At 52.2% G+C, this 65758-nt stretch overlaps 2 long non-coding RNA genes across 2 annotated transcripts; one reads left to right on the top strand and one right to left on the bottom strand.

The window, feature by feature from the left end:
- Nucleotides 1-26049: 26049 nt before the first annotated feature.
- LOC121029414 (uncharacterized) lies at nucleotides 26050-29533 on the bottom strand. The gene is made up of 3 exons (XR_005789721.1): nucleotides 29192-29533; nucleotides 28080-28221; nucleotides 26050-26577 (listed from the first exon to the last, which is right to left on the bottom strand). It is a non-coding gene; the product is annotated as an uncharacterized LOC121029414 (long non-coding RNA).
- A 51-nt stretch (nucleotides 29534-29584) lies between these two features.
- LOC121029413 (uncharacterized) lies at nucleotides 29585-34461 on the top strand. The gene is made up of 2 exons (XR_005789719.1): nucleotides 29585-31569; nucleotides 34235-34461. It is a non-coding gene; the product is annotated as an uncharacterized LOC121029413 (long non-coding RNA).
- The last annotated feature ends 31297 nt before the right edge of the window (nucleotides 34462-65758 follow it).

Below are 65758 nucleotides of genomic sequence, written 5' to 3'. Positions count from 1 at the left end.
CCCCCCCCCCAACCCTGCAGAGTGCATTTGATTGTACTGGCCTTTCTGAAGTTGACAAAGACAATGCCTTACGTTCCGAGGGAAAAGAGAGTAGGGGAAATTATTTAATCAGCTGTAAAGAAGGATGGAGTTATGTTAGATGTCAGGAAGAACTTTCTACCAGCAGGCAAGGCAAAGGCCTCTTTTATACGTTATAATTAATTATACATTATTGAAAGTGGCTTTGTCAGAAACAGAACGTCGGCCTCACCTCCTGCTTTTGCTGTGGAAACCACTGTGCTCGTAGGTTGATTTACTGGGGGAGGAGGGGTGACTTTTAACCAAGAAACAGTCTGGGCAGCAATAAAAGGTAGTTGAAAGGTATGTAGGTAAAAGTCAGGACAAGAGGGATTTTTCAGAGAGAAGGAGGGGGGTTAAGGGAGGGAGACAGAGACAGAGAGGGAATAATAAACAAAAGTATGAAAAAACCAAACAGCGTGAGACTTTGGGCCCTATCGGCTGCCCTCCTTGGGCCTCAGTTTACCCATCTGTAAAAGGGGACCTCATTTTAGCTCAAATAGCCAGTGGTTCTATGAAGCTGCGGTTATGAGCTGACAGCCAGATTACAAAGCAGTGGTCTGGAGAGCGGAGCGATTGTTGGGTCCACTTTACCTTGAATTAATGGCTGCTCTTGGGAAGCAGGCAATAAAACAAAAAAGAGTAAAAATAACCACCTATTTTGAGGGGACCTTTCTGCTTCCTGTCAGTTTGTCTACTCCAGCTGCCCCCTATCATTTTGTCTGTCTGCCTATCCATTTATATATCTCTCTATCCATCCGCACCCCTCCCCTGCCCCATTCATCTGCCCACCCATCCATCTATCCCATCCACCCATCAGTGAACTCCTCCCTCTATGTGCCTTGAATTTTAGCTTATTCCTGGGTGAAACCAAGGTAGGCAACACAGAGCTGGAAGGCCCCAGGAGACAAGACTCTCAAGGAGGGTGTGAGGTTAGTCCATTGGACAGAAGCCTCCAGAACTGGGCTGACCTCATACACGGTATCCTGGGTCCACTGACGTTCTCCTAGCCAGACCTCTGGGCATCCTGTTCTTTGACAAACTCCCTTTTGCTTTTGCATAACCCACCGTCCTCACAGGAGTAGAGCAGGGCAAAGGGGCAGAGGCTTGTGCCCAGTAAGAAAGCCCTGACTCCCAGGGGGTGGGGATGGAGGGACCCCAGTGGGTCAGTAGGTTCAAGAGAGAGAGCCATGGGGGAGAAACTTATTTTTTGAAGACTATGAAGGCTCAGCCAAGACAGGAGAGGCCTGCCTGAAGCCACGGGAGAGACAAAGGCCTCTCTGGGTCCTTGAGCAATGGTGTCCGGGGCAGGGGGACATCTGTGGCCTCGAGTATGATCTGCTGAGATGACCTCTGAGTGGGTGAGGAGCACAGCCCGGATCCTAGCCCGCCTCTGCTCGCCCCTGCCTCAGTGCCTCAGTGCCTCAGTTTCCCGTGCCGCGGCTCACCTAACACCTGCCTCCCCACCCAGGCCACATGCAGAGTGCTCATGCATGCAAGCGGCTCCTCTTTACCACCTGATTGCACGCGGGGCGGTTCATCGAGAACTGCGGTTCTCTGGTGGCCACTCAGATATCTGCTCACCTGTTCCATTTGGGGAGCATTTCCTGGGTGCTGCGCTCTGTGCTCCCACGGGCTTCCTGTCCAGGACACCGATGAGAAAGTACTCTCCTGGTTAGGGACGGGGTGTCCTCCAGGTCCCCAACCTGATCGTTTGTGTTTCCTCTGCTCTGCCGGATGTCCTGGGTGTGTGTGATGCCTCCCTGACTTGGAACAGATCAGGCTTCCCTTTGATGTGACTCCATTTGCATAGCTGCTTGAAACCCCTCAAGGGTGTGGTCATATATTGGGATTTTTCCCCTCTGTGTAAGTTTTGTGGATTATAAAAATAAAACTCAATAAATAGGTTGTGTTGAACTCATAATTGCTTTGTTATGCAATCTACATTGGTTGATACTTAGCCACATCTCTTTATTTTTTTTTATATGTTTATTCATTTTTGAGAGAGAGACAGAGCATGAGCAGGGGAGGGGCAGAGAGAGAGGGAGACAGAATCTGTAACAGGCTCCAGGCTCTGAGCTGTCAGTGCAGAGCCTGACGTGGGGCTTGAACTCACAAACCATGAGATCGTGACCTGAGCCGAAGTCAGACACTTAACTGACTGAGCCATCCAGGCTCCCCTTAGCCACCTCTCTTTACAGAGTCAGGTGGCAGAGATGGGCCTCTTTTACCTAGGGATGTGGGTGAATTAGGAACTAGAAACGGGTGAGAAGGAGCTAGCAGCTGACCTCCCCCTAAGTGGCAGAGGAGAGTGAATGAGAAGGAAAGTGCATGGTTGCTGGAAGAAAACATAGAGCCCGGGGCACACACCTGGTCTGAGAACGGGGACAGTATGGGTGCAAATTCAAGACAGTGTAACTCCAGCTAACTGTTGACTGGCTGAGTATGTTAATGAAGTGATTAAGTGTGGGTTTTTACTGATTAAGATAAATGGCTCTAGTATTACAGCACTCCCATACAGAATTGTTCTAGTCAAGAAAACCCCCTAGTACATGATAGGACCCGCTTTCAGTTATTTGTTTTAAGGATACTTACAGGCCAAGATTGGGAGGATTATGCAAACAGAAAAAAAAAATAGTTGCTGAGCCGAGGTGATTGGAGTATGAGTGTCTTTCTTCCTTTCCTTTTCTCGAAATCTTTTAACGATATTATTTTTATAATGAAATGTTTTGTTTTGTTTTTAAGCGAGAAAGAAAAGTAAGGTTTGAGAGGTTAGCAACCTAGGTTTTATTTCTGAATTACCTAACGATTTAGCTGTAAATCTCCTTCCTTTTTCATGGTGTGCTGTGTCTCTGGGATTTCACTTTTCCAAGGCCCACGAGACTGTGTCGCTCAGCTACCTCGAGAAGGTTCCAGTTACCACTCGTGACGGGGAACAGATGCAGGATGATGTTATAGTCTACACAGCATTGCCATGGCCAGCAGCATTGGCGTCTGCTGGGAGCTAGTTCAAAATGAAGATTCTCGGGCCCTACCCCGGACCTATGAAATTTGAATTGGCAGTTTAACAAGAGCCCCAGGGAACTTGCGTGCACATTAGGATTTGAGAACCACCATTCTAGAAGGGTGTTTCTCTGGCTTGAGGATTCATCAGGATCGCCTGAAAAGCCTAGTAAAGCAAGGGTCACTGGGCCCACTTGAGTTTCTGCTTTGGGAAGTCTGGGGTGAGGCCAAGAGAATTTGCATGTCATTGTTTTTTTTTGTTTGTTTGTTTTAAGTTTATGTATTTGTTTTGAGAGAGACGGAGACAGTGAGAGGGAGGGAGGGGCAGAGAGAGAGGGAGCCAGAGAATCCCAAACTGAGCTGACTCAGGGGTTGGAACTCACAAAACCTGGAGATCATGACCTCAGCCTAAACAAAGAGTCTGATGCTTAACCAAGCCACCCAGATGCCCAGAGAATTTGCATTTCTAATGGGCTCCCAGGTGACTCTGGGCTGCAAGTCCGGAGACCACACTTTGAGAAACATTGTACTCAAGGATGGAACAAAAAGCTGCCCCCTCCCCCGCCAGCCGGTGTGGGAACAGCATGGGAACAGCATGTACCTCTTGCCCCTCTGAGTGGATGTGGAAGCCTTGTCTTTTGGCTTCAGGTTCCCCATCAGTCAAGTGAGGGACTTGGACTTCATGGACTAGAATCCTTCTCCTCCTTCCACCTCTGATCTTTTCTGTTAATTGAATGTGTCCCAGGCATGTCAGAGCTGATGGGAGCAACCACTTTTATAAAACATTCTGCTGTTCTTATTGAGAATGCACTGTTAATTCCCCAGTCACCCTACATGGCTAGCCTCACAACTCATGTACAGTCGTAGGGTCGTGGCCTCTCTAGCTCTGTGCTGGAATCCGTCCTCAGCAGCCACATCTGCTCACATGTTTGATGGTTGTCTACATTTGTTCATTCATTCAACACATGTTGCCAATCACGGTGTGTGCTCTTGCCAGGGGGTTAGGTGCGATGATGGGATCCAAAGAAGTGGATTAAGCTCCAGAGATTCACACACAGTGTATCTTTTAAATACAAATAATGGAAAACGCAACTCCAACTAGGTAAAATGATAGAGGACGTGTGTCGGTTCATGTATTTGGAAAGTTGGGGAGTAAGGTGGACTACAGGAACAGCTTGAACAGGCCCCAGGCTCCATTTTTCATTGGCTCTTGGTGTCCTGAGCTCCTGGTGTGCCGGCCTTGTCCTCTTCCGCTGACTTCCTTCCTGGCCTCACATCTGCATACTGTGTTTTCTTGAAGAATGTGGGTTTTTGGAGGGCGAGGACCATGTCTCTGCTGTTCATTACAGTATCCACAATTGTCTAGAACAGTCCGTGGCACGCAGTTGGCCTCTGTAATTACCTCTTTCTGAGTGCTTTGTCCCCAAGAGTCACTTTTAGTGGTTTCACTTGGATCACATGCTCCTTGAGAACTAGTCATTGTGACTTGGGTCCTGAACCATCACTAACCTGCCTTGTGTCACACACAGGCTCCCACCTGGAGTTGGAGTTTGAGTCAGCTTCCCAGCCCCACGGGAGGTCCTACATGGAAACTGGGGGTTTTCATCATGGACCCTGGGAGGCAATGCTGATGTCCGCCTCTTTGACCGCAGCACCTGCTCTTGTATTCCGTGTGTACTTTCAACAACACCTGCATACATCCAGTGTGCTCAGTTCACACACAGAGCGAGGCATTGTGAGGCTTCACCCCGCTGCAGGTTACAGCCCCCCAACCCAGCATCTCCCAGGGCTGCTTCATCCTATCCAGATGAGAGTCCTGATGTTTCAGCCTCCGATTTGTCAAATGAGAAGCTACCTACACCTCAACACACCTAACTGGCACCTGTGGAGAGAGAATATGAGAATTGCAAAAATGAAAAAAAAAATCACAAAACAAAACCATACCCCCTCCATTTGGAAAATGAGTAAAATCGGAAGGCCACGTTGTGGTCACTGGTCTGTGGTCTAGAGCATGTACTTTGGACAGCGTGTGCCTTCCTCGGTTAGCCAGGGTGGGGTGGGAGGCTTCCCTTGTCCGTTGTCCTCTCTGGACCCCTACGAGGTAGGCACTGCGAGCCCCTCTCTTCTGTATTGCTTTAGCAGCGGCCTCCTGTCAGATGAGGCTGGGAATTTGGGCATTGCCTCAAGGTTTGAGCAATCAAGGGCCATTACCGGCCAGACTTGACAATGTAACTCTCTCTGAAGACCTTAGATTTCCAGTCTATTTACTTCCCAGTCAATACCGTGTGCCAATAACAGCAGCCAAGAGATATTGCTGAGTTAGTCTTAAGTTTGAGAATTGTCTCTTTAGTAACCTCCTTGCTCTGCTCATATCCTGGCCCTTAGAGTCACAGCTTCTGCCTCCCCCCTGTGCCTCCCGGTGCCTCCCAGGGGCCTTCTCTTCTGCATAGGGAGGCACCTCCCATCGGCCTTTTTTGTTTAATTGTTTTTTACTGTTTATTTTTTTTTTTTGAGAGAGAGAGACAGAGACAGAAAGAGAGAAAGACAGAGCACCAGTGGGAGGGGCAGAGAGAGGGAGACACGGAATCTGAAGCAGGCTCCAGGCTCTGAGCTGTCAGCATGGAGCCAGACACGGGGCTCGAACCCACTACCCGCGAGATCATGACCTGAGCCCAAGTCGGTTGCTTAACTGACTGAGCCACCCAGGCTCCCTGGCTACACCTCAGCTGCATCCTCACAACAAACAGGATTGCCCCGTGCCCAGAAGGGAGTTTATTTGTGTGTGGTCAGGGGGTTCAGACTTCCTCCTGATACCAATCTTAGGCTTCCCTATTACCTACCTTTGCTCACTCCCTACAGTATCACTTTATCGCCTGGCAGGCTCCAGATTACTGTAATCTCAGGAAATTTGGATTACAAACCAAAGGTGGCAGCCTCTCTTGGCAAAGCCGTATATATTTTCTCCCCCTATGTTCTCAGTGGGCCACCTGGAACCAAAAGTTGTCTTTGTATTGTAGGACATTGCATTGTATTGAAGGCACAGAAGTAGTCCGTGGAGTCCAATGTCCTAAATTTGTCTTCCCCGCCATGGCCGAATCAGGCCCAGGGGCTGCAATCCAAGATGAGGCACAGGTTAAACCACATCCTCGTCATATCCGGTGTCACCTACGCCTGTGCACTTGGCATCATTGTGCCACTTTGAAAAAGTCTCCCCCTTCTCAAGTCACTTGACTGCCATTTGCTAGAAAGTTGACTTGTAGGGGCACCTGGGTGGCTCAGTCAGTTAAGCGTCTGACTTTGGCTCTGGTCATGATCTCACGGTTTATGGGTTCGAGCCCTGTGTCGGGCTCTGTGCTGACAGCTCAGAGCCTGGAGCCTGCTTCGGATTCTGTGTCTCCCTCTCTCTCTACCCCTTGCCCGCTCACATTCTCTCTCTCTCTCTCTCTCTCTCTCTCTCTCTTTCTCCCTCTCAAAAATAAATAAACATTAAAAAAAAGTTGACATGTCAAGACACAATTCTCTAATGGCCTTGAGTGTTAGCGGTGCCCCCAGTGTTGTGCAAGCCGCAGTCTGCCGTGGCCCTCCCTGGATAGCAACACTTTATTGTTTGCCAGTCTGTCTCTTTGGCTTGATGTGTACACCCTGCCTGACATTGTAGGGTCAGTTATTTCAACATTCCACTTCAGGTACAAAGTCTCAGTCCATTGGATGCAATCGATTACAAGTACACAAAAATCCAATTTGATCTGATTTCTAAAAATGAATGTTATTGGCTTGGGTAACAAGGAAGTGGTGTGGACTCCAGGCATGGATTCACCGAAGTCTGGCTTCATTTCCTTGCTGTCTTTGAGTGGGCTTTGCCTTTAGGCTGGCCTTCCTCGAAGTAGCAAGATGGCTGTGGCAGGTGCAGGCTGCATGGCCATAGATCAGGCCACCTAGAAGGAGGCAGAACACATTCTCCCAACAGTCTTGGAACAAGTTCTGAATCACGGTCTGAATAGACCTGCTTGGGTCTTCTGCTCCTCATGTAACCAATCACTGGGATCTCAGGAATTAAATGTATCCATTGGGAAGGTGTGGGTTGGGGTCAAGGTGGGGTGAAATCAACTTTCCAGAACCACACAGCTTCCTCCTAGCCAAAATCAGAGGCTTTGGGGAAGATAGCCAGACTGCTCCTGATATAAATATAATGCTAATAATGCTGATGGCTATCATTTATAGAATCGTACTCCATGCATTGGATCAAAATGACCTATAGGGGTACTATTTCTACCCCTCATTTTACTCCCACGTAAAAATAGATGGGAAAACTGAAGTTCTTACCTAGGTCACACGACTGGAAAGTATTAGAATGACATTTGACCCACAGTCTGCCCAGATGTCAATGAGCGTGATGCTCTCTCGTTCCATTTAGTTGAAGCTACATATTGGTCAGGATGCCTTCAGGGAACAGAAGGCACACTTCGAGTGGGTTATTTAAAAAGGAACTACTGGGGCACCTGGGTGGCTCAGTTGAGCGTCGACTTCGGCTCAGGTCATGGTCTCCCGGTTTGTGAGTTCAAGCCCCACATCAGGCTTGCTGCTATCAGCACAGAGCCCGCTTTGGATCTTCTGTCCCCTTCTCCTTGCCCCTCCCCCACTTGCTCTCTCAAAAAAATAAATAAACATTTAAAACAATTTAAAAATAATAAAAAGGAACTATTGGCAAAGCCGGGGACGTAACATGGAGAAACCAGGGATAACGAAGTACCATGGGACTAGTAACAGTGGGAGGCTATTGCCATCCTTAAACTTGAAAGGGTGAAGGGAAGGGGTGGTTCCTGAAGCCCAGAGGCCACGTGAGCAGTGCCAGGAAACATGCCCAAAAGGAGCTGTCATCTTTGCTTGAAGGTCACAACCAAATTCACAGGGAGGGAACCGTGTATGTCAGGTGGAGGCAGGGGGGTTAGTGATTGGGACCCTGAACCCACTCTCCCTCCTTCCTCTCACCTCCTTTGGTCTTCCCTGTTGACCTGCCAATAAGGGAAGCGGAAGACAGTCAGCATGGTGGCCATTGGTGTGGGACACATGGATCAGTCCCCTGGGTGGTGATCAGGGTAGAAAAGGCTGGATGGTGGATCTGGAGGGGAAACAAAGGTGACTAAGATGGAATAAGCTAAATAATATAATAGAGAAAGTGTTATGAGGCAGGAGAGTCCCCATGGTTTGGGGCCACTCACGGACATTAATCAAGATTTGCTTTATTGCCATTTTTACAGTGGAAATACACTCTTTTTTTTTTTTTTGAAATACACTCTTAAGTCAGTAAAATATAGTAGCTGCTGTGAATACCTACTTTACCAAGTATTTTATATATGTGATTTCAAACCTTCAGTAACTCTAGGAAGAAGATACTATTATGAGCCTCATTTGAGAAATGGGGAAACTGAGGCTCAGAGAGGTTAAATAAGTGAGGTTGAGGGGGAGCACCTGGCTGGCTCAGTTCGTAGAGCCTGTATTTCTTGACCTCGGGGTCATGAGTTCGAGCCCCACATTGGGCATAGAGATTGCCTCTAAAAAAGATATATAAATAAGTGGTGTAGAAGCCGAGAGCCGGGGATGTGCAGGCCGACCGCTTGAACTCAAATCCTGCTGCTGCCACTGACTCTTGACTCTCTACCTGTTGCTTCACCTGTGCCTCACTTTCCTCATTTGAAAAATGGGATAACAGTAGTACCTGCCACATAGGGTAGTGGACATAAAATGCAAAATGGAACAAAGTAAACAGTCAATAACATCAGCTGGGGTTTGAATCCAGACTCCAAAACTGGTGAGTGCCACCTTATCATCTAATCTGTATCACAAGAATTGGCCAGGCCAATGAGCGCATGTCTGCAGGGTCTCCCCTAAGCTCCCCACTAGTGTTGGCCAGGAAGTGGTTTATGGACTTGGGCTGACTACTCACCTGTGTCCTTAATGGATCTGGGTCTGGCTGTCAGTGGTAGGGGGCATAAGAGGCTGCAGGGAGGCTTGGGGTCAGTATCAGCAGGTCATTGGGATTAATCGCTCCACCACCTTTCCCAGGAAGGATGAGTTATGATGTGCATAGTTTGGCACAAACCCTCTGGAACGTACCATACCTTTAGGACCAAGCACACACAGGAGAGCCACATCCTCAGCTGCGGTCAAGGCCCTGTCTCTGTGCTGCCCTCTTGTGCCGCCTGTCAGCACAACCGCCCATTGCCTCCTGACTGTGGGCTGTTAGGTTGCAATCTCTGCCTCCCCTCTCCCAACCCTCTTTCCGCAGCCAAGCAGTGATCTTCAAAGTCAGCCATTAAGATTCCCTGGGGCACCCCCCCCCCCACTTGGCCCCCAAGTGCAGGATAGAACACGTAGAAGCCGCTGGGCTACCTCCTGCTAGATGATTGCACGGAAATATTTTCACGTGCCATCCTGGGCAGGCACAATTCTAGGACCAGAAGATACAAAGCTGAAAGAAAAGGGGCGCTTGGGTGGCTTAGTGGGTTAAGCGTCAACTCTTGATTTCAGTGCAGGTCATGATCTGACAGTTCCATGAGATTGAGACCCTTATCAGACTTCAAACTGACAGTGTGGAGTCTGCTTAGGATTCTCTCTCTCTCACTCTCTCTCTCTCAAAATAAATAAACAAACTTTAAGAAAAAGTAAATAATAATAACAATAAAGTAACAAAGAGCCCCTGCCCTCATGGGACTTACATTTTAAAATAGCTCTTGGGGCGCCTGGGTGGCTCAGTCAGTTCGGTGTCTGAGTCTTGATTTCAGCTCAGGTCATGATCTCACGGTTTGTGAGTTCAAGCCCCACATCGGGCTCTGTGCTGACAGAGGGGAGCCTGCTTGGGATTCTCTCTCTCTCCCTCTCTCTCTGCCCCTCCCCCACTTGTGCTTGGTCTCTCAGAATAAATAAACTTAAAAAGTAAAATAAAGCAAAATAGCTCTCACTTGCAGGCCAAAGGATATTTGCTGAACTTGCAGATTGTGCCAGTTTGCACTTCAACTCCAGAACCCAGGTCCTGGGCCTCCCCTCCTCCCCGCCTGCCCTCTGCTCCTCACTGTCCACCCTTTTCCTTTCTCCTCTTTTACCTTGTTCTCCCCCTCCCCCTCTCTCTCCCCCTCTCCCACCTTCCCCCTCTTCCTCCTGGGGTCCCCTCCTGTAGGTCCCTTTCTCTCTCCTTTCCCTTCTGTCCCCACCGGCCTCCGGCCTCTGTGGCCCATGGACAGTAGCCTACTTAGCATGCCGAGGTGTGGAAGATCAGAAGATCAGCGAATACAAATCAATCAATTTGTTGTCAACGAAGGTGGCCTGTTCTCTCCCCTTTTTTGCCCAGGACACGTGTGCAGTGTGGCTACGGCTGCTGGGCTCTGCATTACGCATGAGTGAGCGGTCTTGCGGGGCCATAGCCTTGAGTGCCCTGCCCTGCCGGAGGACCCCACCTTTGTGGTGCCCCCCCCCCCACCCCCCACTGCTCAGTTCCTCAGAATTAAAGGACTAGACTCCTTGCTACCTGGTCAATTTCCAATAGGAAAAAGGTAATGATACTATTTGTTAAGCCCTTACTACGTGCTAGGCACTGAGCTAAGCACTTTGCATGAAATAGTTCATTTAATCCCACAACTATGCCATGAGGTACGTGTTCTTATTATCCCTGGCTTACTGTACAGAAACTCTGGCCCAGAGATAAGAAGTGACGTACCCCAGACCATCTGCTAGTAAATGGGAGAGCAGGATTTGAATCCAGGACCCTGTGCTTCTAACGTGATCCCCCACCATCCCCCGCCCATTGACAGCTCTTGTCCAGTTAACGTATCTGCACTCCTCACGGCTGCAAAGGCTCTGTCACCCATTTGCTCTATCCCCTCATAAGGACTGAGGTTTGGGGTCCAAAGAGAGGAGGTAACTGGCTTGGAGCCAGCACGGAGCTGGGACTTGTTGTCTCTGGCCAGTACCAGCTTCTCCGCACCATGAAAATGCAGCCTATGCCCAGTTCTGCTGGAACCAGGGAGACAAGCCATCCCGTTAATCTTGCAGGTTTGTGTTTTGAAGAGGAGGGCAGAGGGCAGGCGTGAGCTTGGGCCAGTTTTCTTCTTCTCCAGCTGTCGCAGGAAGGCACTGGAGCAGAGGACTTCACAGCTCTCTTCCGCTCAGAGGTCTGAATGTGGGGTTTGGGAGGAGGCGCTCTGGGCCCAAAGACTTTTGGGGGCAAGAATGAGTGGCCCTCTGGGGAAACACAGGATTATGCACGGCTGTTTACTCAAATCCACCCTCAAATGCTCGGCCGCCGCGATGCTAGGCCTGGGGCTTTCATTTCAGCCTGAAGTTGACTCCGGAAGTTTGTGCTAAGTAATAAAACAAGAACAGGTCTCAAGGCGTCAGCCTCAGATGGGACTTTGAGGTCTGGCGTTAGTGAGGACGCGTGAGACACTAGGCAGACTTCCATGGGTCAGGCAGGTCACTGTGTTTGCAGGGAAGGAGGGTTTGAGCTCTGACCGAGGACTTGTTCTAGTTTCTCTCCCCAACCCTCCCCCCTCCCTTTTCTCTCTTCTTTCTCCCAGCTTGCCTGCTTCGATAGGCACCTCCAGGCTTAGGGTAGAACTAGCTAGTTACACCCTCATGTAAGAGTCCGTGGATGGCCCAGCAATTCAGGGTGGGGACAGTGGCGGGTGGGGGTTGTCCTTGTTGGGGGCCAGCAGAGTGCTTCCCCAGGGTGTGACTGGGACCAGGTGAGCATGCCAGGCCCAGATCCCTCTGTGGCTTATGAACTGAGCATTGACAACCTGGCTGCAGGCATTTGCTACACCAAGGATAAGGATAGGCGACATTCAGTGGAGCCTGGCATTTCAGGAGGACAAGATGGAATGGACCAGAAGAGGCAAAACACCCAGGTCGAGTCCCTTTTCAGCACGCCTCTTGGATGCCTGGCTCTTTGCTGATTCAAAAGATACCCAAGCCAGGGAAGCCCCCAATGCATGCAGCTGCTTTCCGCTCAGGGCTTGACCCATAATTATAATCCCTTTCCTTTGATTTTCTCTGCAAAAACAGCAACATTCCAGCCTGCCTTCAAGCTGAAAAAAAAAAAAAAAGCCCCGTGCAGAGCTTAAGAGATTTATAAACACGATGAAAAATCACAGTCTTGTTTTCCCACAGCTTGTTTCTCTAGGTGAGTGGAGGGAGGAGGAAAGAGCACAGCAGAGCTAGGATGGGGGGGGGGGTAGTCAGAAATAGGGGTGGGGAGGATACAGATGTGCAAGACACCTGGGTGTGCACAGACCAGAAGCTGAATGGGAGCCAAGAATATGACTCAGCTGCCAAAACCCTAGCTAATTGTTTCTGGCGGCAATGAGAGAGGTACACACACATAGATGTGTGTGCATAATATGCAGGTGCCCCAGGCTTCATCCAGAAAGGATTTATGGGATCTGTGTAAGCAGGGAAACAAGAATGAGAGGGACGGCGGACCCTCTGGACTCTGTGCCAATGGGCAGGGACTGAAAAAGACAGGGAGAGGTCCATGCATTGGAGGGGGAACAGAAGTGTGGTCTTTTCAATGTGCCTGATAATGTCGTGACGATCTGCCCCTCAAAATTAATCCGGAATATGCCAGCTTTTAAAGCTGGTAGGAATTCTAGAAGTCATCAGACCCGAGCACTTATTTGGAAATGGTTTGCTGCCCATTTTGCAGATGGGTCGTGTAGGTGGCAGAACAAGGGGCTGGGCATTAGCACCCTGGTCCCTAGAATTCCCTTGCTTTGCCATCCTACCTTCATCTAGAGGGTGCTTTGGTATCAGATGCCCTCTGGGGAAAATGTGGCTATGCCGACTCTGGGGAGCACAGCACCTGCTGTGTCCTCGGAGACCTAGGGGACTCTCCCCCCAGGCAGAGAGAGCAGCTGGGGGAACTTGGCCCTTTGAAGGATATTCTGGCTGCAGCTAAGAGGTTGGGAGGTATCAGGAGCAGCCTCACCTGTTGAAAGAGGCAAGGTGTGGTCAGAGTGGGGACGGCACTGGATGCAGAGAGAGTGAGCAGGTCTCTTTAGCATCTTCTGTCCACCCATCCCGGCTCAAAGGGCGTGTGGTGGAGGGTTCCTGCCATGGCCTGGGTGCTCGTCACTCTCCCGGGAGGGTAGCGAGGAAGCCACTGCTGCCCAGGGCCACAGGCGAAGGCCAAGGCCGGGATCAGCACTATGCGGATGTCACAGAGCCATCCGCAAAAAGCTTGCTGGCTTGCTGCGTTTCGCTGCAGTGCCTCCGGCCCATCCATCCGGGCCGCCCCCAGTTCATTCCTCCTCCTCGCCAGTACTGCCTGGGCTCCGTGCCTAATGACCCCCTGCTGCCACCGCACCGCTCAGGGTTCCGTTCCCTAATTGGAAAACTCCTTGCCTGCATCTCCTGGAAAGGCGACCAGGGGCGTTGGAAACTCCCTAAGGAGTGCGGGCCTTACACATCCCTCTTTCCTCACACGTCAGAAGGGGCATGAGCGTGCTGGCCGCAAGCGTCAGGGCCACGTGGCAGCCGGCCTGGAAGGGGAGCGCGCGTGCCCATGTGCGCTTGTGTTTGAACGACCAGTGCCTGGACTCGCGGCCGCGTGAGTGCGGGTCTGCGTGATGGAGTCCCTGCGCGTGTAGCCACACCCACAAGGGTGGAGACGCGTACTGGGCGTGGCAGTGTGTGCCTGCCTGTGGCACTGTTTCGTGTGTACGTGTATGGGGCGGGGGGGGGGGGGCAGTCTCAGCCGCCCGTTTGTGTGTCTATAGATAGTGTGCCTCTGTGGGTGCCACGTGCAGGCTGGGGTGAGCTTCTGTGCCTGTCTGATGCCGCATGCCACTGCGGGGTCCGGTGGGTGCCTGTGTTTGGGTGACTGCACCCACCTGGGGTGGGTGGAAGCCAGGTGATGGGCACGTTGCCATGGGGGCAGGTGCCGCAGCCCCGGGCAGAGGGTTGTCTGTGGCTGCCCTGACTGAGGCCCATGTTACAGCTGAGGGATCTTTCCCAGCATCCTCTGCAAGGGAGCCCATCCCCGTGCGTGGCAGCTGAGACCTGTCACCTCCACCTGTAGCTGGCGTGTCTGGGACCTCGCCAGTGAGCCCCGTGTCTCCCTGGGCCCTGCCCCACACCCTGAGCCTTCTCTCCACCATCTTCACCCTCTGGGTGGGTAAGACGAGGCTCCCGGGCATTCCCCCCATGCCGTCAGCTCCCCGGCGTCTGCCTGTTATTCCCCCCAACCCCACCACATGCCATCTGGGGTCCCGGGAATACCCTATCACTTCTTGACACCTCAGTGGAACTGGGGCATATGGTGAACAAGAGTCCTCAGCTGTCCCCCAGGGGACAGACTCTGCTGGGCTCAGCTCCTTGGGGGCAGGGCCTGGCACAGATAATTTCTCTTGGGGAACAGGAGGCAAATGAGTGAATGGGCAGGTGTATCACACACCCACATGGACACTCAGAGAGGTGTCGCTCAGCAGAGGTGGCGGGGGCGGGGGGAGTATTTGGGGGTGCCAGTCTGTGCAGCGAGTGGCGTTACTTGGGAGCATTCAGGCTGGGCAGAATCATCCCGGGCTGAGGAGGGTGCTCACCGCAGGGAGCCTGGAGCCTGCCGCTGGCTGGCTAGGAAAGAGGGCCAGGATCTGACGGTTATACCGGAGAGGTGGGACATTGGTGGCAGAGTTAGAGCCCACCCTGTGTCTGTGCCGGCCCTGGGTGTACACACAGTCTTGCTGCTGCAGAACTGGGGACGGGGGCAGGGGGCGGGGAGTAGGCGCAGGGCTCCCAGCGCCCCTTCTCCTTTCCTGAGGAGAAAGCGCATTCCCTCCTGACCCCAATGGCCTCCTGCCACCTCAGACAGGCCCCTTTTGGCCCAAAGAGGGAGCCGTGGAAGGACTTTAATTTGCAATGCCCTGTTCCACCACCGAGAAGTTCACCTCCCTGGGCTCTGCAGACCACTGCTGCACTCCCGGGGGCCCTGGGGGCGGTGGTATATGTGTGTCCCCAGTACAGCCTGTTCCCTCCACCGCCGGGGCGAGCTGCCCTCCAAACTAGGAGGGAAAGAAGCATAATGCTCTGCAGAAGGCACAGCCTCGCTCTGCATTTCCCTTTTGGTAATGAAAATGCCATTATGTTTTCTGCTCTCAATAATACCACAGCAGAGGCAGCTGGCAACCCCTTGAGGCGACATCCTCTTTTTCCCACACTGCCAATCACGGCAGATCCACAAAGAAAACCACATAGTCTCAAACCTCTCCAGTGGTCTCCTCCTCCCCAGCCAAGGCACCTGGGTAGGGAGATGGTCCAGGCCTCTGTGCTGATGGGAGGGATTAGGCGGATCCTGAGGGTCTGGTGCTGGGGGTGCAAAGGGAAGAGGCTCCAGAGCTTTGTAAAAGCTTGGCATCCGAACGGGAACCTACGTCCAACCTGCTCATTATACACAGGACACTGGATCCCTAGAGGAGGGATGGGCTCACCCAGGGTCACCCAACAAGCTCACAATCATCCACTTATTAAGTGCCCAGGGCTGTTCTGACCGTTTTACTTATAGTCACACTATTAGGTGTGGGGTAGCATTTTCCCTGCATACCCAACGAGGAAACTGAGGCACAGAGTACTCAAGCTAACGCAGCCAGGCAGTGGTAGAGCTGGTACTGAGACCCAAGTCAAGGTCAGCATCTCTTCTCCCAACTGCTCTACTCCGCAGTCTGCAGCCTGTGCCAGGAACGTAACCCCTGCCCTCGGCCCCGGGTGATCTTTTCATATCGAGGGAGACTTGCCAGGTGTCAAGCATCCCAGCATCTGCCCTTTCCTGGTATCTTCCAGCATCCCAGACAGGTGACGGAGAAGCGAGGGAAGGAGTGAGGATGGTCCCCTCCTGGTCACAGTGGGGAAACTGAGTCAGGAATCACTGCACCCACGCTGAACAAGGCATGGGCCACGCCCCGACTGAGACCCCGGCTTCCTGCACTCATCTGAAGTCTCTCTACCCGACACAGAGGTTTAGATCACCACTCATTCTGTGCTCCAGACACAAAGGCAATTATCCTGGGCTCCCCAGCACCATGGGCCCGAATCCTGAGCTAACAAAGGGGTGAGGTCTGGGGCAAAAGGAGATCTGTGCTATGTGGCTATGCCTCCCCGTCTGAACCCCGAGGGCAGGGATTCTACTTTTTTCACCCCTGTCTCCCCAGTTCCCGGAACAACACCTGGCACGTAGTGGGTGCTCGAGGGGTGTTTACTGAATACATGCATGAACTGAAACTGGGAGCTTCCCAAGGCTGCTGAGGGTAGCTGTTTTCCCCACCGCCGAGAACTCTTTGTCCTTATTTATTGCTCTATTCTCCAAACAGTTAGCATTGGCTCACACTGAATCCCCGTCAGTGGCTGTCAGGGGAGAAACATCAAGATGATTAAAGTTGGGAAAATGGTACCTCTGGGGCAGTGTTGACAGGATGGGGGTCAGTGACCCCCAAAAAAGAGAGGGCAGTCTCGGTGTTCTGGTTAGGAAGGCTTGAGATATCTGTGGCTAACAGCCATTCATCAGCCTCTGTACCCTGAAATCTGGCCCGGGGCAGGCAGGGTAGAGGAGAGAGGGGAGGTTCACTCTACAGGAGGAGTTTGGGGCTGGTAGGGGGTGGCAACTGTCAGCTGCCCAGTGTCCCTAGAGAGGGAGAACTCCCAACCGCAAGGAGTGTGCACAGGGCAGGAGTGGGATGGGGTAGCTGTCTTGGATGCAGAATTTAAGGGGCTGCTACAGGTAATTGAGATAGATGATCTTTTAATGCAATATTTCTAAAAGGAAAAAATCAATGCAAAAACTTATGCTGAACAAGAAAAGACGGGATCGAATACTAAGCTTGTATGACTTACAGAGCACCCTCCTGCTAGCCTAGTCCTGGGCCTGGCACAGAAGGGAGGCAGAGAATGGGGGACCACTGTATGGGGGGGCGGGGGGTTGTCAGGAGGAGGACTGTGGGTCTGAGACCGGTGTGGTTGGGTGCGAGGAGCGGGAGCTGTAATGGGGGGAGGAGAGGACTGGGTTGTAGGGAGTGGGGTGTGAGGATGGGAGGCAGTGGGAGAATATAGCGACCATTGTGCCAGGAAAGGAGAGAAAGAGGGCTATGGATGCCAGGGCTTCTCTTCTGAAGCCGCTCCACTTAATTGGCCTCATTCACACTGGGTGTAGGAACTCTGAGCCCAGGTGGGGGCGCTCTCTCCTCTGGACTGAGTCCCAGGGAAGGTGTAGGTGGCTGGGAGCCATGCGGAAGGAGGCCTGGGAGTAGGGGAGCCTGTTCCCAGGGGCTTCCCATCCATCATGGCTGCCAGTACCAACCCCTTTTCCTCCCCTCACCCCCTGGATGGTAGCCCTTCACTTCCTGTCCTTCCCCAGAGCATTGAATGCCCAGGCTCGAATAATTGTGTCTCCAGTTTCACTTTCTCAGAATAGCTAAGAAGAGAACTGGAAGAGGCAGCCCCTCCCCCTTAGCACCCAAGCCATGGAATAGAGAGGGTGTATGGGGGTGGGGCAGTTCCTGGGGTTTCTTCCACCCATTTCCCTTAAGCCTGAGCAGGGTGGCACTGGAGCCACAAGGAAGATGATACAGCATAGAAGGGGCTCCATGGGCCTGCAGGCCCCCATCAATCTTTGGAGGTCTTAGGGTCTCATATTTGCAGCTGGAGGGTGGAAGGAGTTGGGGTGGGTAGGGTGCCCTGGCCTCCGCCCCACGACTTTTGATGTCCATCCATCTTCAACACTGAGGAGATCTCCCTTGTTCCCAATTCTGGGCCAAGGCTTTGGGGTCTGGCCAAGGCTTTTTGGGGCCATGGTGCCAGGTTTCTGCCCCCCAGTGGAGCTTGTGGTCGAATGGAGAGGCGGACTACCCCCAGAGACAGAAAGCAACCCCACCACGTATGGCTCAGGAGCAGGGGAGAGGTGAAGACAGTGGGAGTCTAATCGGGGCTGGAGTGGTCAGAGATGCTTCCTGGAGGAGGAGGTTCTCAGCTCCACTGACAGCTCCCTCAGTGCCCATGGCACTTGCTCCTTGGGAGTTGGGAGTTTCCTTGTTCGGGTTTCCACTCCTGAGGCTCTTTCAAACCACATTTGGTTGTGACATGTGCGTGGAGTCTCTGGCTGTGGCCCACGGGTGAGGGGATGTGTGGCCAGGGAATGATTCTACTGGATCCTACTGGATTCATTCCATAGATATTCCTAAAGACCTACTATGTGCCAGACACTGTTCTCAGTGTTCTGGTTACTACCTCACGAACCTTGTATATCTAGGGTGATCTGCCTCTCCTGCGTGCTTCAGATTATGCTAGAAGGTTCTCTAGCAATAGCAGTCTTTTACGGTAGTGAGCTCCGAAACCTTGGAAGCCATTAAACAGAGATTGAAAAACCACCATGTCAGATCTCATGGGTCCAGAGACCCTAACCCTCCTATGTACTGGCTTCATCATCGTAGCCTGTTTTAAACTCTGTGCCTCAGGTTCCTCATCTGGGAAATGGGAATAATGATAATACCTCCCTCCTGGTGTCGTAAGGTTTGAGTTTGGACATGTAATGCCGTGAACCAGGGCCTGGTGCGTGATAAGTACTCAACAAATGATGCCTTTATACTAACAGTAGTCGTTGTGCCGTTACCCCCTTTGCCTAGGGATGAGGTGAGATTCACAGGCTCAGAGACTCCACCCAGTCTGGGTCCCTGGCCTCCGAGCTGCTCTCTGTCTGGTGGGATTTCTCCTGGGATGCCTCCTGGCTCTGCGGTGGGAACAGCAATCTGAACAGAACTCCACCAGGCCAACCCTCCTGCCCCCCTGGGACAGGTCTTGAGTTTCCCCAGTGTTTACCTATATCCCTGGGGCTTCCCAGCCAACACCATGCCCCTCCCCATCCTCCCTGTTCTTCCATGTTGCCACTGTGGACCCAGCCCTCAGTCTCCTCACTCTTGGCCTGTCCTTTCATTTACGTAACTCAGTGGAGCCGGGGGAAAAATCCATCTGCTCCCAGGTCCTCATTCTGTTTAGTTCTGGACACACAGAAGGTCACGCTTGGACCTTGGGGAACAGTTAACCTGTATGTAACTGGGTTACTTAGAGGAGGTTTCCTGGGTTTCTCTTAGAGGAAGGCAGTGACTCTGAATCTTCTCTCTGACCACAGGCTCCATGAAGGTAGAAGCTATTTCTCCCTCTTCAGACTGGGGCTCCCTGACACCAGGGCTGTGTCTCCCCCCCTCAGACCGAGGCTCCCGAGGGCAGGGCTGTGTCTCTTCCCTCAGACTGGCAGTTCTTGAAGGACCTGACTCTCTAGACTCTTGCCCGGGCTCCTCCGCTCTTCCCTGTGAGCCTTCCCAGGTCTCTTGCCTGCTTTGCCTTGCTTGAAGAGAAGCCTCCCATGACTGGTCACATGCAGCTGGCTCCTGACCTCAGACTCCTTTATTTCCATCTCCTCACCTGACCCCTCCATCCTGGGCCTCCACAGTGTATTTCTACCATCCCTACTCGGGCCAGACCCGTCTGTTTCTACATCGCTGAGCCAGCTGCAAAACCAGGTCACCCTCCTTCTCCTTGTCTTTCTTGTCCTCTTTCCCTAATCGAATTATTTTTCTTCTGCATTGTGCACGAAGCTTCGACAGACGTGGGTTCTCTGCACTCCCTGGCAACATTGCGTCCAGTGATGAGCAGGGTATAATCAGAGTTCTGATGCCTAATCAGCAACCTCCCCTCCCCGCCCCCTCCTGGTCTGCACCTCTAGCTGTGCTGAGTAACAGCGCTCAGAGTGGGTCTGCGGGAGAGCAGGAGGACGGCACCACACTCACACTCCTGACACACGCTAAGGGGGTGACCAGATGGGGGGAGGGCAGGTCCAAGTGGATAATGGAGCCATGCCCATCAGAGCCCAAATCTCCTGGGCTGCAGTGGCATGTTTCCTGACCTCAGGCGGCTCCTGTTCTCCCGGGGCTCCAGGGCAGTGGCAGGGATGGTCGGGGCCCTGTCCCTGTCTCCTCTTTGGAACTTTGGGTCCAGGTCACAGCCTGGCTTTCAGGCTGCCCTAAGCGGTTCCTGAGCAGTCAGGACACAGCTGCCCGCCTATTACTCTGGGTGGACAGTCATAATAGTCATGATAATGATAGAGACACTAATCATGCAGCCTGGTTGTAAATGCTTCGAATGCATCCCAAAGGGCATTTGCTTCCATCATCTCATTTGACAGGCAGGCAAGGTGGCCGAGACTCAGAGACATCGAGAGGTTTGTTTATGACCACAGAACAAGGCAACAGCACCGAGCCTCCTTTCTTTCGGCCCCATCTTGCTTTCTGGGGAGACTCTGAGCCCCAAGACCTGGTCTGTGGCTCCCCAAGGGACCAGAGTGGTAACTAGAAACCTGGGATGGGGCACCCGGGTATCTCAGTTGGTTGAACGTCCAACTTGGGCTCAGGTCATGATCTCGCGGTTCGTGAGTTTAAGCCCCACGTCGGGCTCTGTGCTGGCAGCTCAGAGCCTGGAGTCTGCTTCGGATTCTGTGTCTCCCTCTCTCTCTACCCCTCCCCTGCTCATGCTCTGTGTGTGTGTCTCTCTCTCAAAATAAATAAACATTAAAAAAAAAAAAAGAAAGAAAGAAAGACACCTGGGCTTTGGAGTCAGACAGACCTTGGTTCAAATCCCAGCCTGGCCGTTTTCCATAATGGGCCTTGGGCAAGTTGCTTCATCGCCCCAAGCCTCAGGTACCCCGTACCCCATCTGTGAAATGGGATGATGGTACCTCTAGCCCAGGAATTTTTAGAAGACACGTACAGGGCACCCTCTTGGTAAGTACTCAGTGGGTAGCCTCTATCTTGTTCTTGCCTGAGAGTAGAATTGTCCCTTTCTTTTCCCCTCCTCAGACTGACCCAGCAAGGTGGACCATAGCCTGTGTCCAGGGGCCCAGAGACAGTGACCACAGAGGGGAGTGCAGACAATAACAATAGCAATTCTCAATGTGTCCTAGGCTCTTACTCAGCCCAGGCACTGTCCTGAGCTCTTTACATGTACCCTGTCAGTAAATTCTCACAAAATCTTTATGAAGTATCTGTAATTATGAAGCTCGCTTTCCAGGAGGGGAAACCGAGGCATGGGGAAGTTACATAGTTGGCTTCAGAGCCTGCCCATTTCACGTGACTTACCCAGGGGCCCTAGGGACCAGGTAACAGAGCTAAGACTGGGCTCCAGGGTTCCCAGTCCTCTTGAAGTTTTGGAAAGTGGTCTGAGCACAGGCTGTGCAGTTCAGACTGCCTGGCCCACCATTTACCAGCTCTGTTACCATGGCGGGGGGGGGGGCTCCTTGGTCCCTCTGTGCCTCTATTTTCTCATCTGGAACATGGGGATAATAGCTGTAAAGAATACTTACGACAGGAGAATTCAATGAGCTAGTCCATACATAAAGCTGCGCCTGTCAAATTCTAAGTGCCCAATGAATGTGGGTATTCATCGCATTAATGTAGTAATATTAGTATAATTCTGCCTTGCCACTCCTGCATCTACCTTTGCTTCTCTCTCCTTTCTTCTCTCCTTCCTCAATCCAGGCCACTCTGAGCACCACACCCGGCTTCCGATACCCCCTTTCATCCTCGTGATTTTTGCAACCCATTTTTTTTTGCAGATGCGCTGTTTGTTCGCCAAGCCTGCTCTGTCAGGATGTCAGGTCCCCGCATCTAAAGGCTGTGTCTGCCTTTATTTTTTGTCCCACGAAGGGATGCTCTGTGATCTGCTCCTGGGCCTTTGGTGTGGGCTGGCTGGCCAGCCAGAGGCCAGGGAGCTGTGCCTGGCTTCAGTGGGGGTGAGGGGTGGGAGCCCAGGGATTTTTTTCTATCAATAGTAAGTGACAGAAAAGATTATCTGAGAGTCCTTTAAGGAAAAGGAAATCTGATCTCTCTCCCTGAGTGCATGAGTGTGTGTGTGTGTGTGTGTGTGTGTGTGTGTTTCAAGCAAGAGAGCAGTAAAGTAGAAAACATCCCACTCACATACTTTTTAGAGCAGGGAACAGATAAAAAAAATTCAGTTGGTACAACAAGTAATAGAAAATGTATTTTGGTTCTGGATTTTTTATTTTGTCCAGTTAAGGGAACGAGAAAGAAAGGACAAGGCGATGGAGGAAAGGAGGAGAAGGAGGGGAGGATTGGGAGAGACTGAGAGATTGAGACTGAACAAAACCAGGTGGAGACCCACTGGATGAACCTAGTGAATGGTCTCTAGGCCGAGGAATGTCCTCAGCCTGAGGGAGTTCAAGTCTCTGCCACTGAAGACCTTTACACGTTCTGTTGCATTTTTACAACCTTAGGCAGCCTGTCATCTTGTGGTACTTGACCTGCAGTCCAGGTGAATTAAGCCAAGGACTGGATTAAGCCTAAAGACAGGAGGCCTTCATTGTTGTCTTGCTATTACTATACCTGTGTTGTGCTCAACACCCACCTGCCTGGGGCTCAAGGTACAAAATTGACAGGGTTCCGCCCTTAATGAGCTCCGGGCCCCGTTGGAGAGGCAGACGTGTAAATAACGATCATAATAAAAGTCAGGCTGCTATAATTACTATAATAAAAGTTCAGATGAAGTGCACGGAGGAGAGATTAATTAATTCTGACTGGGAAATCCGGAACTGCTTTGTAGGGAATAATGAGGCATCTTGGAGGAGGTGCTGGATTTCCGTAGGCAGAGTGGGCAGAGGCAGTGGCAGTAGGATAGGTTTTGCATCAAACATCGTGGATTCCATCTCTCGCTGTGCCACTTCCTAGCTGTGTGCCTTTGGGCGGGTAACTTAACCTCTCTGTGCCTGTTGTTCATCTATGAAATGAGAATGACGGTTTATATCTCCTAGGGTTCTTACATTAAGAGATAAAGCCTGTGTGGCAGGCCTATAACATAATAAATGGCAACCAAATGTCAAAAGATAGCATTGAAGTTCATGGTTTCCATGAGGAACTCTGACCACTGGATACTTACTATAACATAAGAATATAAGCCTGATGGCTCCACAGAGCTGAAGGCTTGGTGGCAAAGCTGAAGGCCAGCTTTCCTGGCCCTTGGAAACCACTCGGGTCCCCCAAGGGCCTATGAGACTGTCTGAACAGAGTGAGGATCCTCTTGGGCTCTTGGAAAAAAAGCCCAAACTGGCCCTTTGGTGGCAGGCAGGCATCTTTATGTACCTGTGGCCACTTGGATGTCTTGAGGGGGTGTGTGTCAGCTTCTGTCCTGCAGGATGCGGGCACAGACTCTAAATCAGTCATATTAGGATGATTGCACCTGGCAGTGGCCCAGTCCCTCCCTCGTAGCCGCTTGGGAGTGAATACGAGGCAGTCTTATTCCACTCTTGAGTGAACATGGTGAGCTGCCGTGAACCAGGGGTCCAATCCCACCACCTTTGGGATCTGTTGACCCCAAGTAGGACTGGATGACCCCCTGCCTAAAACTGTCACATAGTGGGGAGAGAATTTCAGGCACAGGGGAAGGCACTTCCCAAATGCCTGGTGGACACTAACACTTGAGCAACAACTTAGATGCACCGTGGGCAGCTACCACTGGCGTGGGCTTCTGAGGGGCCTTCAGGGGCTGCGATCGGAAAGGTAGGTGGGGCCAGAATGCGAACTGGATCGTCCCAGGTGTATAAGCACAGATATGTGGCAGGAGCCTCTCGGGTGCTGTTCAGAGAGACATGTCCCTGTCCTCAATGTGTTCCCAGACTTGGGCTTGGTGACTTGGCTTTAGGCCCCTGGGGCGGGGGTTGGGGAGTGGAGGCTGTGGGTTCTGGAGCAGAAAGTGGCCCTGATGGGTGTGTGTGAAGGATCCTACTGAGCCGTGGAGGATCCAGTGGGGGAGGGTGGCTGGAACAGGCTCCTAAGGAAGCTTATGATAGGTGATGGCCCCGACAGGACATGAGGAGGGCAGGTGTAAGGCACAGACAGTGGGGCTGGAGAGGAGGGGAGGGATTAAAATTCAGCTGCACGGGTAGAACCAGCAGGACCAGAAGTGCCTGGGAAGCAGTCTCATGAACAAACAAACAAAAAACTAAGGCACAGATAAGACAACTGTAAATGCTCCTTGGAGAGCAGGGAGGAGGGAGGAGCCAAACACAGCTCCAAGGGCGACTGCAGTTCTCCTGTGTGGGTGGAAGAAGGATTTGCTGGGATAGACCCTCAGAAATCCACCGGCAGAATTGACTGCAGCCGTCTATCTGCCCACACCTGGGCCCTGGGAGCTCCTGCCTCGCTGCACACGCCACAGAAACGCGCCCAAAAGATGTGTTCTTGGATGTTCTCTGGCAGCCCCCGGTCTTCACGATATGGCCCCAAGTGGAAAGCACCCAAATGCTCGCCAGCAGCGGGCAGGATACTGGACGGCAAAGCAGGGACAGTCTGAAGTTGCATCGCACCCTGCGTGAGACTCTCATGGATGCAGCCTCCTGACATAGGAAAAAAGCCAGACAGGAGAGAATACAGACTGCGGGCTTCCATTTGTGTAAATTACAGAAACAGATGCCAGATCAGAGGTCCACATAGTAGCTACCTTTGTGGGAGGGACTGGGCAGGGGCAAGAGGGGCCTCTAGTGGGGGTGGGGGTGGTTCTGTGTCTGGATCTGAGTGCCGGTTCCCTGTATGTGTTTATTTGGGCAAATTTGTTGAGCTTGTGATATGTGGACTTTCCTCTATGTGTCTTGTATTTTAACAAACATTCCCCTCTCTGCCCACCTCCCCAAAAGGAGTGAGGTTTGGAGCAACCTTGCAAACAGTGGTGACAGTAACCCATGCTGGGAACTCAGAGGTAGCAGCAGGGGAGGAAGCGGAAGGGAATTTGGTGGGGGTCCGGCTGGGTTTGGGGTGGTGCGGGCAGTCAGGAGCAGATGTGAATGGGGTACCGGGAGTGTGCACTGGGGCTAGGGCCGGGTGAGCAGGTCCCCCAGGCGGAGTACAGACAGTAATAGGACAGCCGGTAGAGGGTGGGGTCCTGGGGGCACCAGGGTTCAGGGGCGAGCAGAGGGGTGGTCAGAAGGAGAGGATAAAACCTCAGAGGAGGTTTCATGGAGAGCATGGTCAATGTCAAGGTCACATGTTGCAGAGAGGCCAAGCATCCTCATTGTGACCATCATCTCCACCACCTTCTTCCAGGACTTTCCTCTCATACCACATTACTGTCCAGTCCCCATCCGCTGTTCCAAACCTCACTGCCTGCCCTCAGCCCCCACGTTAATGGGGGCCCTTTTTCATTTCCAGAACTGCTCCTGAGCCAGGGGTCCCCTGTCCTGTTCCCGTGCACTTTATTGTTACACCCCAAATGTAGAACTTCACATTCATCCCTGTTAGACTCCACCTGTGTGTGTAAGCCACAGGGGCAGGTAAAGAAAGGGGACGCTTCCCTGCACGGGCTGGGGGTTTATGTTCAGGTGGCCCGGAGTCCAGGGTCCGGGTGGAGCAGGCAGCTGGCACCCCATAGAGAGAGACCATCTCTGCTTGAGTTCCTTCTGTATCGACTACCCCTGGGCCTGCTAGTTCCTCATGTTACAGCAAGTATGTGGCCTGTCACATTCACCCATAGGGACCATATGTAACTTCTAACCAGGGAAATAAGGGAAGATTTGTAAGCAAATGAAAATCTATGCTTCTCTTCAGGGTATCTGTGGCATGAAATTAGGAAGTTCATAACAATAATAAGAATACTTCGAATTAGAGTAATAATAATAGCTACCCTGTATTGAAACTCACTGCGTGCCAGGCACCGGGCCACGCGTGCACATAGGTGATCTGATCAAATTGTCACATCTCCCCCGTGGGGTGCATCCAATTATTACTCCCATTTTATGGCTGGGGATATTGAAGCAGAGAGAGGTTCACTACCTGACCCAGAGTCACTCAGCTAGTAAGTGGCAGAGCTGGGAGTGGAGCCCAGACAGCTCAAACTCTCCACCACCTTTCATGAAATATCATTAGCAAGGTGAACACAGAGAGCAGGGGCAGAAACTATGCATAATGTAAATCCATCAGGCCCTTTATTTTGGGTTTAAAATGTACAGCTTGATGGCTTGGCAGCAGATTTATTTCCTTTCTATATTCCATTTGGTTTAAGCAAATATTAAAATGAGTTACATTTCCCTTAAGCCCACATTGACCAACTCCGGGAAAAAAAATGTGGATAGCTGGGCGCACAAATGTAGGGGGGCAATAAATATCATGCTTTATTTTATTTCCACTGCCATAAATCTGACCCTGAGCCCCCACCTCACACTGATGTGGGAATTTCTGTTTCTGTCACAATTGGAACTTTCCATTCTCTTCTGCCCAGGGTTGTGCAAAGGTCCTGGGGTCTTTGAAGTGCCAACTGACTTCCCACCTCTTTTCAGTGCCTTCAGAGTTGCTCTGCTCTGCCATCCACCCTTCAGAGCACTGCAAATAATTTCATCATTAAGTTCACACTTTTTTTTCTTTTTCTAAAATAGATAGAAAGGGCAGTGACCTCAGCATCTTTTATTTTCCATCCTGAGAACATCCCTGAGGTCTGGAAAAAAGAAAAAGGGGAGAGGGAAAATCAAGACAAATTAGCAGGTGTATGCCCACGGGGAGCCCCTGCTTACTGGAGGAGCAAGAGCCATCCATGCAGTGCCTTCCCCAGACACGCAAATGAACTAAGCCCAGAATATGTCCTCGAGGCGGTGGGAATGGAGGTAGGGGTGCAACTGGTTGGATAACCATTTTAGGAGGCTTCCTGGAGGATCCACAGGGGAGAATTCCTGCAGAGAGGATCGGACAGCTCAGAAGACCCTGCCTGCCCCTTGGAAGACTGTGAGCCCAGGGCCCTCAGCCTCTGGAGTGAGCTGTGCCTCTTTGGTGGGGTTCCACACTGGCCCCCCAGTATAGCAGCAGCAGGACAGATGGGAGGCATCTCCTTCCCCCCAGAGGAGTTCCCAGACAAGGCAAGGTAGACAGAAGCCTGGTCTCCCAGGATCTGAGCACCAGAGTCAACCAGCCCAGGGGCGCCTGGGTGACTCAGTCAGCTGAGTGTCCAACTTCGGCTCAGGTCATGATATCACAGTTCGAAGGTTCCAGCACCGCATCGGGCTCTCTGCTGTCAGCACACAGCCTGCCTCGGATCCTCTGCACCCTACTTCTGTCCGCCTGTCCCTCCCTTCCTCTGCCTCCCTGCCCCCCTCCCTTCCTTCTCCCTCCCCCGAGCACACGTGCGTGTGTTCCCTCTCTCTCTCCCTCTCTCTCTCTCAAAGCTAAATAAACATTGAAAAAAAAAAGTTTAGAGTCATCTAGTCCAGCTTCCTCCTCACTTCTGCCTTGAAGGGCTGGGAAAGGTGTGCCTGCCTGCTGGTTCCCATGACCACAGCGCGTCAGGGGTCCCTGTGCTTCTTTGCCTCCCTGCATTCGCCTGCTCTGCCTGGTGCCCCTGGGCGGCTCCACCTTGGCCAGATGGGGCTGGAGATGCCACCGGGGATCTTTGTCATATTCGAGCTTAAGGGTTGGCAATAGGAAATTAAAGGTGTCCTTTAAGATAACTCTTTTTTGAAAATTTCTTTAAAAAGCTAGGATGTGATGTAGGGGTTACTTGAGATCTGGCACGAGAGAAGACTGGATTTCCATCCCAGCTTTCGTCCTAACCAGCTGTGTGACCTTGGGCTGGGCAGGCACCTCTCTGAGACTCCCATTTTCTCCTCCATGGATGGGAATAACAGTCACTCCATAGGATTATGAGCTCATGTGTTTAAAACACTTGCAGTTATTAACCGCATATGGTAGCTATTATAGTTACGATTATCATTATGCCTGGTGGGCCGAAGGTTCCTCGATCTCCTTTATATGACCCAGACTACAAACTGGACCTGGCCCAAAATCTAGACTCTAACTATGTAGTTTCAAATGCCCTAAGGTGTTTTTGTTTTAATTATTTTAAAAATAGCATCATTAAGCAATCATTAATGGGTAGAATAATTTATAGCGTAAGATCTTCAAACTCTTCTCAAGTACAATATGGCACATTTCTCTTTAATCACTTACATATTCACTGTGTCTGCAGCCAGGTGTATATTAGTTCTCTTTCTAAATCATCTGGAAATCGAGCTTCCTATTCTTATTTCAGGTTGGCACATCATCTGTAGTGGCTCAGACCTTTTCCTTCCGTAACTGGAGGCTTCGGGTCCTGGAAAGAGTCCAGTTTTATGGTTAGAAAGATCTGATTTCAAATTCTGACTTTGCTATTTGCTAGCTGTGTGGCTTTAGATAAATTTCTTAACCTCTCTGAGCCTCTTTATCTCCCTGTGCCTAACAGTATATCACCTCATAGATGATGGGGCCAATCAAATAAAATGAAATTTGCATCCCTCTGGTTTACAATAAACATCAATGGCTGTTGGCGTCTTTCTTTTCATTTTTCTCCCATATTCATACCTTGGGCTGTTCTGGAATATTGCGTTGGTGGACAAGAGGCTGGAAAAGTAAGCCTTAGCTTGATTGTACTTCTAGACCTTTCCTTCAGGCAGCTTCTAGAGAACTGCTTTCCGGTACAGAGGAGGTCAACTTTCATTTTACTTTTAAGGACGAGTGAAATACCCATTTTCCAAAGGAATTCCTAAAAGTGCTGCAGACCAGCTATAACTGGTCCTGCACACAGGGGTCCTTTCCTTAGCCACCACTGGTGTCACAGCCTTGTCTCCCTGAGTTTCTGCTGACAAATCCAAGTTTACGCCCTCAGCGGAACAGAGCATCGAAGACAAAACATTGAATGAAAGTTTGGGTTTTTTTCCTCTTGATGGAGATACATGGCCTTCATCAGAACTGTGCTCACCTCCCCTTCCTGCAGCCCCTCCTTGCCAACAACACAAAACCCAATGCTGGTGTTGATAGAACAGGGACCTGGGCCAACCTGCAGACCACTTGGACTGCGTTCTTGCCTTTGATTCCTGCTTCGGGGCTGTGTGGGCTCTCAGAGATCATTCCTGTGGGAGAGGAGTCCCAGATCTTTAATGGTGGGATATAAGGCAGTGAGGATGATGGCTAGGGAAGATGGGGGCGGGGGATGTCCTTCTCAGCCCTTTTCAGGTCACCCAGCCTAGGCCTTGACTGATCCTGTCTACAGCTGGACCTGGTGCTGGACAGACCTAGATGTGAACCTGGCTGTACCCTCTCCTGGGTATGTGATGCTGGGAACACTGCTTTCACGTCCCGGGTATCAATGTGCCAACCCCCTAGTGCAGGATAAACATTGGCGGGTGTTAGTCCCTTTCTTGTCCCCATCTATCACATTTTATTGGTTTCATCTGTAAAGCATGAGCTGAGCGGTTCCTGAAGCCTGGGGTTGAGGACACGGTCGTGTGCAGGGAGAAGAGGAGTAGCAGGAGCTTGAGTGGGTAGGGATCTTCTGGTCCAGTCATTCAACACGTCTTCAGAGTGGCTGGGTGCTCCGGGGGCTGTTGATGACACGGGAAGAGCTGGCCTTGACCTCATAATGGACAGGAGAGGTCAGATGGGGGAAAGTAAACGCTGTGATGGGGGGGACCCTGTGGGCTCAGGAGCAGGGCAGAGAGCCCTAGCTAGTGTGAGGAACAAGTGTGCTAAAGACAAGTTGGTTATGAGATCCACTCAAGCTGCCTTCCTGGGAGAACAGGCTAGAGAAGGCTGTTGTATTCTGTCTTTGCCAAGGTTTGTTTTGTGGCCCCTTTGAGTACTATAAAAGGGTTTTAATTTGGCTTCCATGGCTTGGAATGACCCTTTCTGCTCCCTGGGAAAAGGCGGCCATACTGTGGTTTTGAGACTAACCCTGGACCACACTGCCTGGGTTCAAGCCCCCTTTCCATCACGTTGCACCTGCGTGTAGATGACCTCTCTGAAGAAGGCCGGTTTCCCTCCTCTGCACCATGGGCATCCTCCATGCAGAGATCGTTCTACATGCAGTGCTCAGAACAGCGCCTGGCTTCCAGCCATGGAAACAGTGCTGTTGTTAAGCCAGGAGCATCTTGAGGCCTGGGGCCCCGATCCCTCCCTCTTCCCAGCAGGGTCCTTGTGCCTACATGCTCGGTATCCTTGTGGGTTTAAGATGGTGACTTTTAGCTGGTCCTTGGAGGGGTAAATTTTAACACACAGAGATGGAGAGGAGACAGATGGCGGGCAGGACGGGTGGAGACAGTGCAGTGTAGGGGGCAGTCTCGGGGGCAAAGGGCCAGGGCCAGAGAAAACCAAGACTGTGCAGGAGGTAACAGCAAGGGCTTCTGGGTGGAGGTCTGACAGTGTAGGAAGCCTGGGAGAGCAGGTGGGCTTCCTGGAGGAGGTGAGATGGGTCAACTGGCATAAGGGAAAAGTGGAAAGAGGAAGGAGTCACCGGAAAAGCCAGTGAGCGTTCGTAAATCTCAGTTCCCTCCGCTCATAAAGTTGTGCAGATGCATTTTTCTGTCAGTTTTATATTAACATTTACATAACAAGTAGATTGAGAGATGGCATTATTTACATATATATGGAGGCCGGCTGGAACTGGGGATCCTCACGCCTGTACATGACGTTTTATTGATTAATAAATTAGACATTTACAGATCAGGCACAAATCAAATGCATCCATTTCAGACACCCATCAGGTGCAAATGAATGTAAATTGGCGGCCTCATTTGCATACGGAAAGCAAACCACTTAGTTGTCATTTGTCATAGGCACCCTTGAGAGTCTGTAATTTGCCTTGTGGGGCCAGCCAGCAGCAGGGCCACCCCTGTGCTCTGGGTGCTTTCAGAGACTGGCAAGAGGTGGCCTGTGCAACGCTCCTGTCTTCAGCTCCCCCTCCCCAGTCACCAGCATCGTCCCGGAGGTGGGCTGTGGAGCCTCACTGGGGCCCTTGCCTTGTCACAGAATCAGAGTCTGGGTGGCCTGAACCAGAAGAAATCTGGAAGTCCATCTACACCAGTCCTGTATTTTACAGATGGTGAACTGAAGTCCAGAGAGGGGAAGTGACTTGCCTCAGGTCACACAGCCATGCGGGCACTGTGTCAGGACTGTGTCAGAACCCAGTTCTCCTTACCCCAAGTGCAGTACTTTGTGATGCCATTATGGCTCTTCCTCGCAGGAAAGAGAAGAACAAAGGCTGTAGCTTCTAGAACCATTGCCTCCTGATTCCATTTCCTGGAGCAGCACCTGGGTGTGGGGGGAAGAGGGGGTTCAGGAGAAGGATGAACTGCTATTCTCAGGCTGAGCTTGTTGGCAAGTCTCTGCCGATGCCCGATTTCAGGGCGCCTGGAAGCCCCTCGCCCCTGACAGTATTTCCCCCACCGTGCTCTGACTCCCCACACTCTTTTACTGACAGAAAGGGCGTTTCATTAGGTAAGAAAAGATAGTTTAAAGGCTGGCTGGTCTGGAGAGAGAAGGTGAGCAGAAGAGCCTTGGTCCCCTGCCTGGGTGAGAGTCAGGCCCCTGAGAATGATGGAAAAGGCACAGAAGGGGCGCACCAGAGGCCAAACTTCACCTCCTTCACAATCGAAGAGAGCAATGGGCTGCAAGGATGTTACATGTGGTAAGGCCGGGGGTTCCATTCGGGGGAGAGGGAGGAGGCTGACCCGTGAGGCCAGTTACCAAGACACCCGAGGAGTGAGTGGGCTGGAGAAGGCAACCAGCTCATCTGTCCTGTAATGGGACACCTGTTGGAGGCAGGACAATGGCTAAGTTGACCCCAGTAGGATTTTTCTGTGTATTTAAATTTTTTTTTAACCTTTATTTATTTGTGAGACAGAGAGAGACAGAGCATGAACAGGGGAGGGTCAGAGAGAGGGAGACCCAGAATCTGAAACAGGCTCCAGGCTCTGAGCTGTCAGCACAGAGCCTGACGCGGGGCTAGAACTCACGGACCGCGAGATCATGACCTGAGCCGAAGTCAGACGCTTAACTGACTGAGCCACCCAGGCGCCCCGCTGTGTATTTAAATCTGCATGTGTTTTTGGCAGGTTAGGGTATCAAGGTTTGGAGGTGGTTTTATTAAAAAATTTTTTTCTCTCCCGTGTGATAAGAAAACAGGTGAATGGGGACGTTATCCTCAGGTTTCCTGTACCCATCACTTACAATTATGAGGAAAACAGTGTGTGATTTTCCTAGAACTTCTGGGAAGTGACACAGGACTTGGGCTGACCTTCCTAGCCCCTTTTCTGGTCCGTCACAGCCTTTATACCACAAACCCAGCGGGGTAGCAGTGAGAAGGAGCAGCCTGGAGGCCCGGTTTGTGTCTAACCCGCTCTGTGACCTGGGGCCAGGCAACTCACCTTTCCATGCTGTCTGTGGAAACAGAAAGTATTCGAATTTCTTCAAGGCCACGGGATTTGCATTCCTGCCCTGTTGTGAGAGGGGCTTGGCCCAGTTATGTGATTGTCTGTGGCTCCAGGAAACAGGGTCGGTGGTAGAACCTAGCTGCGTTCCAGCGCCTGGTCCCAGCATGGCACACAGTTGGTGCTGCACGGACTGAACTATTATTCAGTGTCTCTGGTCAAAGAAAGTCTTGTTATGCTGACTCCTCCTGAGGGCTATTGGTGATAAAGCACCCAAAGATCCTTCAGTAACTTAAAGCACTAAAAACAGGGAGGCAGTGGGGGCCGGGGAAGGTGGCCTCAGTTCAGTGACTCCGTATGATTTTCCTTCCCTAACCTGAGCTGAGGCCCAGGGTTAGGGTGCCTCCTGAGCCCTTGTAAAATGCACTGGTGGAGAGTTCAGTGGGCGATGCCATCGAGGGACTCCATGAAGAAGCAAAACTGGGGGTCAGAGTCCTCAGTGGCCATTCAGAGAGAGGATGAGGAGGGGTTCACATCCCAGATACAGAGCACTTATGGAGCACCTACTGTGTGCCAGGCTACATTCACAGGTCTTACCACATTTGTTCACCCTGGCCTTCAAAAGGCCCTTGGAGCCTCTGAAGCAGTAAGTAGCACAGTAACAAAAGTGGTAAAATGTGCCTAAAAGGTTATCCGTGCAGAGACTCGCCGGGTCCTAGTGCCCTTTGACGGGCTTGGTCTCCTTAACGTCGCTCAGAGGGCAAGCCCAATCCTGTGCCTGCTCTCCCCTGGTCGGTTCCAGACCATTATGCACACATTCAGTGGGGCCCCATGCTGGACACTTCTCGCCCATTGCACAAAGCTGAGAGAAGCAGACAGGAGGCAGGGCTCCGGGAAAGCATCCTAGGCTCCCACCCCAGATTCTGTTTCCTCTAAATACTGTGGGTTCCCCCATAGATGCTGCCACCTTTCTAAGCCAGTGGTTTTCAGAGTGTCGTGCCCAGAAGATTCCTGGGCCCCACTCACAAGAGCTCGAAAGCAGTGAAGGCCAGGGGCCCAGGGATTCTGACGCAGGTACACATGACCTTCACACGACTCCCTTGCTGGCAGGCTTGCTTGGCTTGCACCCCGGCTTCCGGTGGTGAAGTGGGTCACCGCAGCTTCAGCGGGAGGGAAGGGTGGGTGGGCGGGGCTGTGGGCCTCCCAGGGCTCTGTGCAGCCGGGACCTCCCTGTTTCATCTGACTCCCCATGGGAGCACACGCTCACACACCTCTATTCTCTGCTTCAGGTGGCAGGCTGGCGCCTTTGGCCTTCTTTTCTGGCAAAATTGGCTGGACTCAGCCTTCTGGCTCCCTCCGCTCCCTCTCGGAGCACCGGATTCCCTTGGTCATTGCCCACCTGACTCACCTTCCTGGGCACCCTCTAGGCCCCGCCCGACTTGCGCCCTCCTTGCAGACTGGCCAGGTGGCCCTCCGGTACCATTTAGTTTTCCCTTGTTTCTTTCTGTAGCCGTGGGCTTACCTCAGCCTCCTCCCCAGCAGGATCTCCCAGCATGCCTTGAGGCTGGCGACCGCCCCCACCCCCCACCTCCCACGGCTCCCTCTGCCGGGAGGACCCATCTGCTCTAGAGGCTCCTTGATTTTCCTGCGCCTCCATTGACTGAGTAGCACTGCAGTACCCCATGAAGAGTCCCTCTTTTCCTTCCGGTCTTAGGGGATGTGGCCTTCGTCCCCAAGATACTCAACATACTCCTCTGCTAGCCCATTTCACAGATGAAAAACCTAGGCTCAGGGAGAATGGAACGCCCCCTTCGTCTCCCAGTGGGGCTCTGTCTGGAAAGTGGGGGAGCTTTGCTAGTGGCCCCCTGCGAGCTGAGTCCCAGGTTCCCCCAGCCCCAGGCGGTGACCTTCCCTCTCCAACAGGGTCTTTATTTTGTTCCTTCCTTGATGTGAGAAATTGAAAGGAGGCAGGTCAAGGTGAACCCGCCCTTGATTCAGCACACAGTTGAATCTCCCCGTCTGGACACCTCTATGCACCCTGTCCTCCCTGCCATGACACCCCGGCCTCAACGTCCCTCAAGGGCAGAGTCCCGGAGCATCTTGTTGCTGTTTTGTGAATCTCGAATGATAATTATATGTATAAAATTCGACTGCTTAAACCGTTCAGGATTAATCGGCACCAACACACAGAAATGCGCCTTGCCTGTAATTAGCGATTCCCTGGCAAATGCATTTTGCAAAATAGCACTTGATTTTAATAACAGGCTGTTAGTATTAGAACACTGTGCCCATTTTATTTCAAATTGTCAAAGCAGCCCCCTCTCTCTGGCCACCCCAGCCTCCACCCGCAGGTGCCTGAGATCCTGGTTGGGGGTCTGGCGCCCTCGGGGAAAGGTGTCTTGGTGATGTCCTCCTCTGCGCCCCTCTGAACAGCTCCACCCCCAGCAGGGGCCCCCCAGTCACAGCTGCTGCCTGGCGGTGTGAGTGTCTCAGCACTGTCTTGGCGAATCTTCCCCTCCCCCCCTCCTCCATGGGCACCTGCACTTCCACTGCCCCTGTTTCTCTCTCTCCCCTCCCTCTGGCTCCAAGGTCCCCTCTGACTCCAGTTCTGTCTCTCTCCAGGGGCAGTGGCTCCACATCTCCGAAAGCCTCGGTGTGGGTCCCCTACCTGCCGCCCTCCACTCCTCACTGCCTCTCTAATTCCTTCTCCCTTCTCTACTCTGTTGGCTTCCATGCATGTGGCAGGATGCTTGGGTCCCTGGTGGCTGAGCCCTGACCCTCTGAGGATTTTCCATCCTGGGGGTGGGGGGTGGAAGGGAGATGGAGTGGGGGCTCTGAGCTGGTGGCCAAGCATCTGCCTGGATGACCTGGTCACACCAGGCCGGGGATAGGCAGAGGGGGCAGGCTCAGCTGCGGCCACTGCCTGCCCCTCCTGCTCCTGCGGCCACCCTGCCCCATCCTCCAGAGACCCCTGTCCTTGCCGGCACCACTGTGTCAGCACAAAGTACAGGAACAGCCGTGATCGAGGGACCTTCTTAGGAGGGTGAGGAGTGAAAGGACAGGAAGGCCAAAGTGCCTCTGGGTGGCTCAGACAGAAGGCTGGGTGGCGGGGTGTGCCCCAAACCCTGCAGAGGAGGCAAGGAAAGGGGGTCCCTCCAGTGTGAGCATGATCCCAGGTTTTCCCTTCTCCCCTACCCACACAACTGACCCTCCTCCCATTTTCCCACAACCACCTGGTTGCCCAGGCTGGAGACCAAAGCATGATCCCTGCCCCTCCCCCTTAGCCCGTACCCAAAACTGCCCCTCTTCCTCTGCAGTCCTTTCTCCATCCCATTACCATGGCTATCAGTCAGCAATGTGGCAGCATCTCTTCCTGGCTGGCCTTCCTGCCTCCTGCTAACCGTTTTCGCGGCCACCAGAGGGTCTGGCTTAAAGCCAAAGCCACGTCTCATTGCCACACTACTTAAAATCCTGCCATGGGTCTCTGTCGCCTCAGCATACGGCCCAAACTCCTGTACCTGGCCCGCCTGCCCTTGGAACCTCATCTCCTCACCTGTCCCTTTCTATCCAGGTACACCAGACGGTTCCCAGGACTGCCAAGCCTTTGTGTGTGCTGTTCCCTCTGCCTAGAATGCCCTTCTCTGTCCCTTCTCCTCTGAAAAATCCCAGTGCCCAGAACAGTACTTGGCACACACTATATGCTCAGTTAGTGTGTTTTGAATGAATGGTATATCTTACCCATCACCTAGCCGCAGTTCAAACGTTTCCTCCTCTGGGAAGCCTTTCCTACCCACCCTAGATTTACCTGCATCTCCTGTGTGCTATCTGGACACCATTAATGTGTCACTTTTCTGCCTGAAATAAAAACAGACCTGTTGTATTTGTCTGCTATTGCGGAGTAACAAAGACTCAAACCCAGTGGCAGAAAGCGGTGGCATTGAGCTGGGCTTGACAGAGAGACTCAGCCAGGGTAACTCTGCTCCCTGTCTCTCTTCCTACATGTGGACCTGTGGGCTAGCCCAGGTGCACTCTTGTCATGGCAGTGGCAGAAGCACAAGAAGGCAAGAGGGACTTTAAGGTCTCTTAACGCCCAGCCTTGAGGCTGACACATCATTCTATCTTATTCTGTTGGCCAAAGCAAGTCTCATGGTCAGATCCAAAGCCAAGGATGGGGCAATATACTTGCCCCTTTTTGGGAGGCACTTGAAAGTCTTTCGGCAAAGAACACGAATGTGGGTGGGGGTTGGGTGGGCAGATTTGGACCCACACCAAGGCTTGAATTCCCATCTCCCTGCTTATTCATATGGAGAGTCATTTCACCTCTCAGAACCGGTTTCCTTATTTTTCAAGGGCTCTTATGGGAATTAGAATAATGCATTCATTCACACAGTGCATATCTCTTGAGCACCTACTATGTGTCAGACCCTGTCCTAAGTACTGAAAATATAGCAATGAATAAGATTGATAATACATGTAGAATGCTGAGTCTTGCCCAGAAAGCAAGCTCCCTTCCCTCTCCCCTGCCCTGCAGAGGTGGTACCGGTGCCCTGACTGGTACCCTGATTGGTTCTCCGTGGTCAGGCCTTGCCTACACGTCTACCTGCATCCTGCTACTGTTCCTCTGGAACTGCTCAGGGCAGTCCCCCTGAGGGTGCTGGGCTCGGCTCCTCCTGGGCTCTCCACTTCCACTCTTTCTGCCTGTAATACCCTCACCCCCCTTCACTTAACCCTGCCTGTTCCCTGGCCTCATCTGGGACACCAGTTGCTCTAGTGAGTAACGCTCACCACACTGTGCTGTAACATGGTAAACCTTCCAGGGCTGACCTGCTTGGCTTCACGTCCTCAGAGCCTGGAACACAGCAGGCACTCAGTGCTCATACTGGGGGAAGGAGAGACTGAATGGATGGATGGGTGTATCCTGAAGAGTCTTGTGTCTCGCAGGCTCACAGAGGGTGGCTTGTGGAGCCAGCAGGGAAAGACAGAAAATGATGCCAGCTGCCTGTCCTCAAGCATTTACTAAGCGCTTGCCTTAGCCTGTGCTCGGGAATGTGTCGGACCAAGACACTGCCCCTGTTTGACATGTGCACTCAGTAGATCATCCAGGGAGGGCAGCTGAGTAGGGCATGCCAGTGTATAATCAGGCTGCCCAGACTCCGATTCACTCACTTCCCCTGTGTCGGTGTTTCCCTCTGGAAAGTGGGATTATAACAACACTTGTTTCATAGGGGTGTTGGAAGAGTTGACTGAACAAAAAGTTTACTGGTCACCAACTATGTGCCAGGCACTGGAGAACGCAGGGAACAAAATGGTATCTTAGCACCAGGCTGAGTTCATGGTGCACAGTCCGCATTCACCATTGTCCCTGCCATCACCTAGTCCAGCCCTGTCATTTGACAGATGAAGAAACGGAGGCCCAGAGAGGGTAAGGCATTGACCCAAGGTCACACAGCAAATTAAGGATGGGACTGATAGTAGAAACCAAGTTGCCTGAGGCCCAAGCGAGGCTCTTTGTACTTTACCTCCCGTTTCTCCTTGGAAAAGGGACAGCCGGGAGATGAGGGGTCTACAAAAAGGGGGCAGAAGACAAGAGGAAGACTGGTTGGATCTGCCCTTGCTCCCTCTCAGTGCTCGTGGACCTCGATTGATTCAATTTCTGTTGTCATTGCCTAATTGTCCGCACTAATGGAGCAGAGATAATCCTGAAGTGCAGCTAATCCCATAACCTGTTCTTCCCAACTCCGCCGCACATATATCCTGCCATCCTGTGTGTGCCGCTGGCCGGTGTGTGTGAGCAGAGCTGGCTGACTGACCTCACTAATTAGGCTTTGCACAGATTGATATTGAAATGAGTCTGCGCTCCTGTGAGTGCACCTGCTCAGGTGGTTGGGAGGCGTCCTGGGCAGGAGATTCTGGTTGGGATGAAGGTGCCCCGAGATGAGCAGAGAAATCCACATGCAAAGTTGCTGCCACAGGTGGGAAGGGGTTTAAGAACCTCCCCTTCCCTTGTCCAGGGTCTGTGTCAGAGAGTGGGGCCCGATGCCCTGCCTGGTGTGAAACACACATGAAGCAGCGTGATTTTTGTCCTAAGCATCTGAGATTGGATTCGTGGAGAGGTGTGCATTTTAGGAGCCCATCCTGAACTTTCCCTGTCTTGCAGACCTTGGTTCTCCACTCAGAACCACTTCTTCATTCCCTGCTGCATCACAGGGCAGGGCTAATGTGGTTCTCACCGCTTGGTAATGTGTCTTTGACTTGACAGGTCTTTTGAAGACCACGTGTCAATTCAGTTGAATGGATTCAGGCCCGGGATTTGGGGCACTTGTAATCTGGCAGTGGGGAGGGAGGGGGAATGAGAGGGGGAATGAGAGGAGATGGCTCCTTATTACATCCCAGTACCTGGGTGACACAGTCAAAGAGCTGTCCTTTCCCGCAGGGGCTGATTTCTAGATCTAGAGTGTATGTACTGCCTGAGCAGGGACTTTTTTTCTGGTTTATACCCCAGTGTATCCCAAGTGCCCAGAAATGGGCCTGGCACAAAGCAGCCATACAATGACAACGGTTGGGGAAGAAGTGAAGACCCCATCACGGGAGATGGTGTTTCTAGACCCAGGGTCCTTAGGTCCCAGCTCTTAGATGAGGAGCTCGACTCCTGCGGGTGTTTTCCCGAGAGGACCCAGTGAACAAGGCTCATCCCCGGTCACTCAGTGGAGACTGTGCCTCTCCTGGCCACCCCGTAGTCCTGCAGGAACCTAGAGACTTGAGTGGGAACAGGCCAGGACCAGCGTGTAGGGTGCATGAGTGGCAACTGTAGGTGAGAGAGGTCAGCAAGACCACCGTCTGGAAGATGCTAGGGGGAGAAACCCTTTGACAGGTTATTGCCTAATAAGGAAAACAGGTGGCATGACCATGATGCCTGCCAATTAGATCAGGTGATCCCCGGGGCACCTGTGTGGCTTAGTTGGTTAAGCGTCTGACTTCGGCTCAGAACTGCGGCTCAGGTCATGATCTCACAGTTTGCGGGTTTGAGCCCCCCTTTCGGCTCTTGGGCTGACAGCTCAGAGCCGGGAGTCTGCTTCAGGTTCTGTGTCTCCCTTTCTCTCTGTGCCCCTCCCCCACTTGTGCCCTGTCTCTCTCCGTCTCTCAAAAGTGAATAAACATTAAAAAAAAATTTTTTTAATAGAATAAATTTTTAAAAATAAAGTAAAAAATCAGGTGATCCCTTCGTGCCTACAGATTACATCAGATGTGTGTGTTTAAAGCTTCCTTGGCTGCCTCCTAACAGCCGAAATCTGCATCTTTTCTCTCAGCCATTGTCCTTGGTTCTGAATCTTTGTGGATATTTTAGTCCCTGTGAAGTCTGCTAGGTGACCCTCCCAGGCTCGACTTGGAATAAATGATTTTGGTGCAGACACGAAACCAGGGCTGAGGTTTACTCAGCATCCGTGGGGACCTTCATAAGCCTCAGAAGGTTTATGCACCTTCTCTCGTGGAGGGGGAGGAAAGCAGACACTCAGACAGACCTTGCTAAGTCGTCATTTCCAGCTGCCCCAGCCCGGAGGTGCCCCCACCGGGTTGCTTAGTTTGGGTTCCAGCAGAAGCAGACCTGGAGACCAGGATTTGGGTGTCAGCAGTTTATCTGGGAGGTTGGCTTGGGGCACACTGGTGGGTGGGGATGGAAGGGTGGAAAGGAAGGGAGGGAGGGAGGAATGTAAGGCAGGGCAGGAAACATAGCCAATAAAAGCTGGGTTTTCAAGTCACTTACCCCTGGCGGCAAATGGAGCTAATTCCACTGGGGACCCCTGGGATTCAGTGTAGTCTCAGATTTGTGCCACCTGAGAGGATGAGTGGGCTGGGGTATTTATACCCTACTCTAGGTGGGGAGGAGGGGGGTATTGGTGAACACCCCTTGTGCTGGGGAGTGCTGATTCCCTGGCACTTTGGGCCCACCGTGAGGGCAAGCAAAGTGACTCCAGTACAGAGAAGCCCTCAGGTAGAAAGACACAGGTGCTGGCAGCTGGGAGTTGGACACATCATGGAAAGGGTGAGGGTTATGGGCAGACCAGCCCCCCACATCTGCCACACAGGGCTCCAGACCTCAGCGGGCGTGACCCTCAAGTTCACACCTTTTGCACCAAATCTCACATTCTGTTCATTTTTCTTTGGGGGCTACTGTTTCCAGGGATAAGATCAGCCGCACGGTTTCCAATCTGGAGGTCTTTCCAACATGCAGTTGAGGAAAGAGACACTAGCCACAGTGCATACGAAATTCCCCAGCCGGCTTCCCCAAGCCTCTCCCAGAGTCCCCTTCCCCCTCTTCACTCAGTGTGTTTCGAAAAAGCAAGCTCTTTTTAGCATGTGGTGAGTGAGGCCAAATTAGGAAGGTAAGGCTGAAGTAAAAATAAACTCACTTAAGCGTGCCCAAAATAAATGGCTTTTGGATTATCTGCCGTTTTGGATTATGCCATCCCCACGGAGAGTGACCATGAGTGCTGGGTTCACCTGCTGTAGGCTGGGGCTGCCGGGTGGCTAGGCAGAGTGGGCTGCTGCTGAGGAGTTCTAGAGATGGGGCCTCTAGCCAGGGACAGGACGGGGGCGGGGGCTGCATATGGGAAAAGAGACGAGCTTGGGAAAGGGGGACTGATTAGCAGCTCTTTCCTCAATCTGCTGCTTCTCCAGAAGTTCATGGGTATTATGAGGGTGTGAGGAGAGAGAAATGAAAGAGTCGTGTGGTCAGGTGAGTTTGAAAAATGCTGGTATGGCCAAAGCTGCAAGTTTATTTACTGCAGGACTTCTCAGGTCCTTTACCACGCAGGTCAGCATTGTGATTTTCCAAAAAAGGAATATGAGCCTGCAGGTATGCAGGTGTATACGTGCACGTATATGTATGTATATTTTGCTTTTGCCAAAGCTGTTTGGATAATGGGACTCTTTCCTTCATGTAGAGTTCTTAGGACTTGTGTGAGTACCCTGTGGAACGTTCTTTGGGAATGCCGTTTGGCATTTTTCCAGAACTTTCTCATACCCAGTCCTTGTCAGATCCTATTAAAAGCAGAAAACAGAAAACTCATCACTTCTCAGTTTCGGATCCTCAAGTTTCCCCAGGCCTGTTGGTTGATGCTCAGACTCCTTTAGCCTGGCATGCTGGACCCCCATGACCTGGTCAGGTCTGCTTCTCCTGGTGGCTCCCCTAGGAGCCCTGAGCTTCCAGACCTGTGGACTTTTGCATGCCTGCTCTCTCTTGGGAAGGTCCTCTCTCTAACCCCTTCTGTTTGGTGAGCTCCTGTTCATGTTTCAAACCTCAGCCCAGACATCACTTTGGAAAAGTTTTCCTTGACCTTACTGCCATCTAAAATGAGCCTTCCTGACCACCCTTAAAATTGCAGCCCCTGACCGCAGGGCTCCTTGTTCCCCTCCCTGCTTTATTTCTCTCCTTGGCACTTAGCACCTCTGCACAGGTTATGACATTACCATATCTGTTCTGTTTCTCAATTGTGGTCCGTCTTCTGCCTTCAGAATGTTGGCTCCATGAGGGCAGGGATCACTGTCCATGCTGTTCTCTGTTGGCAGGGCCTGGCACACAGTAGGTGCTCCAAAATATTTGTTAAATGAGAGGCGATGATACGTACTTCCTCAGCTGTTCTGCTTCGGTATCTTTTTATAAAAATATTTAATTTTGAAAGAGAAGTGGGGAGGGGGAGGGAGAGAGGGAGACAGAGGATCTGAAGCAGGGTCTGAACTGACAGCAGTGAGCCCACTGTGGGGCTCAAACTCAGGAACCTTGAGATCTCTGACCTGAGCTGAAGTTGGATGCTCAACCAGCTGAGCCACCCAGATGCCCCTCTGCCTCAATATCTTAAATGCATATTATTATCAAACACATGGGCTTGCAAACAAGTAATTGTCATGGTGCCCTGCCTCTCAGGCACACTGGCTTCTCCAGGGCACCTGCTCTGGGACCCTCCTCTGTGTCCCCATCAGTTGATAAGTCCCTGCCACTAAGGACATACAAAACAAATGCCCCTTACAAGCACCAGTCACAGTGTTTATAAACAGAGAAGCCAGCCTTCCTCCTGGCTAAGGTGGGGGACAAGGGACTGCATTTTGCAGGCCCTGACTCTGTCCAGCCCAGGGGCCTCTCTTTTTACTTCGCTCTCATCTCCCAGCTGACAGTTGTTGGCCGGAGTTGATTTCTTCCTACTCGAAAAAGTGGTGAGGATTTTCTCTCCCCCTTTTTCTCGGCATTAAGGACAGGGCCGTGGCTTCCTCTCAGTGGGTCTTTCTTGTCCCAGGGTAGCTCAGAAAATGGGTCCAGAAAGCTGTGGGGCCATGGTGGGGTCTCAGAAGGAATCTGGGTTGTGCCGTGTTCATTTTCAGTGTGGCTGAATCTGACTGTGTTGAAGACAGAGCTGAATGGGGCCCAGAGCCTCTCAGGCTAGAGTCTGACAAGCCAGGAGGGCGGGGCCGGCTGGCCTGGGGTGCAGACAGACAGACAGGGTGTGTCTGCGATACTGAAGGGACTACTACAGTATTTCATTGCATCTAAGTCTCCTTTGATTAAAAGATGGACTGTTATTTTTTGTGTCCTTAGGAAAGAAATGTTGCTGCTGATTAAACTTTGACGTGGCATTGACTGTAAGGTGTATCCCGATTTCAGAGATGTTCTGTAAGCATTTTAGGATTGAGGGAATGTGGCCTTGTTATCGCAGGAAGCGGAGGTGGGCGGCTGGGGGAGGTGGGCGGCAGGAAGTTAAGTACGCCCCTGGGCACAGGACACATAGCATCACGATTGTCCTTTGCTGCCCATAAGCAAAATTGTGCAGAGTCAGGTCTCCTGGTGGGGGCTTGGCATGCACTGGGAACTGGGCTGGGGCAGGGATTTCCCTGCTTTAATGATCCGGGTCCTAAATCCAGAAATCTGACTTCAGTTAGAATCCTCTTCCCCGGGTGCCTGGGTGGCGCAGTCGGTTAAGCGTCCGACTTCAGCCAGGTCACGATCTCGCGGTCCGTGAGTTCGAGCCCCGCGTCAGGCTCTGGGCTGATGGCTCGGAGCCTGGAGCCTGTTTCCGATTCTATGTCTCCCTCTCTCTCTGCCCCTCCCCCGTTCATGCTCTGTCTCTGTCCCAAAAATAAATAAATATTAAAAAAAAAAAAAAAAAAAAGAATCCTCTTCCCTTAGGAGCTCTAATTTTTTTTTTTTTAAGTCTGTCTATTTATTTTGAGAGAGACAGAGAGAGAGCAGGAGAGGGGCAGAGAGAGAGAGAGACTCCCAAGCAGACTCCATGCTCAGCGCAGAGCCCGACGCAGGGCTCGAACACAAGAACCATGAGATCATGACCTGAGATGGAATCAAAAGCCAGACGCCCAACCGACTGAACCACCCAGATGCCCCAGGAGCTCTATTGGCTTTGCCGTCCGACTTCAGCCAGGTCACGATCTCGCGGTCCGTGGGTTCGAGCCCTGCGTCGGGCTCTGGGCTGATGGCTCAGAGCCTGGAGCCTGTTTCCGATTCTGTGTCTCCCTCTCTCTCTGCCCCTCGCCCGTTCATGCTCTGTCTCTCTCTGTCCCAAAAATAAAAAAAAAGTTGAAAAAAAAATTAAAAAAAAAATAAAAAGACCCTGCCTATTCCTGGGAAACCTTGGACCGTGGTAGCAGAAATCCTTTCTTCTCCCTCGTCCCCATCCTCCCCCGCCTGGACCGACCGCCACATCACCACCCCACGCCTGGTTCTCCGTCACCCTGTTGGCGGCTTCTCCCTCTCCAGTTTGTCCCACGTGCTTCCCGAAACACCTGTCATGCCTCCTCTCAGAAACCTACTGCGCCTCTCTCTGGCCTGGTATCTCACAGACAGGCTGATGCAGGGCACAGCACTCGCCCCGGAGGCACGTGGCCTGGGATCGGATCCCCTAACCCACTACCAGCTGCGTGACTGGGGGCAAGTTACAAACCCTCCTGCTGGCTCAGCTCCCTGTGGATAACAAGGCCGGGTCCCCTTGATTCTAACATCTTTATTTTAACATCTCTGAAACTGGGACGCCTCCTACGATCTATGGCATGTCAAAGTTTAATTAGCAGTGATCTTTCTTTCTTAGGGATATCAAAACAGTTTATCTTCTAATCTACAGAGCCTTAGATTTGATGAAATGTTATAATGCCTACCTCAAGGGTTGTGAGTGCTAAGTTGGCTAACAGGAAAAATTCTGTGCACGGCCCCTGGCACACAGTGGGGACCTCGTAAATGTTATTACTACTGGCACCAGAGTAAACTCTGACCTTCGTGTCTCCTGAGAGTCTTCTCTCGTTGTCCCCACTAGTGGCCGTGGTGACTGCCCTCTGTGCCCTCCTGCATCAGACCCTCTTTGGCCTTTTTCCCTCTGGTCTTGCCCCTCCCCCTCCGTTGGACCCCCTCTTTACCCATAGTGCTCTACCCTTCCTTTTTACCAGCAGGGGTGCCTGGCCACACTCTGCTGGCCCTTCCAGATCTGTAGTTAGCCTCGCCCCATCCAGCACTGACCTGGGTATTCGTACTGTTTTCCTCTATTTCCCCTGTGTAAGTCTCGCCTTCCCAATGTTCCTTGGAACTGAGAGCCCTGCACTCTGCCAGCCACTGGGCTGGCCAGGAAACGACCATCAAAGTGCCCACCCAGTCTGAAAGAGCATCCCTATCCGCCCCTGACCCTGTTCTCATTGCCTCCAGCACGTAACCCAGCCTGTCATTCAGGGTGTGTATCTGCTGGTTTATTGTTGGCTTCCCCTGTGAGAATGCAAACCCCCTGGGACCACAGCCTGATGTTCTCACTCATCACTATGCCCCAGCAGTGAGCCCTAGCCAAGGACAGGCATGATGGAGGTGCTCAATTAATGTTTGTGGGATTACTGTGAACGTTCTTATTCACCAACTGGTTTGTGGGCCAAAGGAGGGCACAGGGTTTTGGGTGGTGGTGGCAGGGTGGCTCAGCTTTTTGCAGACTGAGGCTCAATGATCAGGAAAGAGACGGGGGTTCCAGACAACCAAGGGGAGTCCCCAACTGGGTGGGGGTCCCCGGCTTTTCCTGGCTTGACGGTACATAAGGAAACCTGGGCCCAAGAAGTCAAATTCTGTGCCCTAAGTATGTGGCTTTCAAACTTCTTTGACAGAGTTCCACGGTGACACATGCGGTTCCCCTCACACACACGTGAACGCTCACCTTTTACTCTGAGCGGCACACTTTATTTTCTGTGCCATTTTATTCCACTCTCTGCTCTTTCATTATGTTTTAAGGCCAGTTTGACCCACTACACTGAGTTTATAACCCACAAATGGGTGTCCCAGAGCTACTGAGTGTGGAAGGTGACTGTCACCGCAAGTTTGCTGGACGCAAAGCCCGTGTTCTTTCCGGTGAGCGGTCCTGCCTGGGAGGATAGCTACAGAAACTCACGTGTATTAAGAGAACAAGATTATTCTGGGAAATTAAGTGGGAGGTCCTATCAGAGCTCAGGAAGGAAGTTCTGTGGGTGTGTCATTCCTGGCTGGGTCATTCGGGAAGAGGGAGCCCACTTCGCCGGTGGTAGGCACTCCGAAAGTTTTGTGGACTAAATGGGGGAGTGGGCGAGTGAATGGACGAATAACCCCCCTTCCCACACACCTCCAGCACAGCCCCTGCAGGGGAAGGAGAATATGCCACCCTGGTTGCCATGGTCCTGAGAAGGAAAGGATGTCAAAGTCCTGGCAGGGAAGGACCCCTGGGGATCGTCTTGTCCACCCCACCATTGCACAGATGTGGGCACTGAGGTCCAGAGAGGAGACGTGGAGCATCTGAGATCATGCTGTGGTCACTGAAGGAACGGGGCGGGCCTACCGTGTGCTGGCTCCCAGGCCAGAGCTGAGTCCAGGCTTTGGAGTCTGGAATACAGTGCCCTCTGCCATGAATATTACTATTAGTTACGGCAGCATCTTTGGGCATTTCTGCAGCACTAAGTTCATGACAAGCGGGGCATCAAGTGCCTTACGGGTACTAAGTCATTCACTCCTCATGCAAACCCTATAGAGTAGGCACCCTTATTAACCTCTGGAGAGGAAAGTGAGGCACAGAGCAAGCCACTTGCTCAAGGTTGTGGTAGAGCAGGGATTTGACTCTAAATGGGCTCTGGAGCCGTGCTGCTGGAGGCTTGGGTGGGGGGAAACAGGCTGTCTGGGCACAGGCAAAATAGCCAAGTCCTCTCAGGTGGATGGTCAGCACCCCTGCAGTTCAGGCCCCTTGGAAAGCCCCCACACCTCCTGTGTGGCTGATGGTGCAGCTGACAGTTGGGGGCTGTGGGGTGGGGACAGGCAGAGGGGGGCCGTCGAGGAGGGCAGGACAGGATGGATGCACAGGAGGCTGAAGCTGGCTCTGCCCTGTCCCTGTGGCATGTCCTCAGGCAGGAGAAACCATCACTGTTAACAATCATAAAATGGTAGTAGGTGCCAGCACTGTGCATGGGTGATCAGATCTAAGCCTAGGAGGAAGTGGGGGCAGACCGGGGAGGTAACTAGCCCAAGGTGACAGCAGGGGAAGGGACAGAGCCAGGCGTGGGTGCCAACTCGACCCAACTGCAGAGCCCTGTTATCACCCCTGTGCTGTACTTCAGGGAATGGCCTTCTCCATGCCTCAGTTTCTCACCTCTCCGGTGAAAAGAGAGGCTCCCACCTTGACTATTACAATACCTGTCACCTGTTTAAAAGACACGCACGTTTGTTAGCTATTATTAAAAAAAATTTTTTTTAATGTTTATTCATTTTTGAGAGAGAGAGACAGAGACAGAATGTGAGCGGGAGAGGAGCAGAGAGGGGAGGAGACACAGAATCCGAAGCAGGCTCCAGGCTCTGAGCTGTCAGCAACGAGCCTGACACGGGGCTCGAACTCACAGACTACGAAATCACGACCTAAGCTGAAGTTGGATGCTTCACCGACTGAGCCACCCAGGCACCCTGTTAGCTATTATTCATCTCATTGTCATCATGGCGTCAGAATCCCAACGCCTGACTCTGAGTTGTGACTTAAGGGTTAGACAGATTCAGATAGAATCTGAGACTTTTCAGGGTCAAGGGCCTGGGCATTTTGTGAGCAGATCATTCAGAATCCACTAAAGGCCTGACAAAGAGACAAGTCAACACAAAACAAGATGTCACCAGCATTTCTTGGCACTTGTGATGGGCCAGGCATTGGGCGAGGCATTTTTCTCCTTTATGTCCTAATATCCCATCAAAACAATAAGTGAGAAACATCAACTCTGCCCAGTCTTCAGATGAGAAAACTAAGGTTGTTCAGAGGGTCTCAACTGCTCGCCCTTAAAAGAGGCCGTTTGGCACTGAGGCCGAGAGCAGGGACTCTTCAAGGACCCCACCCTCAGTCTGCCTCAGTTCTGGAAGCTGGAGCCTGTCTCAGCAAGCCAGCGTGAAGATTAAATGAGATACTGTGTGTTCAGGATTTAGCGTGTGTCTGACACAGGCGAGGCACTCAATAAGCAATAGTCATTGAAATCCCCACCTGTGTTTTCTTAGGGTCTAGAGGACGGGGAATAAATCCCTCTCTAGATCATGAACTAAACCAGGGCAATATCAGTCCGGCGTGGGGAATGGTTGGGCACATCAGTGAGCATTTATGAAGAGCCTACTACGTGCAAGCTGAGTCCAGGCTCTTTCAGTGCAGCAGAGACGTGGAGTGGAGCCGTGTAGGCGTCGAGCCCTGGCTTGTGACTCTCAAGTTCAGGGCTCGGGGAGCTGACACACAATCAGTACCATTTACTCACCCTTACCTGGATTATCAGTGCGATGCTTTCTAAATTAATGGTGGTCCTTGATCTGTGTAGTGCTTTATAATTTGTGAACAATGTTCCCCCTTTAAAGGATAGGACTTAGAAACTCTGTGGTCTTTTCCTTTCAGCTTTCCATCCCTGCCGGGCAAATTAGGGACAGATAGTCCCATCTGGCATCTGACAAAGCTGAGGCTCAGACAGTGGAAGTGAGTCGCCCGAATTGTCGAGACTGGTTGCTGGGAGTGTGGGGGCTGGAACTCTGATCTCCTGATCAAAGAATTCTCTCCACCGCATCCTGGGCTCCTTCTCCAAGGGAGACATGGCTGACCCCAGCCTGGGGGACAGTGACTTCTTGGAAGATGGGCTGGGACAGCATGACTCAACAGTTGGGGGCAAACGGTGCAATTTGCAAGGCATGCGGGGACGCACATGGGGAGCTCCAGCATGCTGGCACCTTCCCAGGGACCAGACACAGTCTTACTCGAAATCCCAAACACCAACTGAACGAAATACCCGTTAAGCTTGGAGAGTAGCTCCGGGCTGTACTCCTGCCCTAGCTACATAATTTTAGAATATGCAGGATGCAGGTTTGGCTCCAGTGTGCAGTGTTTCTGGGGGTATTTTTTTTTTTAATAGTTCCATTCATGCTTCAGAGAGCTAGCAGATTCATTCTGGTCAGAGCTCTGCCTTCAGTTGAAGCTCCTGTGCACATATCCACAGGAGCAGAGAACAAAAATGCACCTGGATGGTTTTTATTCAAGTTGGCAGTTGTCTGGATAAAACCATCCTGGACCACCACATTGCATGGAAGACGTCTTATCCTCTGACAGAAGACGCTGGGCGTCCACAGCCATTCTGCTGCCCATTACTTGAGTGGCCTTGAATCAGGCATCTTGCCTCCATCCTGCATCTGCACAGGGACACAGGGAGGGTGCTGGACTAAGATGTCCTTTGGCCCTGGTTTTGTAGAAATGGATACAGTTGCAAGTAGTGCCCAAGCCCCTGGAAAGATTTGGGTCCCTCATTGGGGCCTTTCAGGCCCAGCCTTCAAGATCCTGGATATTGAGACAGGGAACAACTTGGGGCCATTTGTGCCAATGGCCACTTGGCCACAACCTTTAGGGTCTGGGTCACTTGGGCCCCAGACCCTCTTTTTTACTTTTGATTTTTCAAATGTTTATATTTTTTCTTGAGAGAGAGAGAGAGAGAGAGAGAGAATGAGTGGGGGAGGGGCAGAAACAGAGAGACACAAAATCCAAAGCAGGCTCCAGGCTCTGGGCTGTCAGCACAGAGCCCTGCATGGGGCTTGAACCCACGAACCATGAGATCATGACCAGAGCCAAAGTCAGACACTTAACTGACTGAGCCACCAGGCACCCGGGCCCCAGACCCTCATACATAGCTATGCGTCTTGGGGCTCAACCTGACCAGTCGGCAGAGGTGGCCATATTGAGGAGGCCCATCCTGGAGAGTCACAGCTGGGACCCCCAATCCCTGCTAGGAGGCCTGAAATTAAGATGGGAGTTGGAGAGAGTTAGGTCATCCTTATGTAGGCTTTGAAGTCCCAAAGCCACCTCCACTGAGCGCACCCTAGACACCACCGGCACAGACTGTCCAGTGGTTCCAAACCAGCGCTCTGTCAACCAGGGCCCCTGGAGGCACGAGATTCTCTTCCCCCTTCCCACCCAGGCAAGGGGAGGCTTTTGTGTGGCAACTTCCTGATTTCACATTTTAATTTTCAAAAAGGAAATAAATTCTCTCCAGCCTTAGCTGTAATTGACTTTGGAGTTGTGACTTTATCATGCAAATGGTTATTTGTGGACTTTTAGAAACCTGCGTCACGGAGTGAAATTATATACTTAGAGACTTCCGAAGTCATGGATTGCGGTCCCAACAGATCCTAATGATTCTCCGGGTGCCATTAGGGTATAACGTGGAAATGCATATTTAGAGGATGATTAAAAAGCAAACGAGCACACACAGCGAAATTCCTTGTGGAAAGTGGTGATTAGACCCACGGTGAGACTGTTTTCTTATGTTAGGGACCTCACTGACCACCCCCCACCCTGGCCTCCGCCCCTTGCCCCCACAGAGCCCCGGAGGCCCTGCTGGCAGGTTATAAACAATCACAGACCAAGGCCTGAAGGAGAAGGAGGAGGAGGAGGAGACAGATCCCCCCCCCAGACCTGCCCCTTTGCAGAGGGAGCTCACCGGCTGCTTTGCGGCAGCCACCAGAGGGATCTGAGACTGTCCTCTCCAAAGATCTAGGTGCATCTTCTGCACCACCACCACCACCCCAACCCAGGCCACCATCATGTCACATACCCTGGAAACAGTTCAGTGTGAAATCCCTTTAGCAGTGAGGGGCTCTCCCACCCAAGTAGGTAGGGAGGGTGGTTTATAAGGACAGGAGCTATAGTCTTGGGTAGGGTTTGAGACCTGGTTTCAGACTCAGGGCTGCTACTTGAGTATTGCCTGTGTGCCTTTGGTCACTGTAACTCACACGTCCATGAAGGAGATACTAATATCAAATGTGATTCTGTACATCAAAGAGTTTAAAAATAGTAAAGGGGGCCGCCTGGGTGGCTCAGTCAGTTGGGAGTCCAACTTCAGCTCAGGTCATGATCTCGCAGTTCATGGGTTCAGGCCCCGCGTTGGGCTCTCTGCTGACAGCTCAGAGCCTGGAGGCTGCTTCGGATTCTGTGTCTCCCTCCCTCCCTCTCTGCCCCTCCCCTGCTCATTCTCTCTCTCTCTCTCTCTCTCTCTCTCTCAAAAATAAATAAACATTTAAAAAATCGTAAAGGGCTGGGGGATGAGGCTTGTCATGACTTCCCTCCATGTCTGTTTCTTGGTCTTGCTGAAAACGGGTGCTTTCTGCCTGGGCTCCAGGTGCAACCCCTGCAAGGTGTCAGTCCATCACCCGTTCTGACCTGTTTCCTTCCTACTTTCACTGTCCTTAGCTCAAGTGGATTGCCACGGGATGAAGGCTTTCAGTTACCCATAGCTCCACAACGTGCTTCTGACCTCACTCCTATTTCCACCCTCATAAGGGGTCGCCCCCATCCTGATTTCCCCAGAAGCCCACTCTTTCTGTAGGACATTGGTGAATTGGTTAGAGACACACTTTATTGAGCACTCAGTCATGTGCCAGGCACTGTGCTAAGCACACGCTATGTCTTTTGTCTCATTTCATATTTGCTACAGCCCCACGATTATTCCAATTTACAGATGAAGAAACTAAAGTCCAGAGAAGTTAAGTAACTTGCCTGAGGCCACACAGCTAAGTGACCAAATCCAGGACCGATCGCAGACTTCCAGGTTTTAGCCTTTAAAGTTATAGGCATGTCACTTGGGTCCGATGCAACAGCCAGCTTTGTGGCATGTTTCTCTGTGGGTCTTTCTTATGTGTGCATCTGGCTTTTCCTGGGAGAGGCCCCTATCCCAGTCCCCAGCACACTCATCCTTGGGTCTGAACCCCTTGTTCCCTCCCTAATCCCCCATTTCCCTCCAGCAGCTGCCCCTATCTCTCCCTACCTCTGCACACACGTCTTAGAGTTGACTCTCTTTTCTGCCTCCTTCTCTTGATGCCTTCACCCATTTGAATCACCTTCACTCTACTGTCCAACATAATGGCTCTTTCTGGCATCACCAGTGACCGCTGTGTCTCTAAATCCAACGGGCTGGCTTCTGAAAAGCATTGACTCATGCGCCCACCCCATCCTTCCTGGCACAGCTTCCTCCCTTACCTCCAGTGACACACCCTGCCTGCCCAGATTTCTTCCTAAATCTCTGGCCATGTCTTTACAGACTCACTGGAGTTGCGGCTCCGCAAGGCCAGGTCCTGCGGTGGCCAGATCCTCTCCCTTGGCGATCTCATCCATGCGCAGCCTCATTTTCTGTCCACATGCGGACTATCTACAAATGCGGGTTCCCACCAACGCCTCTGTTGAGCCCTACACCTGTATGTGCAACTGCCTATTCAACATCTCTTGGATGTCTCAAAGATATCCCAAACCCCACCTGTCCCCTGAAGAACTTGTGACCTTCTCCAATAATGATAGTCTTCTTCCAGTGTTCTCTCCTATCCTATGGCACTAGTGTCCATCCTGAAGCACAAGGAAGGAGCTAAGGGTCATTGTTGGCAAATCCCTTCACTCCTGCTTACAGTCAGTCCGTCGTGGCGATCGGTCAATTTCATCTCATGGTTAGCTGTTGGATTCATGCACTTCTGTCCTGCCCCTCCCCTAGTTCCCTTGACTGGTTAATCCACCTCCCGCACTGCAACTCGAATCATGTCATACACACCTCACCCTTACCCTTACCCCACTGAAATCACCCTTGGTTTTCTGTTGCTTTTGAGATCATTTCCCAAACCCATGATGTGGCCCTTAAGAGCTGCATGGCTGTCTATGTCCACCCTCTAGCCTTCTCGCCCATCCTTCTCCCCTTCTTGCTCTTTGGGCCCCAGCCACATGGCCCCATGGCCTCGGTCCCTGGAGCTCACCATGCTCCCTCTTTGTGTAGTCTAGGAACGTGTGTTCTCAGTCTGGAACATTCTCCCACTACTTGTGTGCCTTCCTCCCCCAAGCTTGGCTCCTTTGTCCTTTTCTCTGATAGAGCCATGGACCTGCCTTCAGGACGGTCTGTAAGCCTCACCCATTAGTGTGTATGTCGACTATTTCTGTCACCCCTGCTGGACTCTCAGCTCCACGGGATCAGACACCATGTCTGGTGCTCCTCTACTGTCCTGGTACCAAGCGCAGCATGTTCAGTACCTTCCTTAGTCCATGGATGCTTCCAGAGGGCCATTGTGTTCTAGCCACTGTTCTGGGCTCTGGGGGACACGAGGGTGAGCAGATCAGACATGTGGTTGTGCTCAAATAACATTCATAAGGTATGAATGAATGTTCCCTCTTTGTGCCTCACCTCCCAGTTCCCTCCCCACTCCCTTCTGGGAAGGACAGAAGTCTGGAGCCTCCAGATAGAGGGACACAAAGGACAAGTGCCTGCCTCCCCCTGCGCACCTGGGCCCAGATTTCCAAGGGCTTGTAACTGCAGCCCTCCTTCCCTGCCTCGTCCTGATAGCCCAGCAGGCTTTCAGTCTGCCTCTGACATTCCTCCCCTCCTTCGAGGCCTGTCTGAAGCCACACCCCATGGCTCTCCATGCTGACGATCTGCGGTGTCTCGAAGTGCAGGCTGATCCTGAGGGACTCCCTGGAGGTCCCCAGGCTTCAGCCTCCCCATCATAGGGCTGATGATGCTCACCTGTAGGGTTGCAGTGGGAATTAAGTGAAGTCATGTGGGTGAGGGTGCTCTGAGCCCATAGGGCTCTAGACAGATGGAAGTGTATTGTCACTTGACACCGTAGGGCTATTTCCCTTTGCACGTGGTACATCCTGTGTCCTGAGCAGGACACACCCACTCTGGATTTCCACTGGGTTCAGCAAAGGACAAGCATGTAGAGTCAAGATGTGCTGGGTGAAGGACTGAGGCTAAAACACACATAAATGAGGCAGAAAGTTCAGACTGTTGGGGGCCTCTCCATCTCTCTGACCCCATACCCCTTGGATACCCGGCCTCATCTTTCCATGGTCCCAGTGGAGGGGACCCCCAAGCCAGAGTATCGGGGGCAGAAAGAGGCACATTGGCACAGGGCTGAGTCCACACCTTGGAGTATTTTCGCCCAATGTGTTCTAGATGCTCCCAATTAGAAAGTTTAATTTGATTGTTTAAAAAACCAATGTTATTGTAAAAAATTTAGGAAATGCTCTTAGGTGTAAACAATTATCCATCGTCCCATCATCCTCGATAACTTCTGTTAACATTTTGTGCTTCCTGTCAGGTTTTTTTTCAAGTTTATTTATTTGAGGGAAAGAGAGAGAGCATGCACTTGAGTGGGGGAAGGAAAAAGAGTGATGGACAGAGGGAGAATCCAATGAAGGAGCCCAATTTGAGGTTCGAACTCACAAACTGTGGCATAGTGACCTGAGCCGAAACCAAAAGTCGGACGCTTAATCGACTGAGCCACCCAGGTGCCCCCCCAAAAACGTTATTTTTGATAGTTGCACCAGTACTATCGAAACTTCTTTCAATCAAAAGAGTGATTTTTGCTTAGAGCAGAGAATGCAAAACAAAACAAAACAACACAGAAATATACAAAGGGAAAAAATCACCACCATCCATAACTCACGTACTCAAGGATAACGCAGTTGACGTTTTGGGATATGTCTTTCCATACTCTCTCTTTCCAAACCTGCACATATTATTTTTGATGGTTTCAAGTTGTCCACAGTCTTTGAGGTGTGCTGGTTTCCTTAGAGGTGTGGATATGCTTACACTTGTCATTGGGCTTAACAGCTGCAAGCCAGTGCCCTATCTGGATGCCGCACCTGATGCCTGAAGTTGGACCTGTAGGTCCCTTCCACTCTCTGTCATTATAAACAACACTGTGATGGACATCTTTGCATGGACACCTTTACATACAGCCATGATTATTTCCTCGTACACTGCTGTGTTCACTCCCCTCCAGAATATTGAAGGGGGACTTGTTTCCAAAGGTGTGGGCACAGTGGACAGAGTCAGCAAGGATGTTGAATTGCCCAAAGACCAGCTGGAAAGCCATGAACTACCTACCCCTGGCCTGAAGTGCACAGAGTGAGGAGCTGGAGGGCCAGCTGTGGGGGGCTTGCAGGGCGAGGGGCCTCACCCACAGGGAGCTGGATGCCACATGTCTGGAGGTAAGGGGTGCAGATAAGGACGGGGAGCCTGACAAGAGCCAACATGCTCTGAGGACTTGCCAGGGCCGCCTCTGAGGGAAATCTACACGGTAGTCTCATACAGAATATATAAACCTGTTTAATCCTCATGACAGCCCGAGGTAGGTGCCATTCTTCCCCATTTTACAGATGAAGTAACTGAGGCACAGAGAGCTTTTCAAAACTCCTGCTCCCACAGCTAGCAGAAGGCAGAGCTGGTGTCCAAACCTGGATACATACGGGGTCAGCCAGTCACTGGGTTCATGCAGAGACTGGCCCTAGGCTAGGCATTCTAATCTCTGTCTGCCCACTCTCTGTCCGCCTGCTGCCACTCTCCAGCAGGAGAAAAAAGAGAAACCACACACAATCCGAAGAGGAGCCCCGCGAAGCCCTAAATCCACTCCAATTGTATTTTCTCTCTATCCCTTGGAAAATAAAAATTGCTGAGCGCCTGCTATTTTCGCCGAAACTGTGTAGCAGAAATCTTCTCCTGGGCTGTGACCCTGGGAGTTAGCTTTCCGCCCAAAGCACATTTTTACAGCCAAGTTATTTCTGATTCTTTAAAAGCAAAAGCAAGAGCAAAAAAAAAAAAAAAAAAAAAAAAAAGTGTCTGGAAGGAGCAGACTCTGTTGTAATGTAATGTCTCAGCAAAAATCCCTGGCCGCTGGGCGCACGCTTGGCTCCTGTCCTGACCACAGGAGGCTGGGAGGCGTCTTAGGCAGCATGGGGCGAGCACAAGGCCGCAGGCAGCCCTTGGCATTTTAATTATTGCAGGGACATGATAGCAAGGAGTGGAGATGATGGGATGCGTTGAAAGGAGAGGAATGCGTAGTCAGGGAAAGGAATGGACAATTTACAGATCTGGCTTTGAACTTGGAGGCGCCCCACTCCTCACTCTGAGTGAGCTGCCTCCTGGGGCATCATAAAAATGCTTTGACTTTGGGTTTGTATTTAAAATCATCAAGAGCCATGTGTGTGTGTGTGTGTGTGTGTGTGTGCATACGCACGCACACTTGTGAGGGCGGGAACCATTTTGGTCTTGCTCACATGTATATCTGCAGCACCAAGCACGCTTCCTGGAGCGAAAGCAGGTGCTCAATAAACATTTGTTCAGAGTCTCTTGGATCACCTGCACGTGCGTGAATGAGTCTGTGTGCAGGGGTCAGAAGGGACTCGTCTGTGCATCCCTGTGCGTGCATCACCAGAATGTCACCTCCCGAGGGCAGAGATTCTGCTCGGCTCCCTACACTGGCATACCCCAGGTGCCAAACGCAGTGCTGGTGTGCGGCTGCATGCGCATGGGGGCGTCTCCGAGCCAGCCTGGGTGTGAGCATGAGCTTATATGCGCAGCGTGTGAGAGACCATGTGTGAGAACCGATGCCCTTGGACGACGTGGTGCCTAGGAATGTCGGGGTTGGGTGTACCTGCATTTGGGAGCAAGCGTACATGCTAGTTTGTTAAGAAACGGGGAAAGACATATGTGTAGACAGCGTCAGTGACTGGAAGTGGAAACCACAGAGAAATATCTAGAAATAGCTTCATAAATATGTTGGGACTCTCTCCTGCAGGCTCTGGCATCTGTACCCACGGCCCTGGTGTGTTTGGATTTGGGTCTTAATTGTAGACCCTTCAACCATGAATGCAGCTTAGATTCAATTATTGGGAAGAGCCTGAGGGCAGAAGACTGGACTTTTTGGCACAGACACTCATTACTCACTTGTAGCTCTAGAAGACCCTTTGGCTGCCTCCCATCTCCCATTTACACTTGCAGTGTCGTTTTTCTCTCCCAGTCAGTCTCTCCAGGCTTCTCTGCTGGTGACAGAGCCTTCAGTGCAGTCACTGTAGGCACACTGTCGTCCAGTCAGTGTCCTCTGCCGATGGTCAGGACCTCGTTGCCCTTGCCTCGTTACCTCGGTCTGCACCTTGCCCTCCATAGTTCTGGTTCCTCAGCACCCCAGCAGCCACCCCCGTAAGTGATTGTCTCCTTCCTCAAGGTCAGCTCTGTCTCAGGACTGCTCCCCAACAGTAAAGATGATAAATGGCTGTTGTGGTCTGAGACTGGGGAGGTGACATTTCTCTAGCCTTCTAAGAATCCCCTGTGTGCCTGCCGTTGTTGTCCTGATCTGGGTTTTTTGATCATCCTCGCTTCCTGGGGAGCCCAGGGCCCTCTCTGCAAAGGCCATGCATCAATCCTGGGGAAGACAGGAAGACAAGGCGGTGTGTGTTGGGCGGGGGGAGCGTGTTGTGGAAAATCTAGGGCATCTGCACTGCATAGCCTTCTCCATGCAGCTGTGGAAACTGAGGCATTGTCAGGCACTCAGCTTCCTCTCCTTGCCCCATCCTTGTTCTATTGTAAGCGCATGCTTTTCTGTCTCCCAGAGACAGGATATCACCGTGTGTTCTGTGTGGCACTGGGACTAATAGATGCTGATGCAGTTATGGGGGACTCCCAGAAATGCTTAGCCAGCTTCTGCTGGGAAACAAACTACAGGACAGGTTTGGAGGTAGGTGTCTGGGTGGGGGTGGCATTGGGGGGGAGGCTAGACTGAGGATGGGGCAGAAAAGACAAAAAGGGTCCCTGGGACAAGCAGAGATCGACAGGGCCATGGGCTATGCCTGGCACGCTTGGAGGAGACACTGGAAGAGAAGGATGCTGGGGTCCTCAGAGGGGGAGAGCCGGGGAGTGGTCTGCTGGTCAGGGTGGAGCCTAGGAACACCCGGAGCAATGCAGAAGGAGGCTCTCTGAGGTTGGATCAAGGGACAGAGGCAATGGTGATAACGAGGAAGAGTAGGTTTCTGAGCTAGACAGGCAGGTGAGAATGAGACCCTCCTTTTACACACCTCTCCTTTTCTGCAGAGTCATGTAGGGGCCGAAGCCTTTGCATGGTGCTTTACAGATTGCAAAGCTCTAGCACATCCAATAACCTTGTATCGGCCCCTGGAGGCACATAGATATTAGAACTTTTATGTCATAGATCAGGAAGGTACAGAGGGATTAACTGGCTTCTCAAGGTCCATCAGCAAGGAACTGGAGTTCTAGGACCATTAAGTCGACTTAAATAAGCACCTACTGTGTGCCAGGTGGTTTTTAGGTGCTGGGATTAGAGTCAAAGCATCTTCTATTCTTGTGGGAGGAGGCAAAGAATCACACACATACACATCAGCAAGATGCTTTTCAGTACCTACGGAGAAGAGAGAACAGGTTATGGAAAGTGGTGATGGACAGTGGGGCTCAGGGACAGGCCCTTTGACCAGGTGGTGAGGGGGGCTTCTCAGGGGAAATGACACAGAAAGTGAGATCTGAATGATGAAGGTAGAATGTGAAGGTAGGGGTGGGAGAGGGGGAGGGGGAGGGGAGGGGGAGGGGGAAGAAGGGTCTGAGCAGAAGGAATGGCGAGTGTAAAGCTCCCAGGGCTGGAATGAGCTACAGCCAGGGTGTCCGGAGCTTCCGGACAGAGCTGAGGACAGAGCTGGGGACAGAGCTGGGGAACCATGAGGCTGGGAGGGGTCACCAGGGGCTGAATCACACAGGGCCTTGCAGGCTGCAATGAGAAACTCTGTTTTGATCCTCAGTGCAGCAGGAGCCTCGGAAAGGTTTTCAAACAGTACACCGGCCTGACCTGATTGCGGTTTAGATAGGTCCCTCCAGCTGCTCTGTGGAGGACAGATTGGAGGCGGGCCAGAATTATAGGAAGGACATAAACTAGGGGACTAATGTCGTGGTCCGGGTAAGAGGTGATGGTGGCTTGGGGCAGGCGGTAGCGGTGAGGTGGTGAGAAGGGATTGGATCCAGGATAGATTCTGGAGGAAGAGCTGAGAAACGTAGTGGTGGGCGGGACATTTGGGGGGAGGGGGTGTGAGGAGTCAGGAACAGATGGATGGGTGGCTGGCATGGCGTTTTGAAGATGGGAACTGCTCCAAGGGAGGCAGATGTGGAATGAGGAGAGGGAATTTGTTGTTCTCTGTTGGTTCAAGATGCCCAGTGGTCATCCACATAGAGATGGCAAGCTGGTAGGTGGATGTGCAATTCTGACAACGTCCAGGGGAAAGGTCTGGGCTGGAGGTAAAATTTTAAGAGTCTTCATCAGATACAAGGATCCCACTGGATGTGATCAGCTGGGAAGAGAGTGTAGACAGGGGGAGAGGAAGGCTAGAGGATGGTGCTAGGGGCAATATGGCAGTAGAGGTCTGGAAGCTGGCACAGGAGGCTGGGAAGGAGGGACGTGTGAGGCTGGGGGCAAACCAGGAGAGTGTGATGCTAGAAAAGCATTTTAGAAAGAAGATAGGAGCAGTTGTGTGAGGTGCCGTGGGGACATTGGGGAAGGAAAAAACCAGAGAATTGGCATTTGGGTTTGAGATGTTAGGAAGTCATTAGTGACCTTGATCAAAGCCTTTGCCGTGGAGGTGTGGGGATGGAGCCACAGGGATGGGACAAACCAGCAAATCTTTTGCTGGGGGCAGGGGTAGGTCAAGGAAATCAAGGGGCTGAGAGGTAACGTGGGGTCAAGGGAAAGAGTTTTTCTTTTATGATGTGAACTACCAAGACATGTTTGTCAAGGGGAATGGATGACCCAGAGAGAGAGAGAGAGAGAGAGAGAGAGAGAGAGAGAGAGACAGCGGTGATGCAGAGGACAGAGGGAATCATTGTAGGAGAAAGTCCCTGAGAAGATGAGACGAGACAGAATCCTGTTCACAAGTGGAGGGTTTGGTCTTAGAAAGCGATGGGGATGCTTCCCCCTTGCCCCCACCCATTTCAACAGAAAAGAAGGCAGAGAATGTGAGAACAGATGCAGGTAGGTGGGTGAACTAGGGGTGGGAAGAAGAGACAGGTTTCTGATTTCATTGATTTCTCTATGAAGTGAGCATCAAAGCTGTCATCCGGTGATGGGGACGGGGCGCAAGCAGAGAAAATGGTAATTTGAGGAATGAGGGAAATTTTTGAAATAATTTTCATGGAGCGTTAGTGAATTTACTAGGCAAGTAGTGAAACATTACCTGGCTGCGTTCATAAACTTGAACTAGTTCACGCGGCGGGGTGATGTTCTTTCCAGGGTCCTAGAGAGCAATCAGCTGACTGGCTGCAGGCGCCAAGTGGATGGTTGGGTTTAACCAGGGTTGCCGTTTTTCCAGGTGATTGTGAAAGAGGGAGAGGGGGGCCAAGGGCATCCAGGCTGCTAGGAAAGCCATGGTTTGGGGGCAGGTCTGCGCAATCTGGGCTGAGAAATGAAAGAGCATAAGGACCGTGTTTGCTGGATAGTGACCGAGACGAATGTGGACCAAGGGGTCTCAGCAGGTGGGAGAATTGTGAGTGCAGGAGTGCTGGAGTCCTGGAGGGGAAGTCACACAGGGGTCCTTGAAGTCGAGACTATATTTATGTATCTATTTTGAGGTGGAGAAGTTAGAGGAGAGGTTGCTACTGGTGATGATGGATGAGGTGTACGGTGTGACCACGTGCAGGGAAGGGTGGGAAGGGCAGGAAAAGATCTTTGGTGCTAAGGGGGGGTGGTCAATGAGTCGAGGGTCCAAGGTGTTGGAAGATCATCTGTAGGGACACTAAAGATGTTGAGAATGATGGTCAGAATATTGGTGAGGAGAGAGAGAGAGAGAGAGACAGTGTGGACACCAAGGTGCCGAGGTCAACTGGTGACTAATCTTTAATTCTTAAAATTTCAAAGTCATCCATCCAGGAAAGTGGTTTTGAAAGACTTTGGAAGACTCTCACCTCTTGTTTGCAGGAAGCACTTTGGGGCAGCTCGGACAACAGCAGAAGTTCAAGTATAGCTACTGTTTGGAAATAGGGTGGGGGAGATTCAGCCCCTTCCTCTCACCTCCAGCCTCGGGGCTGGGGTGGGGGGGCTTTGAGAAGGTTCCATGGACCCGTCCGTGGCACACAGAGAACCACCGATGGAATCCAGCGGCTCTTGTTTTATGTGTAAGGAACAAGAGTTCTGTTTATCCAAGAGCAGAGCCAAGAACAGAGCCAGGTGTCCTGCCTCCCACTGGACCTGGGCTCCATCACCCCTGCAAACCTCCCTTCCCATTCTCTGCTGCTTTTCCCTGAGGTTTCTTTTTTTTTCTTTTTCTTTTTTTTTTTTTTAATGTTTTCATTTTATTTTTGAGGCAGAGAGAGACAGAGCATGAGTGGGGGAGGGGCAGAGAGAGAGGGAGACACAGAATCTGAAACAAGCTCCAGGCTCTGAGCCGTCGGCACAGAGCCCGACGTGGGGCTCGAACTCATGGACTGTGAGATCATGACCTGAGCCGAAGTCGGACGCTCAACCGACCGAGCCACCCAGGCACGCCTCCCTGAGGTTTCTAAAACACAAGACTGACCACAGCATTAGCGGGAAGCTCCTCTCCAGCCCGTCCCTAGGGCTTTCCCAGAACTAAAGGATGTCATTGTCCCATCATCAGAGGGGGCTAAGCTCAGATGAAAGCCATGAAGAGATGGCTGAGAGATACCCAGCTACAAGGTCTGTCCTGGGGTGAGGGGTGGAGCAGATCTGGGTCCAGAGATGAACTGAAAGCAGGGACTTGGCCATGACCAGACTCCTAGAGCCTGGGCTGGACATGGGTAAGGCAGGATGGACCCACAGGCTGGAAGTCAGCGTGCAGGGGCGAGGCCAGCACCCAGCTAAGTGGACTGCCCAAGCAAGACATCAGTGTGGCCAAGAGACAGAAGCTCTCTGCAAGGCAGTGGGACAAAAACCAGACTAGGAGATGGAAGGATCGGGAGGAGGTGGGGAGATAGAGTTGGAGGGTTTCCAGAGGTGCTGTGGAGCACAGGGGCTTTATGTAGGTCCTACTGGGCCTCACCTATGAGAAGAAAGGTGCTAGACAGGACTCTGTATCGGGGAGCATGTCCAGACCAACAGGTCAAGCTCAGTAATGGGGGACATGGAGGCTGAAGGCAGTATTCAAAGCCAGCTGGACATCCCTTCATGGGTTTGAGCCATCTGCCCATGGACAGGGGAGCCTCACCTGAGCTGGTATACGGGAAATAGTACCTGTGCTCATGGGAAGGGGCTGGTAAGTGTCACACAGATCTCATTGTCTCAGCCAGATGAGCCGGAGCACAAGTCAGGACTCTCAGTATAGCAGCATACTGGCAAGGAAACTGAGGCAGAAGGCCGGGATGGGTGGGCAGGGGCAGGGGGCTCACTTCCCGTCACTGACCCCCACCTCAGTTCTGGCCCCAGTGCCCAGAGGATTCCAGGATGTCCCCTCTGCCCTGAAGCCCTGCCCCCTCACCCCTGATGTCAGCAAACTCAGCCTTCTCACACGTCCTTTCCTAGGACAGACCTTCCCTGACCGACCTGTCTATAGAGCCCCTGTGCCTCATCCTTCATTCGCCTCCAAGTCCTTAACCTGCTTTATGTTTCCTGGAAGCACGTGTCACTTACTACCTGACATCTTAGAATGTGTACATTGACTTGTGATTGTCCACTTTCCACACTAGCGCTAGGCTGGAAGCTCCCCTAAGGCAAGGAGTTCGGTTTCCCTGTCCTTCCAGATCTGCTGCGCTCAGCCCCCAGCAGAGAAAGGGGTCCTGGTTGCCATGCTGCCGAGCTGTGATGCTCACCCCCTCCCTCAGAACCTGGCTGTTGCAGGCCCCAGAGCTGGTGAGCGGAGCTGGGCCCCTGGAAACCCCAGGCCGGTTGTATCAAGGCCGATAAGCTTCAGTAAGTGGCTCTAAAGGTAATCAATTGTTTTCATTCTGCGTGAAACAACCAGCACCAAGGAACCTCTATTTAAAAACCACACACAGACGCCAGATCCATCCTTTGTTAAATTGTGGCACATGCTGATCTGATTTGACCTGGCAGGTTTAATGTGCTTCCTGCTCAGTGCCAGAGAGGGGGCTGGGAGGGGCTGGGGGTGGGGGGACGGGATGCAGCAGGGGAAGCTGCGGGGTGGGGGAGGGGTGTGCAACTGAGCAGGAAGGAGAGGAGGATCTGGAATTGACAGGGAGGAGGGAACCTCACCTCCCCGCTTTACCCACGTCAGGTGAGGGCTCCTCTCTCCTGTGGGAAATCCTGCCTTAATCTTCCTCCCCCTCCTCCTTCTTCTCCTCCTCCTCCTCCTTCTCCTCCTCCTTCTCCTCCTCCTTCTCCTCCTCCTCCTCCACCTCCTCCTCCTCCATTGATCCAAGAGAATTAGTGGCCTGGCTGGAAAGGACCTTAGACTGCAGGGTCCAAACCCTTGATTTTCCAAGGAAAACAGAAACTCAGAGAGGGTAGGCCGCTTACCCAAAGTCACACAGCAAAATAGTGGCTGAGTGGAGGCAGGGCCTGGGACGCTAGAGGGCTACTTAGTAGTCTTTCTAGGAGCTACTGGGGAGGGATTCTTATCTCTTCCACGAGCAGGAGGTCTTGACAAGGGCAGGGGCACATCTTTCTCCTTCCCTGCCCCTCAGGCACACTCTGAGATAGACACCCAGGGAACATTATTGAGTGAGTGAAGGGAGGGGGCCGTGGGGTCCCAGAGAGGGGGAGGAGATCTGCAGGGCAGGGAATGGAGCAGCTTGGGCAGACCAGGTCCTAGAGAACACAGGAGCAACAGTTTTGAAAATATAAGGCAGGTCATGCCTGTCCTCTGCTCCAGATCCTGCACTGGCTCCCAGTTGGCTCAGAATAAAAGCCCAAGTCCTAAGGATGGCCTGCAAGGCCCTGTGTGATCCCACCCTACCCTTGTTGCTACTCCCCTCCCTTCTCCTCACCCGCGTGGCCACACTGGTCACCTCGCTGTCCCTCCTGCCTCCAAGCATGCTCCGCGATTTTACAGGTGAGCAGCACAGCCTCTGAAGGAGTCAAGGACATGAGGGGTCACCGGAGGCTGAGTCAGGTGGCAGCCAGGGAAGCTGGGAGGTCAGGCAGGTAATGGAGGTGGGGAAGGCCAGGGGCTGCCTCACCCCAGACGTGTGGGCACCAGAGGGAGCCTGATGCCCTTTGTCTGAGCCTGGGAACAATTCTCTGGCGGTGGGTCCTCTGATGTTCCTGTCCTGGCAGGCCTGGGCACGGTGGGGCTGCCGAAGGACCTGGTGCACTCCAGAAAGAGAAGAGGCAACATGGAGACGCTTGGGGCTGAGGAGGGACACGATAGCAGTTCCCTCGTGTGATGGCTGGGAGTGACTGGAGACTCGGTCCCAGGGAGGAGCACTTCTCCGGAGGAGCTGCCAGTCACCTGTGATGAGGGCTGCGGTCAGAGGGGCTCTTCCTCTCTCCCGGGGGGACCACCCCTGCCACCGCCGCTCTGCCCCTCCTCTGTCTCTCCACACCCCTGCTGGCCTGAGGCACGGACATGGCCATAAATAATAGTAATAAAGAGAGAGTCTGTGCCAAGTGAGATGATTTTATGAAATTACATTTTTGAAAAGGTTAATTCTTCCATCTCCCCACTTGTACTCCAATCTGGAGAGGCAAATGTGGATTAATTGGTCCCATTTCCTCCCCGGCCTCCGAGGGACACTGACAAGATGTTTGCTTGCACCAGGGCCTGACTTGTCCATCAGGCTTGCCGGAAGCAGCCGGCCGGTCAGGGCCCTCCTTCCCCCTGGAGCTGGCTGACCTCCCTCCCTGTCAGGCTCAGGGCCAGCAGGGGCCCTCCCGACCCCAGCCTGGGAAGTCCTGGCAGATGGAAGGACAGACGGCAGGGACAGGAGAGGGGGCCCCCAGGGAGACTTCTGGAAGTGGCTGTGGAGGGCAGGACATGGGAGGAGCAGATGTGGGTGAGGGGGTCCCGGTGGGAAGCCTGAAGCTGGGAGCCCCCGGGGGACATGCAGCGAGTAGGCAGGGTGGGTGAGTCAAACAGGGGAAGGGAATGGAGACAGATGGACAGACAGACGTGAGGGAGGAGCCAGGAGCCGGCGGGTAGACCTTCTTTCTGGTCTCTACTTTCCACCTTTTCATTGTTATTTTTCCCCCAAATCAGGCAGAGGAAGTCCGGGGAAGACAGACCCTGAGGGAAGGCATTTACCTCAAAGGGAGACAAAGAGAACCGGGGAGGAGTGTTTTCTGGGAGCACCAAGTGTGACCTGTGTCCCTTCCCACTTATCTCCTTGTGTCCCCAGGGCCCGCCCTGGGCTGCCCAGCTCTCCTCCCCTCCCTCACCATCTTGGATGCCCGGTCCCCCTCCTCCAGGCGAAACTGGGGTGGTGTCAGCAGCTCCGCCTTGTGTCCCCGACGGCCACTCTTAGCTGTGCCACCTCATGCAGACACTGCCCCACTCTGGGCCTCAGTTTCCTCATCTGTGAAGCGAAGGGGCTGGACGAGCTTGTTCGAAGTATCTTACAGTGCTGAGGTGTGGAGAGCGCTGGGTGCTTAGACGAAAGGGGTGCTCTGGTGTTTAGCTGTGTGATGACTTTATTTTGGTGGGAGATCATCACCGGTTTTTAAGTACGATAAAGTGGACCAGTAGGGAAACAGAGAGGCAGTGAGACGGAGGCAGTCTGCATGGGGGTGTCCGTCTGTCTGTCTCTGTGTGCCTCTGTGTGTCGCAGGGGGACAGGGGAAATATGCCAGCAGGTGCTCTTGTGTGGCTGAGTCTTTCCCCTCCTTGGATTAGCTCCTCCCATGTCCCGCTCCCCAGGGTGAGCCTGGATCCCAGTCATGACCTAGCCCACCACGCTGAAGCCTTGGGAGATACAGGAGTGGACCTTCTCTCAAGGAGACAGAGGAGGTCAGACACTCTATACGGGTTTTGTTTCACCTCCAGACCAGACCTGGGGGCTTGCACCATAACTGGAATCACCCCTGATGTGCAATGGGTACAGGGAGGAAGCATTCATTCTACCTGAGGGTTGTAGGGATCAAGGGAGGGGCTTCCTGGAGGAGGAGACATTTGAAATATAGATTGATTACACACTCTGGGCCACGGGAAGCTGGGCAAATGGCTCAGTCAAGGGACAGAGAGGCAGGCAGGT

This window comes from Herpailurus yagouaroundi, unplaced genomic scaffold, assembly GCF_014898765.1.
Source record: "Herpailurus yagouaroundi ecotype Mexico unplaced genomic scaffold, PumYag 139, whole genome shotgun sequence".
Taxonomy (NCBI): domain Eukaryota; kingdom Metazoa; phylum Chordata; class Mammalia; order Carnivora; family Felidae; genus Herpailurus; species Herpailurus yagouaroundi.
This window is presented reverse-complemented; position numbering and strand designations above follow the sequence as displayed.